This window comes from Boleophthalmus pectinirostris, unplaced genomic scaffold, assembly GCF_026225935.1.
Source record: "Boleophthalmus pectinirostris isolate CB_2022bp ecotype Guang Dong unplaced genomic scaffold, ASM2622593v1 HiC_scaffold_9, whole genome shotgun sequence".
Classification (NCBI taxonomy): Eukaryota; Metazoa; Chordata; class Actinopteri; order Gobiiformes; family Gobiidae; genus Boleophthalmus; species Boleophthalmus pectinirostris.
This window is the reverse complement of record NW_026571541.1, coordinates 8,743,758-8,815,846: the sequence shown is the minus strand read 5'-3', so window position 1 is coordinate 8,815,846 and position 72,089 is coordinate 8,743,758. Positions and strand designations below refer to the sequence as shown.

Here is a 72,089-nt window from a genome sequence, read left to right as displayed (position 1 = left end):
AATACATTTTGTGTAGTAGGATGTCAAAAATACTAATGATAATTTCAACAACAAAAAGTAAAAAATAAAGTTTTCCATTTCCTTTTTTATAACCAAAATCTGTCAAAAAAAAAGTTGAATGTTAAAGTTTGGTGACAAGATAAAAACAGCATCACTTCCTTCCTTCAGTATCTGTGGCAGGCCCCTTAATAAACTGTGCTAACTGTATTGTACTGACTCATTTGTAAATGTCAGGTTACTTTCTAAAATGGAAATAAAACTGTGCTTGCATTAAACACATTTTTTTTGATAAAGTTTTCCATTTTTATGATAACGTTTTCCATTTCACACCCTTTTTTTACATCTCCATGATAGTAGGCAATAATTGATACATATATGAATGTAATATTTTCTGGTTTAGAGATACAGTATATAGCCAAACGTTTTCTCATCGAAAGCACACCCGCAGTTGTGTTTAGTTCATTGATTCAACACACCAACCCTTTGAAAACACTCTGTTCCACTTTGTGATATCATGTTGTAATACAGGAAGTGCTCTATTGTGTTTTTAAAACTAATTTCAGACTTGGAAAGGCCAATCTTTGCTGAACTAAAGGTAAAAGGAGATGTTAACTTGAAAACCACCACTACATGACATCACAAGGTGGCACAGAGCATATTGAGCTTTGTAAATGTAGACACTAATAACAGACTAAAAGACTAATAATAAAGGGTTACTCAGACATGTGTGAATGAAACAAAACACAACTCTAGGTATATCTATGTTTCTGAGGAGGTAAAAACATGGCTTAAACCTCACAAGATTTAATTTACCAGGGTGGAGAGTCCCTGCCTCAAGTGGAGGGGTTCAAGTATCTCAGGGTCTTGTTCACAAATGAGGGGAGAATGGAGCGTGAGATTGACAGACGGATCGGTGCAGCGTCTGCAGTGATGCAGTCACTGTATCAGACCGTTGGTCTTCACCAACGGTTGAGCTTAATCAAAAAGTAAAATTCTCAATTTAGAACTCAATCTATATTCCCTCACCTATGGTCATGAGATTTGGGTAATGACCAAAAAGACAAGCTCACAGGATACAAGCGGCCTCTGCAGGCTGGGCGCTCATTTAGAGATAGAGTGAGGAGCTCAGTCATACGGGAAGAGCTTGGAATAGAGCCGCTGCTCCTCCATGTTGGGAGGAGCCAGTTGAGGTGGCTTGGGCATCTGTTCCGGATGCCTCTTGAGCGTGTCCCTGAGGAGGTGTTTTGGGCATGTCCCACCAGGAGGAGGCCCCGGGGAAGACCCAGGACACTCTGGAGGGACTATGTCTCGCTGCTGGCCATGAAAAGCCAGAGGAGCTGGAGGAAGTGTCCAGGGTGAAGGAAGTCTGGGAATCCCCCCTCGACCTGGCCTGGGTTAGTGAGAAAATGGATGGATGAATGATATAGGACCTTTAACAGTTTTTTTTTTCTTATCCAAGATTGATTGTTTTCAGAGTGCTAAAACCATACTTTTAACTAATTATTTAATTAATTAAGGCTCACTTTAAACTACATTTTGTGGATCTGCTACCTGCTAGAAGATGTTATTGTTGCCTGTAATGTTCCACTTTATAGCTTTAAATGAATAAAAGATTGCTGGTCAGTTCATTGCCATAATGCGGAACATCCCAGCCAAGGCATTGACATCTCCATGGAGACGAGAAGGTGCAGGATACCCAACCAGAAAATGTCCAGAGTGCGGCTTTCATTTGAACTATAACAATGCTCGTAGTTGCTCTCGAAGGTCACTGATGGTCAAAGAGATGAGCTGGTATTTATTGAGTCTATTTTACTTTAGAAAATGACTTACTGCTCTTCAATTTGATGAGAGGAAGTTCAGGTGAAGTTAATGGAATAACTTCACTTCTGTTGCTAAGGCTTTATGACAAAACTAGGCCAGAAATATAAGAACTATTTTTTAGAACATTCCCATTTTAGCTTTGTCAGCAGAGTTTTTGTTTATGTTTTTATATTATGACATGATAAGGAAGTTTAATCAATCATTTTTAGTAATTTAGGAATTTTACATTATCATATTATTGAGTACTTTTGTTTAGGACCTGGTAAAGTGTAGCATAGAGGTAATGGAAGTAGTAATTCAAGTATACAAGAATGAAACGACAAAATTTTGACGTTATTTTAAAATCCTTAAACTGTTCAGTTCAATTCACAGTTTAACTTGTTTTTTGTTATTTTGTTTTATGTTTTTGCTCTCTTTATAACACTGCATTTTGGAACTAAAACTTCTCAAGAGAAACTCAGCAAGTGAACCTTTTTTTTGCACATGAGCAAAATTTCGCAAAATCTTTCAAAACAAAATCAAAAAAGGTTTGATAACAGCTCATTTTGGTGTTGAGGGCAGGAACACATCATAACGGACAAGGACATCAGATAAAAGTGTGCAGTGACACATCTAAAAGTCAATCTAAACTTAAAATTACTGTGAAGAAAAGATTGTGAAGAAATGTACCTTTCCCAAATGCTGAAACCCAAAATGCGATTGTGTGCAAAGTCTTGTAGCAGTTTTATCTTGCAAGATCTTGATCCGTCCCTTGTGCTAATGGGTGTTAGGTAACTGCAGTAGTAGTAGGAGTATTGGTTTGCACGTGTATCTCCATTCTGACATGGCTTAACCTCCTGAGACCCGGCCCTTTCATTTGTGTCCATTATAGTGTACACTGAGTCTATCTTTAAAGTCTTTTAGGATAGACTAGGTTCTTCTAGGGCTGGGAATTATATGTCCAGGATAAAAAAAAAAAAAAGAACTCAATAGTAGGGTGACCAGATTTTCAAAATAAAAAACTGGGACACCCCTGGTTTGGAGCGGTTGGTAATAATGAGATTGTGAAAAAAAGTGTGTGATTAAGGAGAATTGTTCTGCACTCTGCCCATTCATGACCAACATGCGAGTCAGTATAATCACATTTTCTCTATGTTTTGGCCATTTTTAAGCAGCATTTCTGTATTGTACCAAAATAAATAACAATTTCTGCCTCTCTTTACTGTTGGCAGGGATCAGATTGGTTAAAAATAGGGACACCTGGGACATTTCTTGTATAAAACTGGAACAAATCACTGGTTTTGGAAAAATCTGCTTGGACAGGGGACACAGGCTCACAACTGGGACTGTCCTGGTTAAATAGGGACATCTGGTCACCCTAATCAATAGTAGTTAGTTTGTGGTTGCGCTATGATGAAAAAAAAATAATAATAAAAAATAAAAGGGAGTCTAAAAACTTTTTGAGGTGACTGTAGAAGCTTGTCAGAGATGTTGGTCATCAAAAAAGTTTGTTAGGTTGTTAACTTCACATGGATTTAACACCAAAATGTCCCTGGCATCCATTACAGACAACATGTTAACAAATTATAAATAAAAACAAGCGCAATCAGAGATAGCAACCTGGTCCCCCATGAGGCACTGGTGGGGACAGTTCATCACATGATCGTTATATCCACAATGTAATGTGTGTATCTGTACAGTGCCCATGAACATTAGTGTGATATTGGTCACACATGACAATGTCTGTGTTTACTAGTGTGTAACCAAAATGTCATTTTTCATGAGTTGCGTATATGTTAGTTCTGTGACTGTAGATCAGTGTGTTGTGTATCACCAGAAAAAGAAGAAATGGAAATTATTTTTGTTCCAATTACAATTTTAACAGCATATCCTGAAAGAGAAAGGAACTGTTATTATTAGTAATTATCTCGAAAAGTATCAATATTTTACTACACAAATGCATGGAATTATAAATAGATAAGAATTTTTCTGAGATTTTGAGATCACTCCCATTGCTCTCACTCTCGCTTTGGTTACCTTGACCTTCAAGTGACCTTGACTGGTTTCAACCTGTAACATCCAGTGTACCCCGGTTATGTGTGTGCCAACTTGTGTGATGATTGGGTGAATATTTTAGCCTGCAGATGGTTCAGAAATTGCAGAAATTGCCTATCCTTTACAATGGCATGACCTTTCAATTGACCTGTGTGACCTCAAATGACCTTGGATTGTCACAAAACTTTTTTTTGCAGCATTGGGCATGGGGGCTTGACCAACGTACCAAATTTGATGTCAATTGGTCGATAAATGGATGAATTATCACAGGTGGACACACACACACACACACACACACACAGGGTGAATACAAAACCTGGTCAACCCTTTGGGGACCAGGTAATAGAATTAACAAAATCTATATACAAAGGTGTTAATGTACATGTATATATAAATATATATATATATAATATAATAATAATATATATATATATATATATATATATATATATATATATATATATATAATTCCTATATATATATATATATATATATATATATATATATATATATATATATATATATATATATATATATATATATATATATATATATATATATATATATATACAGTGTTGGGAAGGTTACTTTTAAAATGTAATCCCCTACAGATTACAGATTACACACCCCAAAATGTAATTTGTAACGTAATCCATTAAATTACTTAAAGTGAGTAACGTAATCTGATTACTTTGGATTACTTGATATTGTCATGTTTTTTTAAACGACATGAATGTAGCAACCACATCCTCAAAATTCTTGTTTGTTGTCTTCAAATTGTCTGAGCCCAAGTCTCCATGAATAAGCAACTGTTTGCTGTAGAGAAACAAAGACCACGACATCTTAATATAAGAGGTTTTGTCTGTTAAAAGACAGTAACAAGATAAGCCTTTCCTGAACCATATTAAAACATATTATTGATAGAGAAATTATATGAGATCACCTTAAATTATGTCAACCTACTGTTAGGTGTCATGTTGTTTAGACCTGGTTTAGTCCTGGTTTAGTCCTGATTTTTAGACCTGGTCTAGACCAGGTCTTTAGTTCTGGTTTAGTCGTGGTTTAGTCCTAGTTTAAACCTGATTCAGTCCTGCTTTAGTCCTGGTTTAGTCCTGGGTTAGTCCTGGTTTAGTCCTGGTGTTAGTTCTGGTTTAGAGGCGCACAGGAGGAAGCGCGGTTTACGCGAGAAAACACAGTCCACTCGCGGCGCACGAGACGGCGGTGTCCGCGCTGTAACTACGGAAGGAGACGTGGTCCGCGGGTTCTCAGGTTGATGACGATGATGAAGGTGTTTGTGTGTGTTTGTGTTTGTGTGTGTTTGTGTGTGTGTGTGTCCCCTCATGTGGCAGGTCACTATAGGACAGTAGTGCAGATATTATGAGTCTATGCAGGTTGTTTTCACCAGTGCCAGTAGCTCCGGTTTCACATTTAAGTTGTAGGCGATTTTATATTTGTTTTTTTATATATATATCTCACATCGGGAGAAGAATTTCCAAGACACAAATGCGTTTTTACCAATGCACTGCTGCTTCCACTGTGTGACTGACACCACCAACTTTAACATGACGTTTCCATCGCTCTTATTGCGCGCGTTCTGTTTGGGCTTCAGGCAATGAGTGAAATTACCGAAATAAAAAAATAAATAAATGGGAGCACAAAATGTGAAAACAGGAAAATACCGCCTTGTAATCCACTTATTTCAGCAAAGTAACTGTAATCCAATTACCACTCATTGAAACAGTAACTGTAACGGAATACAGTTACTCATAATTTGTACTCTGATTACGTAACGGCGGTACATGTAATCCGTTACTCCCCAACACTGTATATATATATATATATATATATATATATATATATATATATATATATATATATATATAATATATATATATATATATATATATATATATATATATATTATATATATTATTTATTTATTATTTTTTCACTTTTTTTTGTTGGGTCCCAAGAGGTTAAAAATGCACTGCATAACTTTTCTAGAGGTGGGTCCGAGAGAAAGCAATAATGTCTCCATGGAGATATTATAATGGACACAGAGTGCAAAACTATGTTAAACATGAAACAAAACACAACTCTAGGTATGTTTTTGATGAGAAAACAACATAATGACATCAGAAAATAGTGTAATATGGACCCTTTAACAATAAGACACAGAGATCACTTGTTTAAAAGACATAGATGAAGTACTGCACAAAGTATAGTTATAGTTGTTTTCTCCTACAATAGACTTACTGTTACTTTTACCACTAGAAACTACTACAAAAAGATATAAGACCAACAGTTATTATATCACACTCTTGTAGCTTTACTGTTCGATTGTTGAAAGATTACAGAAAATCGCCTCTATTACTCCTGTCCCCCTTTGAGCAGGTCACCATGTCAACCCACAAAGAGGCACGTGCCGCTCTTGATGGCTTTGGAGCTCCGTTTCCATGGTGACAGTGTTACCCCAGATGCCCTGCAGATGGACGGCATAGTTCACCTTAGCAGGCTGCAGGTGTGAGACCTTTTTGCACTTGGTTTTCAGTTTCATATAAGTGTTTTTTTCCTCCTCTCCAGTAATAGGCATGTCAGGTCAGTTATGAGCATTCATATGACTCATACCATAAGTGGGTGTATTGGATATATATATATATATATATATATATATATATATATATAATACAAAATACAGCAAATAGCGTACCGAGCTCAGCTAATCAGGTTTCTTGTTGCCATTTAAGTCTGGTGGAATCTTCTGCTGAGTCTTTGGGTAAATTTGTCTTGTAAGTTGGTTGGTTGGATTTAAAGGCAAAGCCTTAGTAAGCCAATGTTATACCCCTAACCACACACGCACGCACACACACACACACACACACACACGCACACACACACACACACACACACACACGCACGCGCACGCACACGCACACACACAGACACACACATGCTCACACCTTACCCTCGTCTTCCTGTCAAAATAGTACACATAAACAAGAGCATTTCTCTTATGCAATGAGAAATGAATGGTAATGTCATCTTGATTTGTTCAGTATTATTATTATTATCGTTATTATTATGAAATTAGTATTAATGATGAGTTATGTATGGCCATTTAACATTTACAAGTGAATAACATACAAATTTACAAAATTTAAAATTATTTTAAAATTAAATTAAATTTTAATTATTTTATTTTTAAAGTTTGTGCCATGTGGTGCCTGAGCTAGACTGATGCCACCTAGTGCCTCCGCTCAATTTAATTTCTCTCCAGCAACTAGTTCAGGAATCGAAATAAACTAGATGGTTCGCAAAACCCCCAGAAGTGCGAATTCGGGCACCAACGTCAATGAAGAGCCATACATTCTGTGTTGGTAACAGAATAAGAGAATGTTATATACATCCCGACCAAATAGCAGCAACTGGTTAAATGAAAAAAGTACCCATCTACCGTTGAGTGATCAAATCCTAATGCTGCGATGTCAGATGGTTGTGAATAGTTGGTGTCTCTGGGCACCGTGCCACTGGCCCATATGGATAATCCAGCCTTAGTTCAACGAACTGTATGTAAGATTTTGATTATAAATTCAGATTTAAATGCTGATTTATTCTTAGATAAGTCAACAAAAACATTAGACATGATAGCCAACAGCCAAGTTGTTTATGTTATAATGTGGTTCTCAGTCAGAAAGCAGAATGAGCCTCTCACAAGTCTCTTATTAAATCCAGTTGTTTAAACCTAAAAGGACTCTGATCTGAACGGTCACTACCTAAACCCCATTGCCTGCAGCCAATCATGAATCAGTGCTAGTGCAGCCTCTGCAGGTTAGTGAGTGAATTCTGGAGGTTCTGAGCATTCAGAGACATGGCCTTTCCATATACTGAGACAAAAATTTGCATTGCTTGTCTATGCAAGTTAAAACACTGGCATTGACAACTCAGGCTCAGATGTAACTGAAGTACTTTTTAAAGCACTGGCTACATACACTCCCTTTAAAGATGCATTGTGTAACTTTTCTGGTGGGTCTGTCACCTGCTTGTTTCTTTGGATATGTCATTAAATTGCCTTTACTGCTGTAACATCATGAGTTAATGTCATTTTGGGGGTATTTAAGACCTCCTTTATCATGTGATTAAATATCGTGAAAAATATTGAGCTCAAAATTGACCTTTGACCCTTATTTGTCAGTTCCTGTACTCTGCCTTAGTATCATGAGCCAAAATAAAAATAAAGAGTCATGCGAAGACAAATGGCAGTAACTGCGTATGTTTTATTTGTGATTTAGTTAATAAATATATTTTATTTTAAAATCCAACCTCTCGCCTCCTTCTTTTTGTTGTTGTTGGCACAGGGTCTTAACACATTCAATAAATATACTTTTGTATTCAATTATACTTCACTTATCTTTAATGTGAACTATGATGACTAGAGCTTGGTGAGGTGTTTCTTATAATGGATGAAAGTGTGGTGAAAATCAAGCAAATAATGATCATGTACTTTTTCCTTTCGCCTTTGCACAACTCATTATTTTTAGCACATGATACAAAGACAGAGAACAATTAGTTGTCAAATTTTGGGAGCCCTACATATTATACTTTTGTCTGGACAAAACAGAAACTTTGAAGTAATTTTTCTCAGTTTCACACTCTCACAAGTTAAGGTCTTTTGCTTTTGTAGGTCAATGTTCCCCAAAATGACATTAAACAAATATATCTAGTATTAATTTAATTACAGTTTTTTTTATTTCTCAAAACTATTACAAAACATGCATTATTTCTGTCAGCGGGCCAACTTCGCCACAGATCTGACCTGTAATTGGCCTGTTTGTCTCTGTGGATATAGTTAAACCTACTACCAGAAAAGTTACACAATACACCTTTAAATATTAGGTATATTTATCTCTTTGCACTACTTCAATTTATTTATATTCTACAGTGGTGACAGCAGGGATCTGGTTCTGTTTTTCTTTTTAGTCTTTTTCCTGTTTGTGTCATTTTTTTCTGTATTATATTGTGAAATTAATAAATATACTGTATTTAAACACTAACGTTGTACTACTTACAGTTCACCACAAGATGTCGCCATTGCTCTTCACACCGGATCTTCTCCTCTCCCCGCGCTTTTCCGCTTTGACGCACGCAGCCTGGACGTCTCCCGCGAGGCCTCAGAGGAGAAAAGAGAGAGGAGAGAGGTAAGATATCTGTCTGCGCACCGGACATAACTCTGCGTGAAAGATTTATGACGTAGAGACAGTCTATTATGCAGAGACAAGTGAACAACATATGCACCAAGGACAGGAATAGACAGAGCTGAGCGCGCCTGTGATTTTCAACTGTCACTGTGAGCTAATAGGTTCTTTGAAAACATTTGTGCAAAAGAAGAAAGAGATCCGCACTGCAGTTCCTTCCTGAATCTTTATTTCAATGACCCCACAAAGTGACGTCTGAAGAAAGGTTTGACTAGCATGACCAGACGTCCATTTACTCGGGGCAGTCCCAGTTTTTTGGCCCTGTGTCCCCTGTCCCTGCAGATTTATCAAAAACCAGTGATTTGTCCCAGTTTTATACAAGACATTTTCCAACTGTCCCTATTTTTGACCAATCTGATCTGAACTAAGATTAAACCAGGACTAAACTAAGATTAAACTAGGACTACGTCAGGTCTAAACCAAGGCTAAACTAAGATTAAACCACTACATCAGGTCTAAATCAGGACTAAACTAAGATTAAACCAGGACTACATCAGGTCTAAACAAGGACTGAACTAAGATTAAACAAGGACTACATCAGGTCTAAACCAGGAATAAACTAAGATTAACCAGGACTTCATCAGGTCTAAACCATAACTAAACTAGGATTAAACCAGAACTACATCAGATCTAAACCAGGACTAAAGTAAGATTAAACCAGGACTACATCAGGTCTAAACCATAACTAAACTAGGATTAAACCTGAACTACATCAGATCTAAACCAGGACTAAAGTAAGATTAAACCAGGACTACATCAGGTCTAAACCAGGACTAAACTGAGATTAAATCAGGACTATATCAGGTCTAAACCAAGACTAAACTAACATTAAATCAGGATCACGTCAAGTCTAAACCAGGACTAAACTAAGATTAAAACAGGACTACGTCAGGCCGAAACCAGGACTAAACTAAGATTAAACCAAAACTAAACTAAGATTAAACCAGGATTACATCAGGTCTAAACCAGGGCTAAACCAGGACTAAACTAAGATTAAACCAGGACCATATCAGATATAACCCAGGAATAAAGTAAGATTAAACCAGGACTACATCAGGTCTAAACCAGGACTAAACTAAGATTAAACCAAAACTAAACTAAGATTAAACAAGGACTACATCATTTCTAAACCAGGACTAAACTAAGATTAAACCAGGAAGAAAAATAATAATAATCATATATAATGGATGTAAACAAAACTGTAACTGTACTAGTAAAAAATAAATAAAATAAAATGGTTATCTAGTAGGCTACCTAACGAATAAGACAAGTTTCCAATCCACTATAATTGAAATAAATAGAGATGTGTTTGTCTCAAGAACAATGGAGAAAAATAGGCAATAAATATAAAAAACAATAAACTACAAAAAAAACAACAACAAACAAAAAAAACAAAAAACAAAAAAAATAAACTGTGCATTATAGTGAGGGCCCCAAACTTAAGTTTGCCTAGGGCCCCCAAATTTCTAACTCCGCCACTGCCGCAGGGTTACCTTTTATGCTTCCAACCCATAGACTGTATAAAGAAGTGCCCACATGTTAACTTCCTATTTGAAATGTGCTGGCTAGTGCTTTAGATATGTCCATATATATATATATATATATATATATATATATATATATATACAGTTCCAACCCTATTGTTCTACTATTACTATCCAAGGCACTTCCAATACTTGAGGCTGATTTTAAACTACCACTCATTTTCCATAGCCTATTCAACAGAGGAAATTATCTTTGGATAATGCACTCGAATTTTCTGTCTCCAAAATTGCCAATCATTTCCTCATATGAATTTGAATATTTCTCCGTCCAGACCAGACTTATGAAGACCACCGCTGTCCCTGCTCAGATGGATGGACTATCACACCAGACTCCGGGCTGTTTTGGATCTCCCAGAATTCCCTGCTCCATCATGTCCCTTCACTAACACATATCATGGAGCAGACGACCCTGGGACATCCAGAGTGCTCTATGGTGAGAAATGCTCCCCCAATCTCCTCTTCTTTCACTCCAGCTACAGTAACTTCACGTCCTCTTTCACTTCATCTACAAAATCTCTTCTTTGGTTTTCCTGTGGCCATCCTGTTTTCTGGCAATTCTAATGACCTCAATAGGGCTCCAAAAAATAATCGTGAGTCATGAATAGTCGAGAATAAAATTGTAGTTATCAACCTTGAATTGGTTAGAATATATTTAAAGTTGCACCGGGGGAGAGTCTTCCAACTGCTTGTCTCTTTAAAGATGTTATTGCTCTGCCTGAAAAGTTCCACCGCATGGCATTAAAGGGCCTTGTTTTATTTGAGCAAAATTTGTCTTGCCCCAGTACAGATATATTCTATACGCAGCTCTTCTCTTGAGGCCAGAATAAGTCTGCTGTGTGCTTGCGTCTAATTATAAAGCACTTTATTGTCGATAATCAGGAAGTGCACTCTTAGCATGCTAGTTATTGAAAGTTGTGAAAAGCGGTGAATAATTAGGATGATCAGAATGCATAAGGTAAATGAGTAATAACTTTGGACCACTGCAAACTGTTTAAAATGAACTAGTACTGTTTTTTATTTTTTTATTTTAAGACTATTTGGTCAATTTCTCATGTTTTCAAAACTCAAACATACCTTGAAAAACACGTATTTTTGCTGTGAGGGGCATCTCCTCTACCTTGTGCCTCCTCTCAATTTCATTTGTGTCTACGTCTACACTTGACAGTAAGGACCCCAGAAGTTGTAGACCGGCCAATCAGCGCTATCCTCCTTTGAGCATCCTTTGTCAGATACAAACGTTCGCATTTTTTATTGCAACTTTAATTCGCAAGTTCATTTCGCAGAAACGACAGTGATTGTTGACAGACATGTTCACTCTCTGCTTTGTTTGCTGTTGTGCTGGAAATTACTTGGACACCACTGAGTGTTCCGGTGCATTACATACCTCACGACCGAATAGCAGCGATTGGTTAATTTAAAAAAGTACCCACCTACCGTCGAGGGAATGAATCCTAACGCGGCGAGGTCAGACGGTTTCCACGAAGTGAAACCGGCTGATGAATCAGGCTAGTCTCCTCTCCACAGATCTAACTTTTTGTATGTCTCCTATTTTGCTGATACCTTATGTTTCTTAACATTATCCCTGCACTGAGAGGTTTTCCATCCCTCCGTCTGTCAGTAGAGGGGAGAGTCTTGGGTCCAGCTGGCTTGGACTGGCCTCTTCTCGACCTGATCGTGCAGATAACCCCCTCAGGCCTTATCACGGGGTCCTGCTTTGGAGATACGAGCCTGATAAAAACCTCAGACACATTGTTGTACACTGCTGCTTCTCATAATGTTATCTCACTGTTCACGCACACTGTTTTTAGTAACACAACAACAGAATATCCAGACTTATTTGGTTTCATTTGAATATTTTTCACTCTTCTCCACTTTTACTAAGACAGTTTAAATATGCTGTTCGTCGGCTACTGTCCTACACTCATTAGTTTTTATGTGGGCTAATAAAGTTTAATGGTTTTGTGGTTTGTTGGTTTTGTTTACAATGTGGTGAATGCCCCTTTCTACCACTAGGGGGCGAGATTGTCTCATAACGTAGTGGTATAGAACACTTTTAATGCATTCAGCACTCATTGCAATGCTTTAAAGTTTGTGTACATTGACAGATACATACTCTTTATCGGTTGCAAATATTTCCGTCTTTATTAGTAATTTAATAATATTACTGGCGCACTGTTGTGAATAAATGCAGTGTACTGAAGCGCTACACACAAGGAAAACATGATTCATTAAAACCACAAAGATTACCAACAAAATAAACGATGTCTATCAAGATAAAGAAGCAAATGAAGCTGAAATAAAGTATGACATCGACATTGTCTTAAGAGTATTTTCGCAGTTTGAAGTTGGTTAAGGAAAAAAAAAGAAAAGAAAATCAGATTATAACATTTACACCAAAACGGGGACCTTTTGGGTTAAGTTTTTAGTTATTATTATTATTTAAATTTGTATTATTTTAAGGGTCACGCAGCAAATTTGTCAGCTTTTTGATGTGCTCTGATTTCCATATTGTTTTAACACAGGTTTTGACACCGGATGCCCTCCCCGGCCCAACTCGCACAAAGACTACAATAACATTTGACCCTTTAAGACTTGGCATTTTATATATAACGTGAATGAATCTTATACACTTAATAAATGTAAATATATTCAGTGTTTTCCTGTATATAAATTGCATCACTGGACACTGTATGTAGCTGTATTGATCATGTAACTTATTAGCAGTGCAAAAGGTGAGGAAACGCCAGTTGTCCTGAAGCCATCTGTTTCCGAATGGGCCGATCTTGCTGTGTGTGTGTGTGTGTGTGTGTGTGTGGTGGAGAGAGAGGGGGGGTATTCTCTCTGTGGGGGGGGTCAAAAGTGGGAGGTCGTGACCCGGTGACCCTGTGGGAGTGGAGATCATCAATCAACTGGAGGCTGGACAGAACAGCAGGGGGGAGGGGGGAGAGGGACAAGGGGTAGATGGGGGTCCCAGGACACACACACACTCACACACACACGCAGATACAGTAACACAAATGCTTTACAAATGTACCAGGTCTGAGCCGCGTGCTGGTTGCGTACACAGCTTTGAGACAATCACTTGCATATAGGGTTAAAGGTCCTACAGTATATTACGCAAAATCTACTCTTGTCATGTTAGAATGTTGTTACCTCATCAAAAATAAACCTGGAGTTGTGTTTTGTTTCATTCACACATGTTTGAGTAAACCTTATTATTAGTCTGCTGCATCTCCAAAGCTCAAAATGCTCTCTTCCACCTTTAGTTTTCAAGTTAATAGCTATCTTTAAACTTTTGTTCAGAAGAGATTATGCAGGGTTTGCGTGTGAATGAAACAAAACACAAATCCAGGTCTCTTTGTGACAAGGAAACAACATTATAACATAGATCTGAAATTAATTTTGGGAAACAACCAGCCAAGCTAAGTGAAGTTACATACATGGGTGAGCCAAAAAACAGCAAAAAAAACCCCCAAAAAAACAAATAGAATCCTACAGTTATAAATTTCATCTAAAAATTCTCTGGGCCTTCCAAGTTATCCTATTGGTTTTACTCTCAAGCTAAGAAAAAACAGTGGCAACTGCTTACAAAGAGATTTCTGTATTTTGAACCCTAACATAAATTGTACCAAAAAAGAAATAGAAACAGCAAAAAGAAATTATAGACAGAATAATACAAAATGAAAAAGAAAAAAAAAAGTATCATAATTAAATTACTGTAAATATGTTAACAATTTGCATATCTTATCCTGATTCTGATCTCACAATATATTCTAATAACTAAGAGAATAAAATATAAGTTGTTGTTGAGTTGTTGTACAGTTGTAGGGAGTATTGTAGAGTATTATCTGTTCCATAAGGGTGAGTTGTTGTATAGGTATAGGGTGTATTATCTGTTAAATAAGGGTGAGTTGTGGTACAATTGTAGGGAGTATTAACTGTTACGTAAAGGTAAGCTGTTGTACAGTTGTAGGGAGTATTATCTGTTACATAAGGGTGAGTTGTTGTACAGTTGTAGGGAGTATTAGCTGTTACATAAAGGTGAGTTGTTGTACAGTTGTAGAGAGTCTTAACAGTTACATAAAGGTGAGTTTTTGTACAGTTGTAGGGAGTATTATCTGTTTCATAAGGGTGAGTTATGGTACAGTTGTAGGGATTATTATCTGTTCCATAAAGATGAGTTGTTGTACAGTTGTAAGGAGTATTATCTGTTCCATAAGGATGAGTTGTTGTACAGTTGTAGGGAGTATTATCTGTTACATAAGGATGAGTTGTTGTACAGTTGTAGGGAGTATTATCTGTTGCATAAGGGTGAGTTGTACAATTGTAGGGATTATATATGTTACATAAAGGTGAGTTGTGGTACAGTTGTAGGGAGTATTATATGTTACATAAAGGTGAGTTGTGGTACAGTTATAGGGAGTATTATATGTTACATAAAGGTGGGTTGTGGTACAGTTGTAGGGAGTATTATATATCACATAATGGTGAGTTGTGGTACAGTTGTAGGGAGTATTATATTTTACATAAAGGTGAGTTGTGGTACAGTTGTAGGGAGTATTATATGTTACATAAGGGTAAATTGTGGTACAGTTGTAGGGATTATTATATGTTACATAAAGATGAATTGTGGTACAGTTGTAGGGAGTATTATCTGTTACATAAGGGTGAGTTGTGGTACAGTTGTAGGGAGTATTATATGTTACATAAAGGTGAGTTGTGGTACAGTTGTAGGGAGTATTATATGTTACATAAAGGTGAGTTGTGGTACAGTTGTAGGGAGTATTATATATCACATAATGGTGAGTTGTGGTACAGTTGTAGGGAGTATTATATTTTACATAAAGGTGAGTTGTGGTACAGTTGTAGGGAGTATTATATGTTACATAAAGATGAATTGTGGTACAGTTGTAGGGAGTATTATCTGTTACATAAGGGTGAGTTGTGGTACAGTTGTAGGGAGTGTATTTTTATTCAAGTTGGAAAATCAGGAATGTGAACTTTGAAAATAAAGTTAAAAAAGAGAGATGAATTAGATCTTTTTATTAATATTCAAAGTAGTATGAGTACTACAAATACATGTACTAGTATATGTGTTGATAGCAAAAGTACATGCATTGTTTTCTATAGTCCCATCTTCTTATTGCGAATACACATATACTTTTCCCATACATTCTCCGCAGCCAGTCTCAGGGTTATCAGCAGCACTTGCAGAGAGACAGGCCATGTTTTTTCTCTCTCTCTCCCTCCTCCCCCTCTCCTCTTCCTCCTCCTCCTCCTCCCCTCCCCCCGCTGCAGCCTGTCCTGTTGATCAATGGGGAAGTTCTTGGACCTCAACTATTAATCAGGCCCTATCGGCTATCTGTCTGCAGAGCCAACCAATCACGGTGCTCCGACAGCTAGGCCCATGAAAAATGTGGCCCGGCGGATTGGGGGAGCGAGCAGAGAGGGGGAGGAGGAGAGGGAGCAGGAGGAGAGGTGGGGGTTCAACAACTGCACTTTTGAATTCCTAACATGGGCAGGAGCACTGAAGGTATATTAAACGGGTTCGGTGATTGAAAGATTGAGATTGATCTGACGCATTTTCCTTCTGGAGTTTGGGTCGTTTGGGCTATTCACTTCGAAGTGCAGGTTTCTCTGAGAAATAGCTGGAAAAAGACTGGAAAACGACTGCTTTGTGCAACTTTCTTGTATCCTCCTGTGAATTATGAAAACAGGAATTGAAAGTGAACATTGTCAGACATTATTTTACCAACTTACTGTTTCATACTCTATGAACTTTCTGTGCCAGAGCCATAGTAGATGGATGGATGACAAATTATCTCTTTTGGGAAGTAACTGAATACATACACAAACTATAACATGAAACAGTGAAGAGTGATATAAGACAGTGTAACAATTGCAGATTAAAGATAAAAGTGTTAAAAACATATGCAATTATCCTGTAAAATACTCTCGATGGAGTTTTTAAAAGTCGACAGAGGTAAAAACGAGCTAAGTTTTAAAGTGTGTTGAAGGTGGTTCCAGTCACTTGCTGCAGAAAACTGAAATGAGGATCGGTCCAAAGGTGTGTGAGCTTTAGGAACGACCAGGGTTATATATTTGTTGGAGCGCAGTGTGTGTCTGGAGCTGTGGATGTGTAGTTTTTATTTGATGGTACTGTTACTTTTCTAAAATCAAAGGAATACATGGCAGTGCTTGATCTCATGAGAAAAACAGAAAGCACTGCTCTTTTGGAGAGTGCATGTGGGATTTTTCCTTCTCTAATGAGTGACAGGAAATGCATAACAAACTGTGAAACAAATATAAAGCTGTTTTTAACTCCATGTTGTGTTTTTATAGCCTGATTCATCAGCCGGTTTCAGTTCGTAGAAACTGTCTGACCTGGCAGCATTAGGATTCGTTTACTCGACAGTAGGCGGGTACTTTTTTCTGTTTAACCATTCACTGCTATTTGGTCGTGATGTATGTAATGTGCCGCTAACAGGGATAACTGCTATATTATATTAAGCTTTTCCTAAATCCTGTAGGAAGAAGGGCAATAACGTCTTTCCCCTTGATAAAATTCACCAAACATTCTCTTTATTTCAGCTTTAAATCTTCCATCTTGAGAATCTTTGCCAACACATGTATGTATCTTCGCTGATTGGCTTGTGCCCGGACTCGCACCAGGTTTTTTTGCAAATCATCTAGTGTATTCCGATTCCTGACCTAGTTGCTGGAGAGAAATGAAATTGAGCAGAGGCACTTGGTGGTGTTTTTATGGTGTTGATGTCAAAGTATTCAGAATACAGTACTCTGTACAGTACAGAATACAGTACTCTGATTGGCCCATGTATGTGTAAATTTAAAAATACATTTTTAATGCAGGGATTCAGTGTAATGTGTATCAGTGTAATGAAATACATTTTCAAAATGTTCTTCTCATAACTTATGGTTTTGCTCTTATTATATTTTACTGATTTTATTGTTTTAAGATTAGTATGATTAAATCTAAGCTTTTATTTTATCATTATATTATTGTTGTTATTAGTATGTATTGTGCAGCACTTTGGAAGCTGTTTGTGAAATGTGCTGTATAAATAAAGTGGATTGGATTGGATCACTGCAAATGATGCACTACTAAAACTATCCAAATTGCAGCATTTGTTTTATTTTTTATTTAAACTGTATTCAAATTTGGGACTAAACGCAGAGGTAAACCAGACTAGACCAGAACCAAAGCAAGTCTACATCAGAACTAAACCACACAGGCTCAAACTAAGACCAATTCACCAGGACAAGTGGAAACACACTGTAAGAAATCCTGGATGACTCAGAACTCCAAATTTCCAGTGGCATGAGTGAAAACATAATCTGCATATTCAAAAATGACCCTTTTAGTTTTTTTGTTTTTTTTTACTTGTCCATGTGTTGTTGGAGAGACATGCTTAGACCAAACGGAAAAGGGAGTAAACCCAGAGTGACATGAAGCAAATAGCTGAGAATTTGACCTGACTGCTCTTTTTTTTAGACTAAACCAGGTGACCTTCTGAAGCACTCAATTTTTCAGTTCTATTGTGTTTTTTTTTTTACAGATGCCCTAAGTAATTTTTCTGGCCAGAATCCATCATCTGCTGGTCTCCATGGAGATGTTATTGCTTTGCCTTGGGTAGTCCAAAGAATCAAAGAAGGGCATTAAACATACACATTTTTTATTCATTCAACTGCAAAAATAAAATGATAAACATGCATTTGTGCAGAGAACAGGTTCAGCTCTCCACAGACTTGACCTGTAACTTGGCCTGGACCTTCAGTTGTGACCAAGCCAATGAGCTAGATATGAAAAGTTGGTGCAGCTTTCAAGATTTGTTTCAGTTGATGTGGTTTGTATCGCAGCACTATGCGACATTTCACAACAATCCTTCAGAATTTTTAGTTTCAAAAAGTTTAATTTGTAGTGGGCTTTGGCCTAACCTTTAACTGTTATTATGAAATGGATACGGTGTTAACATACCACTAAATACTGAATACTGTAAATATAAGAGACAAGATATAAATGCATAATTCATTAATTCAAGAGCTCTATAGCTTTCAAAAACATAATGCTTTATACTGTTTTTTAAAGGCTTCTACAATGTTAGACTTTTTAAAAAAATCATCACTCAGGTTATTCCATATACTAACCTCAACAGAAATACAATCGCTTTTTTTTCTTAGTTTTTATCTTCATTTTTATTTTATTTTTTTAAGACACCTGATTCTCTAAGGTTATACTGACTCTCTCTCTGCTCAAATAACTCCTGTAAACAAGGAGGAAGCAGATGATTCTAGGCCTTGTACATCACTAACAAGATCAAAAAATTTAAGTACTTTTAGCTTAACAAAAAGTGGATTTGTTGCTGCATAGTAATTTGCATGATTAATAATCCTAATAACCTTCTCTTGGTGTAGAAAAAGGTTATTAATATTTGATTTATAAGTATTGCCCCATATTTCCAGTTCCAAAAGTAAAATTATCTGCCAGTGGAATAAGACTTTTTGCACTTAAAATATGAAAATACATCTCGCTACACTTAAGATAAGAAAAACAACAACTCTTTGTGCTTAAAATTTGAAACAAAATCTAATTCTAGTTGCTTGAATTAAGAAAAAAACACTTGTTCCATTGGCAGATAAATTCACTTGTCTAGTTGTGTCTACTCAAATAACGTAAAATATTCTTATTTTAACCGTTTTACCTTACCTAGATATTACTTTTTGACGTGTATGGAGTTTAAAAACACACTGGAGCACTTCTTGTATTACCACATGACATCACAAGGTAGAACGACAGTGGTTTTAGTTTGAGAGAACCTAAATATGCAGGGTTTGTGCGTTAAATGTGTGTGAATGAAACAAAACGCAACTCCAGGTACATTTGTGATGAAGAAACAACATTATAACATAGATCAGAAGAGTAGTAGTAGTATTTGTACTTTAAGACAGTACAAATGAGGTAGTTACGGTCACTCTTTAAAGCTCCACGGTGTAACTTTGCCCTTGGACCCCGCGTCTGTCTGTGGACTAACTCTGGTGCTGTCCTCGGCTTCATCAGTGCCGCTCCATCCCTCCTGTGCATAATCACCACCATCACACTCATACATTCACATCTTATTGCCATGATTAGATTACTGCTAATGCTATTACACCGCTCCCCTCTTTCTCTCCTCCCTCTCTCCCTCTCTTTCTCCTCCCTCTCTCCCTCTCTCCCTCATCATGGATTTTTCTTGTAGATCTTATTAGCGTGTGATGGCAAGCAGGTCTGTGGATTTATGAACCCCAGAGTCCTCTCCTTTAATCTCCTGGCCCCTCTCCTCTTCCTCTCCTCCGCTCCTCCGCACCTCCGCTCCTCCTCTCCCTCGTTCTTGCCTTCCTGTGTCCATCCATCCATCATTCCCAGGGCTGCACCGGCGGAAGAGAATTAATCCAGCGCTCCCATCTTTCAAAACCTGCGGACAGAAGAGGAGGTGAGGGAGGAGAGGAAAGCGTAGATTAGTTTTCATAATATTTCTGCAGTGTTGTGGAGAGACAGGTGTTATGTATGCAGATGCAGCCGAGTCAAAGGGCTACGGGGTTGAGATGGTAATAATAACAGTGATAAAGATCATATGGCGGGGGTCTGGGCAAATACGGCTTTGTCATAATTTGTTTGTTTATGCAAATGTGTTTTCATGCTGTGAAGGCAACTAATGTCTAAAAAGAAACAGATGCAGGATCACGCTGCATGTACTTATAATTTAGAGCTGGATTTTTCAATCGTGATGAGGGATGAGATGTCAGCGCTAAAAAGTCCAGATGACTTTTCAGAGTTGTTAGACTTTAAAGGTCCTATATTACGCAAAATGGACTCCTGTGAGTTTTTAGTCATGTTTGGTAAGGGTGTTAATGTGATTTTACAGCAGGGGTGTCAACCTCAAATTCACAGAGGAACAAAATTAAAGACTTGGACTAAGCCGTGGCCAAACTAGATACTTACTGAAAATTTTCAACAACATCTGCATGTTTTTGTCTTCTTTCGAGATATGTAATGTTAAACCTTTTTTTTATTACAATAAATGTTTAATAAATGTTTTGCTTTAACATTGAATCCAGAACAAGCAGAATATAAAATAATAACAACTGTTTAAATAAATAATGTCTCTATAGTCTATCTGCAGCCCACGGAACAGCTCTAATACATATTTGATATGTTCTCACGGGCCAAATATAATTATATCACTGGCCAAATTGGCCCCCGGGCCTGAGTCTGACATGTCTGTGATACAGTATCGATATCGTGGCCTGCTGTATCAATATATCACCAAGAGTATTTTTTGGTATGTTTTACTAATTTATTTTGTCACAGAGCTACAGTTTTGTTGGGTGTATTTTATATTCACTTTGCACCAAAAGTGGTTTAACAAAGACTTTTAGTATCACAGCCATGATTTAGCCTTTACTTTTTATTGAACTGTATCAAATAGATTTGAAATACATCGTATCGAATCAAAAGTGCACTGTATCGAGATATGTATCGTATCGTGGCTTATGTATTGAGGTATATATCAAATCGGCAACTTCTTAATGATGACTCAGTCCTAATGTTTATAATGCTGTTACCTCATTTGTTTCATTCACACATGTTTGAGTAACTCTTTATTATTCGTCTGTCTGCATCTCCAAATCTCAAAATGTTCTTTTCCATTTTGTGATGTCATGTAGTGGTAGTTTTCAAATTAAAAAATAAAACCTTTTACCTTTAGTTCAGTAATTCCAGGGCTGAAATTATCCAAATTATTCTAGTGATGGAGTTTAAAAACACAGAGGAGCACTTGTATTGAGTGTTTTCTGTTTGAGAAAAGTTACACAATGCACCTTTAACCCCTTAACACCTGATATATATATATATATATATATATATATATATATATATATATATATATATATATATATATATATATATATATATATATATATATATATATATGTTTTGTGTGTTTTTGCCTTTAAGTAGATGGTAAATTAAGTTGAGATTATTAATTTGACTAAAGGAAACAAAACTTGGGAATGTTGCAAATTTGCGACAAGAAACGAGTGCTTGCCAAAGGTTTCCAGGAAGAATTGGGGGAATGCAGCCGCTACTCGGCTGATATCTTGATCTAAAGGGTTTGTCACATATTTGTGACAGTTGGTGATAAGGGGTTAAACCACGTACACAAAATCTACAAACCACAGGACAGAGGCACATTTTTTTCTAACCCTTAAAAGTAAAATAAGATCATATGAACCAAACTTCCACAAGGTGCAATGTGTAACTTTTCTGTTTGAGGGTTCGTCAAATGCTTTTCTTCACTGAGATGTTATGGCAGTATGGCATTCTTCATGGAGACCAAACCAGAAGAGGTTACAGGTCAGATCTGTGGAGAGGCGAACCTGCTCACAGTTAGAATGCCTGTTTTTGTAGGTATTTTTGAACTGTAAAACCATCTGTAATTGAATAAATGCAAGCTTTCTAATGTCATACTGTGGAACATTTGGAGGAGAGCAATGTCAAATCCATAGAAACAGGCACGTGACGGACCCCCAACCAAAAAGTTACACAATGCACCTTTAAAGCAAGTACACAAAATCTACAAATCACAGGACAGAAGCACGTATGTTTTCTAACCCTTAAAAGTAAAATAAGATCATATGAACCAAGCTTCCACAAGGTGCAATGTGTAACTTTTCTGGTGGAGAGTCTGTCAAATGGTTTTCTTCATTGAACCAGAAGAAGTTACAGGTCAGATCTGTGGAGACCCTGCTCACAGTCAGAATGCCTGTTTTTCTAGATATTCTGAGAGCTATAAAACCACCTGTAATTGAATAAATGTAAGTTAGAACTGTTTAATGTCATATTGTGGAACATTTGAAGCAGAAGTGGTATTAAACCTTGGTATTATTACACCTTTCATCATGGAGACTAAAATCATACCAAGTTACAAGTCAGATCTGTAGATAGATGACCCTGCTCAGTTAGAATACATGTTTTTCTAGGTATTTTTGAGTTATGTAATTGAATAAATGCAAGGTAGAACTGTTTAATGTTATACTGTGGAACATTAGAAACAGGCATGTGACAGAACCCCAACCAAAAAGTTACACAATGCACCTTTAAAAGCAACTACTGTATATAGAATCTACAAATCACAGCACAGAGACGCATTATTTTCTAACCCCTAAAAATAAAATATGAACGGAGCTACCGCAAACAACTTTAAACGAAACATTTCTGTATAACTTTTTCAAACGTGGCTATATACCAGAGCCATGCCTCACTCTTCCTTCTATATTTCACCCTTTGCTTTTACGCAGAGACAGATGGAGAATCCAATAAGCTGCGGGCCAATCCATTTCCACGAGCAGGACTTTTAATGAGCGCGTAGCTTGTGGGCCTTTAACTCTTTTTTAAAACAAAACAACAACAAACAAGGCGAAGCAAAAGGAGCTAAAACCAAATCATTCTTCTTACTTTTACCCCTTAAGACCGTCCCGGCCCTCCCCACCCCATCCACAGTCCAGTGACAGGTAGATTAAGGGTCTTGATAGATGTGCGTCCCTGTATCTCGCTCTTTCACCCCCCTCTCCACCGTCCTCCTCCTCTTCTCCTCTTCTCCTCCTCCTCCTCTTCCTCCTCCTCCTTCTTCTCCCCCCTTTCGGTATATCCATCATGGCCGCCGGTGTAATTGCGAATGCGTAGAGCTGGCACTGGGAGCCCCCATCCATCTCCTTAACAACAAACAGTCAGGAGGACGGATGGCGAGGCACTCTACAGTTAATCTCCATCTATAAAGGGGGAGGGAGGGAGAGAGGGAGGGAGGGAGAGGAGGAGGAAGGAGGAGGAGAAAATAACAGAAAAAGGTACAGAGGCTTGTGGTATAAACAAAGCAAGATGGCTATGATAAGAGGGAAAATATGGGTTGGGTGTTAAGTAAAAAGGTGCTTCCTAAACCTGACCTTAGTTCACCCAGCCCCCCCGTCCCAATGGACTGCTGTTTAGTCTACTGCTTTATTATCTGATTCTGTTGCAAATATTAGTTACTTGTTGATGATGGTACCTTCAAAACTACGATATGGTAAATGAAGATAGCGAAAAGAGGAAATAAGTTGTCAAAATATTATCTACACAAGAAGTAACTTGAGAAAAAGCCATGTGTGGATGTATAGTAGATGAAGCATCTTTTCTTTTATACATATATGGTCTCCAAACAACAAATTAACTACTTTCAAGCTCATAGTGACATTTGGCAGGGTGAAGAGTGGCTCAAAGATAAAGGAAATCTAAGAAAATGGCTATGCATTATTCTGTTTTACTAGTGGCAGATTTTTGCATTATATTTTATTTTCCTTTTTTTCACATTTATTCCAATGACTTTTGTAGAATAACCTTTGCTATGATTTATGATTAAAGGAGCATTATGCAACTTTTCTGGTGGACGGTACACAACTTGCTGTCTTCCAGTGTTGGGGAAGTAACTTTAAAAAAGTAGTGTTTGCTCGTTACTCGTTACTTCTTTAAAAAGTAATCCCTTACTTTACTTAGTTACTGTCTATGGAAACTTTTTACATTACTCGTTACTTTGGTAACTTTTTGGTGGTGAACTCCATCTAAGGCTAAATACCAGTACGAGACTGAGAGTCGACAAGTACTGTAAGGGAAACTGTGAAGACAGGGTTCAAGAGGACATGAAACAATTAAGAGGTAAATGGGTGGGTGGGGTCCGCACTGTCTGTCCGAGGATTCACCGACCCCACTTCCTCCAAGGCGGTGCACCGTGAGATGCCCCACAAGATGCCCCGTCGGCTCCCCCCGTAGGACTGCCCCTGAGTGGCACAGCACTCCAGTTGCATGCTTTACAGTTCTTCCTGTCCGGACCTCGCCTCTTCCCAGGTTCGTGGGATCGGATTCCACTGCGCCCACGTAGACAGAAAAGTAAAATTGTGCCAAAATAAAAAAGGAACTAAATTTCTTTACCAAATTTTCAGTAGTAGAGAATTACGCTATTTTTTTACCTGGAAAAAAACAAACAAACTTGTTACGTTACTGTAAAACGTTACACCCAGACTGCTGTCTTCATAAAATTGTTATAGATTTGACTGGAATGTTCCACTGTATGGAATTAAACTTCTGCCTTCATAGTGACAAACAGATGGAAACACTAGGACTAGTTACAGGTCAGGTCTGTGAAGAGGTGACCCCCTCACAGTAATAATAATATATGTTTTTTCCAGGTATTTTTGCACTGTAATTGAATAAATACAAGACATACACATCCCGTGCAGTACTGTGGAACATTCCAGTCAAAAAAAAACAAAACAAAACAAAACAAACAAAAAAAAAAAAAAACATCTCCAGGGAAACAAGCTGCCACTAGAAAAGTTACATAGTGCTCCTTAAAAAAAAAAAAAAAACTTTTATTGATTAAAGATGCACTGTGTAACTCTTTGGTTGGGGGTCTGTCACCTGTTTGTTTCTATGGAGATGTCAGCGCTCTGTTGGGAATGTTCCACAGTATGACATTAAACAGCTCTACCTTACATTTATTCAATTACAGGTGGTTTTATAGCTCAAAAATACCTAGAAAAACAGACTTCAGTTCTGATTGTGACTGTCACCTCTCCACAGATCTGAATTGTAACTTGGTCTGGTTTGGTCACCATGAAGATAGAAAGTTTTAATACCATACCATGAAACCAGAAGAGTTATATGATGCACCTTTAAAGTTCAAATTTGACAGGTTGAAAAAGATCCCTCTACAAACTTGATCAAAACTGGAAAGCAGAGTTATATCTAGAAGACATGAACTTGATGCTAGTGTAGAGCAGTAGCTGTACAAGTCGTAAACTTTTAAACGTAAATCGAGATATACGAGGCAAAGCGAACAAGGGTTGCCAGATCAAAACTATAATTTACAGTTGTCAGTATTTCTTAAATTGATCAAACCTCCACAAACTTCTCACCAATCCATCTTTAAATCTCGCTCCGTCGGGCTGAGAAAAAAGTGAAAAAAAAAAAGTTTGTGAACTGCCAAAGCTCGTCGATTTAGGACCGGGGCAGAAGAAATGGAAGGAGGGTGCAATATTTATGTGGATATGACCAGACGACCCCGTAACAGGAGAGGTGCAGGCCCATAAAGTGCACTCGCTCCCCTCTTGCACTCCCCCCTCCTCTGCTTCTTCCAGTGCAGGTGGTTGGGGGCACGACTCCGGCATGTTTAAGGTGTTTGAGTGAGGTTGCTCGTAGGTCACGGACGCCATATTTTCTTAATGGCAAAGTCAGTGGAGTCAACAAGGCTGGGTGGGCCCGGATCCCTCTCATGTGAGCTTGAATAACAGATATTTCTCAAACCCGGGGAGTAGAATTTGATATGTGATTGAACTGTTGACTTTTTGAACTGGGAACGGCACAAGTGCACTGGATGGATTGCTAAATGTGTGACAGAATTCAAGACATGCTAGTTTAAAGCCACAATACGTAACACACAATACGTAAAAAACTGTGATCGGGCTTGCATCTCCACAACCCTAATTCTTATTTAGCCTGCTCGTTTCCATGGAAATGTTGTTCCTTTGGCTATAAGATGTCCATGGACAATGTTCCAAAGTATGGTTTTAACTTTCTGTTTCCATTTAATCTCGTAGGTCCAGAAAGTTACATGGTTTTCACCGTTTATACCTTCATTCTGGCATCCCAACCTTTACCACATCAACTTACATACTGTCCCTTTAAGTCTGAAAAAAAAACAAAAAAAACAAAAACCCTGTAGTACATGTATTTGTGTTGTCCCGTTGAAAATCTCACTTCCATTAGATTTTCTCTTTGTCAGACTTTGAGAATGTTTCTGTTACAAATGAAAGAAAAGTGGTTTGCAACAAAATGAGATTGCGTTCATACTGCAGCCTGAAGTGACCCAAATCTGATTTTTCGCCCCTATGTGACCTGTATCTGATCTTGTATTGACAGTTCGAACGACACAGATCAGATTTTTTTCAAATGCGACCCAGGCCACTTGGATATGTGCTCCTAAAACTGATACGTATCCGATCTTTTGACATGCCACGTCAGGCTCGGAGTCTAGTCAATGGAGGGAAAGTGAGGTTAGCGAGTTTATTCATATTTGGGGGATTGCTATATTCAGGCCAAATTGGAGGGTCTTATTGGAATCAGGAGGTTTTTGAAATGATTACCAAAGAAATGTCTGAGCAAGGCTACAGGCGGTCCTGGCTCCAATGCCAAGAGACTGCGAGCCAAATACAAGGAGGCTAAAGACTCAAACAAACAAAGCGACCAAGGACGTGTAACCTGTCCATTTTACGAAGAACTGGACCTTATTTTGTTTGGGGTATTTAAAGTTCATACTAGAGATCACATACAATTCAATTGGAAATGTGAATGACCTTGCAAAAAAAATCTGATTTCACAAAAAAATCTGAATTGTGCATTAAGCCCTGCAGTCTGAACGTAGCCTAAGTGACTTTTTAAGTGTGCTATGTTCCACAGTATGCCATTAAACCAATATATCTTGCATTTAATAGTTACAGTCTTTATTTAAAAAAAACTAAATACCTTGAAAAGCATGGATTCTCACCTTTCCACACCTCTAAACTGTAACTTGACACGACGGTATCACCTGTTTTTTTGATAAAGATAGTACAGTTTAAAGATAAGATTTCTAGACAAAACAACAACATCACTGTAGACACAAGCAGGTAGTGGATCCTTCACCAAAAAGTTAGTGTTTTCTTCATGTTGTTCAGATCCTAAACTGTTGATGTAAAACCATTTAAGTAAGCTGGAGTTGACTGTGCGTAAGAGCTCTTTCTTCGTCCAAGTTGGAGATTGGACGTCCTTGCATCAAATAAACTAGACTTCTAACTCAACAAGGGGATTAGTTGTGTTGTGCTCTGTGGCGTAGTAACAACTGGAGCTCCCCTCAGCATAAAGTCACTAAACATTTTTCAACCTTAATTTATTTCCTTAAACATGCACCAAATCCTCCTCCTCCAGCCCATGAAGGTAGTCCTGACTCCTGACCAGGCCCAGCTCAAGACGGGCTTCACCGTGCCACCTGCTGCTACTGACAGGCTGCCCCAGTGGCATTGAAGGATGGGGCAAATTACCCTGTAGGGAAAGTTACCAGTCCAGCCAGAACCACACGCTTTACTTTACTTTAAAACTTTACAAAGATCGCCCCACCCCCTTCTCTCCCCTCCTCTTACGGTCAATAAACCATATTCACTCATTACAATAACTGTGAACTGGACCTTGCATCGCTGCAACAGGACATTTAAAATACACAATCTGACCGGATGCCCCTCTGTCCTTGATGTCCCAGTTCATTTGATTTGATTTGTTGATATGCCCCTTTACTGCTGCTAAGACTGTTTACTGTTTACTGTTCACCATACTTTATGTCTGCACTGATATTATATTATTTATAGTACTGTATGCTAATGCTTACTTAGTGGGTGTAATGTTTACGTAGTGGGTGTTATAGGGTGGGTGCTCTACACTATCATGCACTTTTAATATACTGTGCAGTTGTGGTGATGCTCTTTATATGACAATGACGTGTATCATGTCTCCCTGATTCCAGAGGGCATGATTGACAGTTGGATTAACCAATCAGATAGATGCATGATAGATCCGTTTCAGTCAAAAACAAAAAAAATAAAAAAAAAAAAAAATATATAAAACTACATAAAGGACTGAAAAACAGAGCATATTTTTGTAGCACCAAACTATTATACTAGTATATACTACACAATTATGTCTAAAAGAAGTTATATATTTTATTTTGAATGATAAAAGACTTTTCAAGAGGATATGTCTTCTGCATTTGAGAGACACGTCCTACAAATTAGTGGCTGTGGTTGAATCGTCTCAAATTTGGACTTTGGCAAACTTTATTGATCCACAAGAGAAATTACTTATCACAGTTGCACACACATCGCAATATATTATAATAACAAAAGAGAAATGGTAATAATACATTCTAAATAAGTAGTAAAAATAGTAACAGACTGGTGTCAAATTTGGATGGAGGATTTTCACGCTGTGTTCTGGTTACAGTCCCTTCTGGATGTGAACAGAATGTAGTATGTAGAATGTAGAATGAAGTGTCTGACTCATCAGGCACGAAAAATTGTACCCTAATCTTAACCTTATTTCTCTATTATCAAAAAATCTTAAGACTAGAAATTTTACTTGAGGTGATACAATACTGCTGCTATAAACAAGTGTTTTCCTAAACCGTGATCATCGTAGGGAGGGATCACAACTTGACGTGAGCATTTCCACCTGTTTTTCAGCGTCATGTATCAGAGCTGTCCTCTCTGTACTGAAGCAGCTCCCTGTTGGGTTGAAGTTTCCTGTTTTTAGCCGTGGGCATCGCCTGCAGTGAGGCCCTGCTTACAAGAGACGCACAGGACACTAACAATGCACCATAGACTATAGATATAAATGGACATAGTTAACCTGTTATAACTGCTGTGTTCCAAACAGGAAGTAGGCACGGTTCCAGCTCCACCGTCTCTGGTTCCGATTGACTTTACATTGAAAATCATCCCTCTCTCTGTAACTGCTTCAGTGAGGATTTTCTTAAAATGTTTGTATTAACCTGCATGATCTTGGCGTTTCTATTTTGCTATTTTGTCTGTAAATAAATTCCTATTCCTAATATGGCACTCAGCTCTAACCTCGTGAGCTTCATTTGATCAAAATGACAAGGCTCATTGCAGCAGCTACAGAGAGAGGGGTGATCATTTTCAATGTAAAGTCAACTGGAGCCAGAGTCTATAGACCTTTTTCACAATGGCTGGAAGTGCTGCGATGTAGGGTAAACTTCACTTAAATTAATGCTTTTCTATGGCAAAATATCTGTGGAAATGTCTTGCATATTTTCCACCAGCTTCATAAATCTGCCTACCTCATCACCAAATCTTCAACCAGCAAGGTCGACAAAGGATATATTCTGTCCAAGAAGAATTTATCCACAACAGACGAAAGCCTAAAGGTGAAAAACGACGATGCATTTGTGAATTACTGAGCAAAACTAACATTATGGTCATGAATAAAACATAAGTAACTTGTTAACTAAGACTGATTCTAGAATTAAAATTAAAAATCAGTTTCATGATGTAGATATTAGCGTAGAGAGAAAGATTTGTGCAGTTTAAATGCTCAAATGTAATCTGTGAACATCTGTAGCATTCGAACTGCACAAATCTCTATATCTATGCTAATATCTACATGAAATCGATTTTTAATTTTCTGAGTTCACAAGTTACTTATTAATTAATTACATATTACTTATATTTTATTCATGACTGTAACATCAGTTTTGCTCAGGAGTAGTTCACTAATGCCTTGTTGTTGTTGTTTACCTTGATAGTGGTGGATAAATTCTTCATGGACAGAATATGTCTTTTCTCAACCTCGCTGGATGAAGATTTGGTGATGGGGCAGATTTATGAAGCTGGTGGAAAATATGTAAGACATTTCCACAAATATTTTGCCATAGAAAAGCATTAACTGGAAGTGACGATTACCCTACATTGCGACACTTCTGGACATTGTGAAAAGGTCTAGAAGATGGTGCAGAGGTGGGTGCAGAGGCTGGGGAAGAGGTGGGAAGTGAGTGCAAACTTAGGTGCAGAGGTGAGTGCAGACTTGGGTGCAGAGGTGAGTGCAGACTTGGGTGCAGTAAGGTGCTCTGGGCCTTGACAGCGGTGACAAATAACTGCAGCAGCCTTGACATGCTGAATGGTCGACAGTGATCCAGGAGATGGATGGAGAAGGAGGAAGAGGAGGAGGAGGAGAAGGAGAGGGGAGCTGCCTCAGAAACACTGGTGTAAAATACAGGCAAACGTACTCTGGAGGGGCAGTGTGGGGAAAGGGTTCGGGTTTGGTGGTCTTAGATTTAGATTTGAACAAACTTTATTGATCCACAAGGAGAATTATTTGGACACAGTAACTCACACATCACAAGAAAATATAGCAAAGATATAAATGGTATTAATACAAAGTCAAAATAAGAGTAAAAATAGCAAGAGACTGGTGTCAGATAAGGCAAGGAAAAATAAAATACGTTCTTGGCACTGACTGGCAGCCACACTGATTGGTTACCCGTCCAGTCAGCTCCACACCCTTTGAAAAAAACTGAAGAGTGGATCTGGAGCTCTATTATGTCTCTCTGATTTTAGAAGACATAACTGACAGATGGATTAACCAATCAGAATGAAGCATGCTTCATTAACATGGCTGCTTAGACATAAAAAAAAAAAAAAAAAGAGAAAAAAATCTACTGAGAAAAAGTGCAGATTTTTACAAAAGCAACAATCAAAGCGCCAAACGATTACTTATCTCAGATAAAAGAGGTTATATATTTTGTTCTAAATGACATGAGAATTTTTGAGCGAGGTCTTCTGCATTGGAAATACATGATACAAATTAGTGGATGTGGTTGGGTCTTGTCAAGTTTGGAGAGAGGTTTTTCACACTCTATGGTCTGATTCCAAACCCTTCTGGATTCAAACTGAATGTAGAAAAGACTGGCTGGTCAGGCAAATGGATTGGCAACCTTCGTGTCAGGGTAGTTGTAGTACCACCTGACTACCAATAGGGAGTGAATAAAAAACACAGTACAAATGAGCAGAATGAACTTGTAGCTGTTCAGAGTCCCTTTGTTACCAAGTCACAGATAATCTGCATAAATTGTTGTTTTGCTTATTTGTAACTTGAAGGTGAACTTTCTAACTTTTCTTCTCTGTGTGTCTCCATGGAGATGTTATGCTTTGCCTGGGATGCTACACAGGCCAAGTTATGGGTCAGATCTATGGAGAGGCAAGTCCGCTCACAATAGTTCGTGCTTTTCAAAATATTGCAAAATAGATAGAATAAATAGATTGAACTTAAGTGCTGCTAGGTAGACAAGTTTAACATGTCACCAGAAAAGTTACATAGTGCACCTTTAATTTAGGATGCATGCATGCTTCATTCATTCTCAAAACACCTTTAATTCTGCTTGCTCCACCCTTGTAAACACACAAAATAAGTAATAGCCAAAGGGTAATGGCAAAAACTAAAGTAATTAGGATAATTATAAGCCTTCATTATGTGGCTGCAATAACTTTATTACTTTTATTAGTAGAGACCCACTATTGGTCTTGTAAAAACATTAAAGGTCCTATATTATACATAAATGACTCTTGTGAGCTTTAAGCTATGTTATAATGTTGTTACCTCCTCAAAAACATATTAAAAAAAACATGTTTTATTCACAAACATGTTTGAGTAACTCCTTATTATTACAACTCCAAAGCTCAAATTTCTCTCTGGGTCTGTAGGTGATGAAGAAACAACATTAATAACGTAATATGGGCCCTTTAAAATGTATGAACTCCTATTTTAATCACAATCACATATTTTTAGATATTTGGTTGGATATTTTGTATACTTTGTAAATAATACAGATAAACTAATAGCTACTTCTGCATTTGCACTATAGTTTTGTATCCTATGTTTTGTTTGGGTTGCATGTTTGACTGTTATTCTTCAACATTTGCGTTGAAGTGAATGCATTGCAGTTTAGCACCATCTTCCCAACATATGCTGTCTTTAAACGTGCCTCATTAACATCGCCCCGCGGCTCTAAAGTTCGGTGTTTTCCCCTAAACATGAGGTGAAGTGATAAAAGTAACACGTCCCCCTGTGTTTGTGATGCAAATAGACCTAATCTATGTGTTTAGATTATCTCTAACATACCTTAACTAGCCAATTACAGAATAAGATTTATGGTATAGCAATTAGATAACAGTAGGATCGTATATTGACCTATAGAAAAGCAAATACGCCAACATTTAGACCACTTCAAAAACTCTACCCATTAATAGGCCTATATACTATTATTAGGAGTGTAACAATAATCAAAATATCGTGATATCGTATCGTCAAAAGCATCTCAATAATATTGTGGGCCATCACAGTATACTGAATCACAAGTTTCTTTGCTTAAATTCATTGTTATGGTGCAGCAATAGCTAAAAAACAGGGAACTACATAGACCATGACCCTTTGCTCCTTTTTAGTACAAACTACATGAAGAAATAACAGTTCTAAGCACTTTTAACTCATAGTTCTTTGGATTAAGTCTTGTCAAAGCATTTTAAGAGGAAAAAGTAGCAAATTCACAATTTTGTAAGCCTCCACAAAATATCACAATAAATACCGTACCATGAGACATATAACATGAAAATATCATGCCATGAGATTTGGATATTGTTACATCCCTAACTATTATTACTATTATTATTATTCTGAAAGTAGGGTTTGGCTAAATACAGATTACGAAATCCAACGCTTTAAAGTGCCACTATATGTCTTGGTGCGTAATGACGCATGCGTAAAATAGGCTCTAAATTATTTTTAATTATGAATAGGTATATTATTAGCATATAAGTGTCCAAAAAAGTGTTATTATTATTCAGAAGGTTAAGAAATCAAGGTTAAGATACAGTAGTACTTAGTTGGGATCGTGACAGTGCAAGTTTTTTTGTGAATGACTGCGTAAAGTTTACAGTTGCAATCTATTAGGAGTATTATTACGCCTATTAATAGCTTATTACATATTAGCTATTAGCAATATTGATTTGAGCTATTAGCAATATTGATTTGATGAAGATGGTCAAAAATGAGGTTAAGATCTGGCACTTAAAGCTGCTATTGTAACATCCTCACTTTGGAATGAATGCGTAAAGTTGCCAAGCCTATAACGTTTTTATAGGGCTATTTTTATTAGGCTGTTAGTAGTATTATTAGCCTTTATTGTTATTCACAAAGTAGGATTTTATAAAGATAGGCACGAAAGCAGGTGCGATCTAACACTTCAAGTTGCCACCGTAACATCCCCACTTTGTGAATGACTGCGTAAAGGAAGAAAGCAACCGTACGTTACACGAATCCACCAGATGACGCACGTTTTAAATGATAATCCTTTTCATTCACCCTGTTAACAAAGTGAAAACACGGCTTGCATGGCCCTTTCCAGCCCATTGGAGCCGTTTCAAGCCTGTGTTAGCGGCTCAGCGGAGGGGGGCAGAGCGCTGTGATCAGGCCGGCCTCAGAGCAGCACCCTGGGGAGAACAAAGCGCACGGACTGGAAGCGCTGGAAGACCCACACAGCCGCACACCGCATGCCGCCCACGGAGCTGCCTAACCCGGCCTGCTGTTCCCCGCCAAGCCGCTGCTGATTGAAGTGCAGCCCCTCGCAGCGGGACGGGCACAAGGGAAGCGTTTTGAATAATTATTATGTTACTGAAGTGTAATTTACAACACAAGACTGCCAGTTTATAGATATTCCTGTTAGCGTAAAGCAGAACGCCCCTTTCCTCAATTTGCCCCTCGGTTCAAATTAAACTTTCACGCGTAATAGAAGAGTTTTCACACTTTCTCTCCAAAATCAATCCACAACACGATGGCGTAGAGGTGGGCCATGGGTGACATTTGCGTTGTGGCGAAAGAAAACACAATAAAACACTTTAAGAGCTATTACGAGCCTGTAAATTTCTTGTCGTCACACATGTTCCCTGCTTATTTATGGCCACACAGACTTCATTAAAGAGTAGAAGTTCTAATGAAGTTGAAGTATAAATTATAGAGCTGTGTCAAATACAAGTCCAGGGGTAAAACGTGATCAGCTATTGGGAAGATTGGATGGATGAAATGAGTAATAGTGACAGTAAAGTTTTTATGGGTAAAATATTTGGTGACATTTGTTTATAATTGCACTTGAATTAAGTTTCAAATCACTTTTGGAAGTTGCTGTATGCTTAAAAACTCTAGATAATAGCCTCTAGCAATAACCCAAGTCATACAACTACTGTACATAGGCTAATGAAATGAAAGGCCTATATCGCTTCTCTAGTCATTTTAATATATTTAAAGCAGAGATTTGTAACACTATTTATATGCATATTGGGTGTTAATTGCAATACTCTAGTTTCAGTTAAAGGTTAAAGTATTGAAGTAGTAGCAGAAGTAGCAGCAGCAGCAGCAGTAGTAGTAGTAGTAGTAGTAGTAGTAATAGTAGTAGTAGTAAAAATATATAGTTTTAGACCTACACTGGAAGAAAAAAAGAATATCTAGTTAAATTAAAATGAATTAAATTAAGAAGATTTGACTTTATTTGAGTAGATTCAACTTGACAAGTCAAAGTATCTGCCAATTCAATAAGTGTGTTTTTCTTAATTCAAGCAATATTAGATTTTTTTTTTTATTTTAAGTGCAAAAAGTTGTTTTTCTTTCCTTAAGTGTACCAAGATGTATTTTCATATTTTAAGAACAAAAAGTCTTATTCTACTGTCAGATCATTTGACTTGCCAAGTGAAATTTACTGAAATCATGATCAAACTTTGTTAATTCAAGTCATCTTAACTTTATTGATCGACAAGGGAAATTATTTGGACATTGGAAATTTATTTATGACCCAAAAGTTCAGTTATATATATAAGTATATATGGACTGGACCTAATTCCCACTCGCAAATTCATGCAATTGGTTCGTAAGATGACACCCAATCATGTCACTTGCTGTGGCCTACCCAAAGTACTCAAGTAACGGTATCTAGTTACTTCGGAGCAAACTTCACTGTTGTCGCTGTAACAGGAGAATACAATAGCCCCAGGTCAAGCACAATGGGGTTGTGTGACTTCAAATAGGAGGAAGATTTACCCAACAAAATCACAGCTACAGATCCCCTCACATCTTTGATTCTTATGTCTTTTAACTCCATGAGTGGGAAACAATACAACTGTAATTACTGGGAAGGATTCATTATATCTGCGCAGAATTCACAAAACAATTCTTTGCTTTATCATTATCCCAAAGATTTAAGCACAAAATAACAAAATAAAACAAACTACTATAGAGCTTAGACTGTTAACTTGAAAAAGCAAAGGTGTAAACGTCAATGGGTTTCAGAATGATGAGAAATTAGGACCGTTGCCATAGTGATTAACAATTTAAACGCAAAATATCACATCTTTTGAATGGGAAAAGTCCTCAAAATGTCACATAACAGTAATCTGAAACTTATAGTTGGAACTCAGGATTTTGGGCATGTGTCATGGTGATTAACAGTTTAAAACAAAAATATGACTTTGTTTGAATGGGAAAAGTCCTCAGAATGTCACGTAACAGAAATCTGAAATGCATAATTGGAACTTAATCAATTTTATGCCAGTTTTTCACGATTCCAAATGCATTAACTTTGATATATCTTTATTTATTTGAGAATGAACCTTAAATTTAGGCAAGTTGGATAGTCTATACTAGTATTTCTTTCTCCTGGAGTGAGCAGCATCCTTGTTTAGTCTCCTCAACACAGTAGCCTTTTCCAGGATTTTCAGAATGATGGAAAATTTTGGGCATTTGCCAAGTTAATTAACAGTTTAAAACAAAATATTACATTGTTTGAATGTGAAAAGTCCTCAAAATGTCATATAACAGAAATCTGACATGAATAATTGGAACTCAATCAATTTTATGCCAATTTTTCACAATTGCAAATGGATTAACTTTTATATATTTTCATTTATTTAAGAATAAACCTTACATTTAGGCAAGTTGGATAGCTTATACTAGTATTTCTTTCACCTGGAGTCAGAAACATCCTTGTTTTGACACAGTAGCCTTTTCCAGGATTTCAGAATGATGGGAAATTTTGGGCATGTGCCATGGTCATTAACAGTTTAAAACAAAATATTACATCGTTTGAAGGTGGAAAAGGCCTCAAAATGTTGCATATAACAGGACCCTGAATACATTTGTTTGATATTCTAATTGATCGGTGAATATCCATTATTTTAATTAAAGTGATAGGCTTTTCTCCCATTAGTCATCTCGTGCATGGAGCCACCATGTTCTGCGCGCTTGTGTCTTCATACGCCCCGCTCTTATCGCATTAATTGATTGCCCGAAGTCCTATATTACTCGGACTACATCATATCCCACTCCCGCTGGCCAGTTATCACCATTCACACGGAGTTATCCCCAAGATGACGATCATAATCTGCCTGAAAGTAATGTACCTACAGGCGGAGGCACCAAAGGGTATGGAGTGCGCTTTCAGCAGATAAAACCCGACCCATCTTTGGTGATAAAGGAGCAACGGGCAGGGGGCGGAGAGAGAAAGAGAAAGAGAAAGAGAAGAAGCAAGGCACGGGTTCAAACGAGGAGGGGTCGAATGCAGAGGGAATGAGAGAAAGAGAGAGAGAAGCAGAGAGAGAGAGAGAGAGAGAGACCCCGTCGCGTTTTGACCCGCGCGTCACCACTCCTCCTCCAGCTCTCCGTCTTCTTCTGTAGAGGCTGCGTGCTCCATCGCTCATTCCCAGCCACTGACACATCCCAAGCAGCGAGGCACGGACGGACAGCGAGCGAGAGGAGCCAAAAAGGAGAGGGACGATCGCCTGCCCGCTTGCTTGCTTGCCTTCTCCCGTCTCCCTTCTCGCTTGTTTCAGCTTCTATCCGGTCTCCGTCTCACCGAGCGACCCGCACTCACTACTAACCCGTCACTGGAGAGAGCTTTACGGGAAGGCACTTCGCTGTTTACCGCCGCCTTTCTTCTCTTTGTGGACACTACCTCCGGACTCACACGGGACTATCGGTGTTTACGGTAAGAGAGCCATCCTTCTGCCCGCCAATGCCTCGCTGTTTACTGCCCGTTTGCGCTCTCAAAGCTAATTCCTTTTAATTGCCCGCTGGATTTCATTGTTATAAGTGCTTTACTACCTCTTCAGATAAGCGTATTATTAACCATTAGCTCCTAAGTAAGACTATTACGCCAATAAAATCTCTAATCCCTTAATGTTGTAACTGTGATGGTCCACCGGGGAGGCGACTGTTTTGTTTACAATCTTGTTTATTCACCGATGAGCTAATTTTACCAACTTCTGCACCAATAAGTGTCTAATTTTCCAACTTGCATTTCCAGGGTTTCACGCAAAGGAGCAGAGCGGCAAAAGCCTTGTGGAGTAGCCGAACAGAGCATCCCCGTCCCCCCGTGTAGGATTGGCTGTCGAGCCGCATGGAGAAGAGGGTAGGTCCCATGTTCTTGAGCTATTTTTTTTTAAGATGTTTTAAATTTAAGAAGGGAGAGTGGGTGAGATGCACAAGGCAATAATTGGGTTATAGCAGTAAGGAGCAGAGCGTGGTTTTAAAAGCATTAATGGACGCCTTACTGCTTGGTTATTACATGAGTGGTCAGCGTGAGAAGCGCAAAACAAGGCCTATGAAGTCACCATTATGGACTGAGACTAGAGAAAGCATGTCAAAAGCGCACACACGCACACTTTCTGAACACGCTTTTACGTCAATTACGTCCGCTTTTCCGTTCGCACGAGCTTAAACGGTCCCGAATTTGACCCTCCCTTGTGACCACGAGTGTTGTTGTTTGGTGACACCACTGAGCCGTGACAAGTGGAGATCAGGGTTAGAGGGAGCAGCGTAGGTCATTAAGAGCAAAGGCGAGATGCAACTCCGTAAGTAGGTCAGTGTTTTTGCTACAGTGATTCACAAGCGTGGAGCATGGATGGATGGACGTGAGGATGGTGCACGGACTGACTGGCATCTTGCTGGCTATACAAGAAGTGTGTGGGAATATAGGTTTGGTACTGTGAAAGCATAGTGCAAACACATAACTCACAAGCAAGGAGTGTGTGTTTTTGAGATTTAATTTGTCTCCAATAAGCCAGAATTTAAACTTGCTTGAAGTTAAGAGGCAAGTTCTTTCTTTGACCGGTAATTCACTCATAATGTTCACTCATAAGATGTTAAACTATTTCCAAAGGGTATAATGTGTTTTTAATTGAGTTATTGCAGCTCGAGAAACAGGCATATGATTTAGCCAGTTATCCAAACTTTTACGCATTACGCACAAAGTTTCCTTAAGTTTTGCCATAAAAAGAGTTAAAAGAATACTTACTTATTTATTCATCATTTTTTAGTGACGTTTAGTGTATTTATTTACCATTTATACTTAAAATCTGTATTGATGTGCAGTTTTAGAAAAAAAAAAAAAAAAAAAAAAAAGGTCACCATAATTAACTTTAGCCTGTGGCAGAGTGTAACAGTGTTGGGGTTCTTTACGCATTGGAAATGGGTAGCCGAGCCAATTAAACAGCCCATTTGGTTTTTCCAATTAAGTATTTGGTAAAAATCATTTAGTCAAGGATCGGTTCTTGCTCTCTGGAGGTGCTGTCCTCGCTGCTCTGTTAATACTGGCCCTTGGGACTTGTTAGCAGTAGCGCACACACGCCTATTAAAGCTGTAAAAAGTTATACGCCGCCGCTGAAATAACACAATTAAACTTCGCGATGTGCCGCTGTCCTTCTCTCCTCTGAGCCCTCTTTTACGTGACTTTTCCTCGGACAAAAAGTTGGGGGAAATCCGCGGTATTTGTCATCTCGACGTGTCCCGCTTTGATCCGCGTGACGCACGGAAACACGATAGGGTCCTGGCGTAAAGGGAGACGTGCAATCCGATAGCGGTGATTGTGTTAATAGCCAGCGCACATAAAACTAGAAGGTGTGTGTATAGAGCAAGGGCCTCTCAGAGCAGGTGCTTTTTGTGATCTTGATGACCATATAACGATTTGATATAGGGCATTTTAGTGTTCCTTTAGAGTGGACCATAGTGTAGACGAAGAGTTGAGTGCACCATGCTATAGGCCTACTTTTTATACTGAGTGATAACACAACAAAACTATACTTATCTTGAATATAAAGTGCATTCACCCTCTAATATTAAGATCTGACCTAAACGTTCCCAGTATTTTAAGACGTTTGGAGTTGTCAGATAAACTTACAAAAGGATAAATCTTTGTCTGGGTAGATAAAAGTCTGACAAATTTAAACGTAAAATGTGTTTTATAAAATGCTTTCAGTTTATACGACTCAGGTTTGACCAAAATATTACCAATATTGTATGACAGATCAGGAATTTTGGGTCGTGAAACTCAATACATTCTCTTTTTTTTTTTTCGTTTTTCTTTTTGTAATTCATGGACAGAAGTGATGAAATTAAGCGTAAAAATATAAAAGTATAAAGGTGAGGTGTGGGTTCAGACATCACTTGAATATAAAATGTTATATAAACATGTTGCAAGCTTACATTGTCTTTTTATGTTTTGTTATTTACAAGCAGAAGACGCAAGCTTAATTTTAATATTAAGTTTAGGTAAAGGTGTGGTGTGGGTTCGGACATCACTTGAATACAAAATGTGTGTGTCTATTATTACTATTATTATCTGACCAAAATGTTATATGAGGCGTTTTGGGTTGCTATTTTAAAACACGTGTTCCAAGCTTCCATTGTTTTCACGTTTTGTAATTTACAGTCATACGATATAAGCTTAATTTTAATATTAGATAAAGGTGAGGTGTGGGTTCAGACGTTAATGTGTCTTGAATATGAAACGCGTTCAGTTTGACCAAAATGTTGTACAAGACATGTCAGGTTAAAACATACTGTATGTAGCAGGATTGCATTTTGGTTTTTGATGGCTTTTTGCAATTTGCAGACTACAGTCTCTAGAATTATGTGTCTTTTGAATATAAAACTATATCAGTCTATTATTGCAGTTATATTCAAAATGTTATATAGGCATTTCAGTTTCAGTTTTAGACACAATGATTTAGACATCACAGTTTTAGATGGTATGTAGCGGGATTTCGTTTAGCTTTTTGTTTTTGCAATTTGGAGACTATGATCTTAAGTCTGCAATTAAATTTAGGTGAGGACTGGGTTTAGACATCAGTGTTTTGAATATAAAATGCAATCTGTCTGTTATTGCAGAATCTCATGCTTTTCATTTTCAGTTTTAAACATGTGTAGTAGGATTACGTTTTGGTTTTTGTTTGTTTTTGCAATTTGCAGACTACAATCTTAAATCTAAAATTAAATTTAGGTGAAGAGTGGGTTCAGGTATCAGTGTGTTTTGAATTTAAAACACAGTCAGTTTATTATTGCAGTTCTAGTCAAAATGTTATATAGGCATTTCAGTTTTAAACATATGTAGCAGGATTACGTTTTGCTTTTTGTTTGTATTTGCAATTTGCAGACTACAATCTTAAGTCTACAATTAAATTTAGGCGAAGAGTACATTCAGACATCAGTGTGGCTTGAATATAAAACAGAATCAGTCTTTTATTGCAGTTATAGTCAAAAATGTAATATAGGCATTTCAGTTTTAAACATATATGTAGCAGGATTTTCATTTTGCTTTTTGTTTGTTTTTTGCAATTTGCAGACTACAATCTTAAATCTACAATTAAATTTAGGTGAGGTTCAGACACCAGTTTGGCTTGAATATAAAACACAATCAGTCTATTATTGCAGTTATAGTCAAAAGTAGTCAAGATTTAAACATATGTAACAGGATTTCATTTTACTTTTTGTTAGTTTTTGCAATTTGCAGACTACAATCTTAAGTCTACAATTAAATTTAGGTGAGGAGTGGGTTCAGACCAATGTGGCTTGAATATAAAACGCAATCCATCTATTATTGCATCAAAATGTTATGTAGGCAGTTCAGTTTTAGTTTCAGTTTAAAACATTTGTAGCAGGAGTACAAACATTAAAAAAAGCAGTGTAGCTTTTCAGATAAGGGCATAAAAGTGATATTTCTGAACTTTTGTGGTGAATTTGTGTTTCATTTGACAGACAAAACATACAAAATGGTATATGGTATTTTCACAAACATACTGTAAATCTTAAAAAAAATATATCAAATTGCGATTAAAAAAAGCTAACTTTCATTGGTTTTGGAAATTTTACAGTTTCATATTCATTTTGGAGCAGCCAGTAATATCGTAATGAAAAAGTATATATATATAAGACAAAGAAAACAATATAAAACTGCCAAAATGTCAATTTTAATAAAAAAAATTGCAGTGTAACTTTCAAATAAGAGTATAAAAGTGATATTTGTGAACTTTTGTGGTGAATTTCCATTTCATTTGACAGACAAAACAAACTATATGTTGCAGGATTAGTTTGTGCTTTTGTTTGTTTTTGCAATTTGCCGACTAAATCTTACGTCTACAATTACATTTAGGTGAGGAGTGGGTTCAGACAGCGTTCAAACATGTTTAGACACTCTTATCTGGCCACGGTGGGTTTTCCCCTGACCCATCGACACACGCCGTTGTAAATCATAACCCTTTGCCCGCTGAAAGAACACAGTCTGTGCCAAAAAAAGCCCCCGTAGCTGATCACCACATCTTTTACAGCTTGGTTAAAATAACAGAGGGCACCAGGCAGTTGCTATGTCTGTCTATGGCCCCATGCAGTCACCCCCCCAAGAGACCGGCTTTCAGAAAGGGGGGGGTTCCTTTAATCCCAAACCCAGTCGAGATGTGCTGACCTGGGCATAGCTCCTCCTGTAGCCGCCTTAGAGACACAAGCTGAACAAATTAGCTCATAACAAACACGTACAGACAAGTGCGAGGGGAGGCAGGGAGCGGGTCTGGTGTCATTGTGTATTTATAATGTAAGTAAGGGCTGCCAAGTGGTACAAGCAAAAGGGTAGTCAAAATATAGTCAAAGATCATTGTTAGGGGAGTATAGGCTATGATATCCTACATGGAGGTGGAAAAATTGTATTGTAATTGCTGTTTTTGAAGATGCAATAGAAGGAAACTGAGAGCGTGTAATAAAAATATTTGTAAAAGCTGCCAAAGTGTCCATTTTAAACAAAAAATTTGCAGTGTAACTTTCAAATAAGCATATAAAAGTGACTTTGACAGATTTGATTTGACAGACAAAACATAAAAATCATTATGGTATTTGCAAAAACATATTGTAAATCTTAAAAATATATCAAAATGTAATTAAAAAGTGTAAAGTTTCATCAGTATGAGAATTTTACAGTTATTACAAGTATTTATTTTTTGATAAAAAGCCAAAATAATTTCTGATGTAATAAAAGAGATAAAAGTGATAATTCTAAAAATTGCATTCAAAACATAAAAACATGATGGTTCAACTTATGAAAAAATAACGATCAAAAGTGTTTCACATTATTTTAAAAGATATGTGAAATTCTGGTCTAAAAATATAAAACTGGACAAAACATAAAAAATTATATTATTCTCAACATACTGTAAATCTTAAAAATATATCAAAATGTGATTAAAAAAGTAAAATTTCATTGATGTGTTTCCACATAATATGAAAATTCTAGCAGCCAATAGTATTCTAATGAAAAAGTAGATGTATAAGGCAATGTAAACAAAATAAACCTGCCAAAATGTTAATTTTAAACAAAAAATGGCAGTGTTACTTTCAAATAAGGGTATAAAAAAGATATTTCTGAACTTTTGTGGTGAATTTCTGTTTCATTTGACAGACAAAACATACAGAAATCATTATGGTATTTTCACAAACATACTATATCAAAATGCGATTTAAAAAATGTAAAATTTCATTGGTTTTGTTTGCACGTGGTATGGAAATTTTACAGTTACATATTTATTTTGGAGCAGACAATAATATCCTAATGAAAAAGTAGACATATGTAAGGCAATGTAAACATTATAAAACTGTCAAAATGGACATTATAATAAAAAAATTGCAGTTTAACTTTGAAATAAGGGTATAAAGTGATATTTATGAACTTCTGTGGTTAATTTCTGTTTCATTTGACAGACAAAACATACAAAATGGTATATGGAATTTTCACAAACATACTGTAAATCTTAAAAATATGTCAAAGTGTGATTAAAAAAGTAAAATTTCATCGGTTTTGTTTCCACATGATATGAAAATTTTACAGTTGCATATTCATTTTGGAGCACACAATAGTATAAGGCAAAAAATGACTATAAACCAGACCAGAGTAAATAACGAAATGAATTTGATCGAAAACGAAGAGCGCAGATCAAACCCTTGCAGAAGTTTTATTCACAAACAGCTCTATTCTATCTATCTCTTGGTTAACTCGAGCGTTGTCAGTAGCACCTCTGCATGTATTTTCATAATAGTGTAATATATTTGTGTGGTGCTGAAATGCGGAGAGCCTCCTCACAGCGGGCTGCGAGGGCCGACTCAGCACGGAGCCGCTCTGGTTTAAAAAGGAGGAGAGAGAGGAGACCGCATTAGCAACAGCCATCAGCGCCCACCATCAGATACCAGCTAATATCTCCTCTTCAGCCCGTCATTTATAAACGGCAAATAGCAGTGTACGGGCGCGTCTTAACATTAGCGCTGCACGATTTTGGAATGAAGAATAATACCATGTGTGATTTTTCTGACAAGTACTGTGATTAAATTTGTGATTTGTGCGTGAAAAAGTAGGATTCTGCGTCGACTACTGTATATTACCATACCATACCAACTTTATTTATTTATTTTTTATTAAGGACAACAGACTATAACATTCAACAAAGTACAATAATCGACATTTAACAAATTACAATAATCAACATAAAACAAAACACAAAAACATAAAGCAACACACAGCAAAACAGCACCTAGTCAGGCTGGTGCCACCTAGTGCCTCCTCTCAATTTCATTTCTTTCCAGCGACTAGGTCAGGAATGGGAATACACAAGATGGTTCGCAAAAACCTCAGAAGTGCAAGTTCGGGCACCAGCCAATAAGCGAAGAGCCATATATTCAGTGTTACCAACGATTCCCGAGATCGAGGATTTAAAGCCTGAACAAAGAGAATGTTTGGTGAATTTTATCAAGGGGAAAGACGTTATTGCCCTTCTTACCACAGGACTTGGGAAAAGCTTAATTTACCAGTTAGCCCCGTTAACGGCACATTACATACGTGGTTAAATGATAAAAAGTAGTTGTCTACCATCGAGCGAACGAATTCTAACACTGCGAGGTCAAACGGTTTCTACGAAGTGAAACAACAACGAGAAAAGCCCTCCCCATTCCCCCTGGACCACACACACCTACACAAATCTGCTTGAATAAAACAAAACTAATGTGGTAGTGCAACATAAACACACCGCTACACCCCCTTACATTGATATATTGATATATTTTGGCCAATTTATAATTAAAATTCCTCCTTTTCTCTCTCTTCCTTTTTATTTATTTATTTTTTTAAACCATACCAACCTTACTTATAAAGCAGTTTAAAGATGGCTAAAGTGCCGCATGCAAACATAAAAGAACACAGAACAGCAGTCTCCAAACTTTTTCCTCCTCTGAGCTACTTTTTGTAAAATGAAAAGACCAGAGCGCGACTGATTTTAACAGTCGCCGGAAATTGAGTAAATATAAGAGTCATGGTAAGATGAGATGCAGTTAGATGTCTATAAAACAAAAAACATTATCCTGTTTGTCTGTGCACAAAATTAGGCATTAGAATAATATATTTATGGAAAGAGAGATTGAATCAAACAGATTTTCTGACGTAGAAGGACAATCGCAGTCAAAATCACAATACAACTACTAAAAATCATCGAAAACAGTAAAATACTCAAGTTCATTAACAACAAGAAATGTACATGTCATTTAGGGGTGTGCAAAAACAGTGAAATATCCATATATCATATCGTTTCATGTGATGATACAGTATCGATATCGTGGGCAGCTGTATCCATATATCGTAAAAAGTATTTTTTGGTATATTCTACTAAATTATTTTGTTATAGAGCTAAATTAAGAAAAACGCAGTTACTCAATTGGCAGATAATTTGACTTGTCAAGTTGAATGGACTCAAATAGAGTCAAATGTTCTTAATTTAAGTCATTTTCACTTGCATAGATATTGTTTCTTCCAGTGTAGATCTCAAAATCTGTGTGAAATACTTTTGCTTTTTACTCTTAAAGTGCATTTTTAAACAAGTATTTTAATACTTTAACTTAAGTAGATTTTACTTTTACTGGAGTAATTTTTGCTTTAGTCTCTGTACTTCTACTTAAGTAACAAAAGGGAGTACTTCTTCCACTACTGTGACTACTTAAAATTATTGACGTAGAAGGACAATCGCAGATAAAGTCACAATACAACTACTAAAAAACATCGAAAACAGTAAAATATTCAAGTTCATTAACAACAACAAATGTAGATGTCATTTAGGGGGGTGCAAAAATAGTGAAATATCCATATATTGTGTCGTTTAATGTGATGATCCAGTATCAATATCATGAGCTGCTGTATCGATATATCGCAAAAGTATTTTTTGGTATGTTTTACTAAATTATTTTGTTACAGAGCTACAATTTTGTTGCTTGTTTAGAGGAAGGAAACTCGTTTATGCAACACATTTGACATTTTCACTGTTTTGATGACTAAAAATGGGTGTGTTTAATATTAACTTTGCACAAAAAGTGGTTTAATAAAGACTTTTAGTATCACAGCCATGATTTAGCCTTTATTTTGTATTGAACCATATTGAATCGATTTGAAATATATCGTATTGAATCAAATTGAAAGTGCCTGTGTATTGAAGTATGTATCATAACGTGACCTGTGTATCGAGATGTATCGTATCATGAACTGTGTATCGAAGTATGTATCGTATCATGGCCTGTGTATTGAAGTATGTATCATATCGTGGCCTGTGTATCGAAGTATGTATCGTATCATGAACTGTGTATCGAAGTATGTATCGTATCATGAACTGTGTATCGAAGTATGTATCGTATCATGAACTGTGTATCGAAGTATGTATCGTATCATGAACTGTGTATCGAAGTATGTATCGTATCATGAACCGTGTATCGAAGTATGTATCGTATCATGAACTGTGTATTGAAGTATATATCATGTTGTGGCCTGTGTATCGAAGTATGTATCATATTGTGGCCTGTGTATCGAAGTATGTATCGTATCGTAGCCTGTGTATCGAGGTATATATTGTATCAGAAACTTCTTAATGATACCCAGCCCTAATGTCATTTGATAAAAGGCAGTGAAAAAACAAGACGTTTTCATAAGTGATTTGAAACAAAACTGAAATTCACACACCAACACAAACAAAAGGATTGCAAGTATTTCAGAGTATGTTGTAGACATCTGAATATTCCATGAAAACACAGAGAATTTTCTATCATTTTCATAATTGTAGCCTTTGAAAGTTTGAAAATAGGGCATCTAATTTCAATGTCAGTGTAACTTTCAAATAAGGGTGATATTTCTGAAATTTTGTAGTTAATTTCAGTTTCATTTGACAGACAAAACATACAAAAATCATCATGGTATTTGCACAAACTTACTATATCAAAATGCAATAAAAAAAAGTATAAAATTTTATCAGTTTTGATTTCCACATAATATGATTTTTGTTACATATTAGTTACATATTAATTGTGGAGCAGCCAATAATATCCTAATGAAAACGTAGACATACATAAAGCGATGTAAACAATATAAAACTGCCAGAATGTCAATTTTAAACAAAAACATTGCAGTGTAAGTTTCAAATAAGTGTATAAAAGTGATATTTATGAACTTTTGGGGTTAATTTGACAGACAAAACATACAAAAAACATTATAGTATTTCCACAAACATAGTGTAAATCTTAAAAATATACCAAAATGGGATAAAAAAAAGTAAAATTTCATCAGTTTTGAAAACATACTGTAAATAATAGGGTTAAGCTGTCAATGTTATGTGGAAATAGTCATATAAGCATAAATAATAGATAGGAAAAGTGAAAAGACAGCTCAATATTCCATTTTTGAAGAGTTTAAAAAAATGTTTTACATCCATTATAATAAGATTTTCGCAATACCTGGAAATATTTCTGTTTTAGTCTCCTGTACTCTTACTCTATACATCACCCTAACCGCCTATAAGCTGTAAGAAATCTTGTCCAGACATACATTTACTTATAGCTTTTATCACTGCACTGTCTCATGTTACAAAGCATTGAGATGTAATTGCGCGCTAATTCTCGACACGCAGACTCTCCATTGGCCAAACACACACACACACACACAGACACACACACACACACGCATACACAAAGACCAGACTTCCAGCTCTCTACATAATAAAATCTGCTCAGAATTTGATGTCCAGCAGCCCAGAAGTCAAAGCCTCTGTCGTGTAAACCGCTAATTACGTTTCGGTATTAACGTTTTGTCATTTATTATGGGTGTCCAGTGTATCCATGGCAACTAATATTTGTTTTTTTCAACAAAAAGGTGAAACATTTCAGTAGGGTAATGTTTATAGTTTTAAAAATGCTGAATGTTGCCAAAAAGTGAGTAAAACAGATTAACATTTTAGCTTTAAAGTCTTACAATAAGTGAACAAAATGCAAAATTGAAATTACAGGTACACAAATTAGATCCAAAAACAGCAAAGGAACCATCAGTCACTCTATTTTTTATATGATTGTAAGAAAATCTGAAGTTACACTGACAAATTTTGGATGTTTTGTCGTCCAAATGTGAACTCTCATCTCTTTCTTGTTGTGTTTCAGTATGAAGATCTGGTACACTACTCCGGGGCAGAGGGCATGGCGGTGGGGGGGTACGGGGACGACCTCAGGGGACTGCCTCCACCCCAGTACGGAGCTCCCATCCCAGACTCACTCAAGCACCACAAGGACCAGATCTATGGGTAAGCGAGCACGGGCGAAGGTTTAACAAAGCGATAGACGAGAAAAGTGAAAGTGTAAGTAAAAGTAACGATAGTCATTTGTTGTTTTGGATAGAGTCGATTTTCAGCAAGAAATATTTTTGTGAAGGCTGATGTTTTCTCAGATTTGAAATAAATTTGGAATAAAACACAAAACAAAACTTGTCTAAGCGGAATAATTTGATTCCCATTCAAAAATAAATTTAAAAAATCTAGTCTATTTATGCAAACCGATGCTGAAACCCATTTTTTTTCACTGTAAATTCACAAATGTTCATGAAATTACAAAGATAGTTTCACTTTTAAAAATACAAGAAACATTTTTTTTAATGACTATATCTTAATGGTTTAGTTTTAATTACTACTTAATTAAGAGGTTAGGAATCTTGGTATTAATGAAGTAAGCCTCAATCATTCTTAAACTGTATTTGTACATTATAATTTTTTCTTTGTTCGCACTTTTCTATGGATAAACAGTGGTAGAACGTAACAAAGTAAAAGTATTAAAGTACTGTAATGATTTTAGGTATCTGTACTTCACTTAAGTACATTTTAAGTTGATACATTTACTTTTACTTCACTACATTTGAAAGCAGGTATCTGTACTTTCTACTCCACTACATTTTTGAACTGGACTGAAAAGTACAAGTATTTTTTTATGATAGTTTGAGACCTGCTGAAAAGACCGATGGTTTATTTTTAGGACACTGAGTAAGCAAAAAAATACAAAAAAAAAAAAAAACAACTAGAAAAAAACTTGATTCAATGGTTTTTGTTGAACCAAATTCAGAACAAACCTGTATCAAAATCTATTCATTTGAAACATTATTACACTGCAAAAAACAAAATCTAGTCAAGTTCAGATGACTTGAATTAAGAAAGTTTGATCATGATCTGAGTAAATTTCACTTGAAAAGTAAAATGATCTGCCAGTGGAATAAGACGTTTTGTACTTAAAAAATAAAAGTACATCTTGCTACACTTAAAATAAGAAAACAAACAACTTTTTGCACTTAAAATAAAAAAACAAAATGGAATGTTGCTTGAATTAAGAAAAACACACTTACTCAGCTGGCAGATAATTTGACGTGTCAAGTTGAATCGACTCAAAGTAAAATGTTTTAAATTTAAGTCATTTTAACTTGCGTAGATATTGTTTTTTCCAGTGTAGATCTCAAAATCTGTGTGAAATACTTTTACTTTTTACTCTTACAGCACATTTTTAAACAAGTACTACTTACTAATACTTTAACTTAGATTTCACTTTTACTGGAGTAATTTTTGATCTAGTATCTGGACTTCTACTTAAGTAACAAAACAGAGAACTTCTTCCACCACTGTGACTACTTAAAATTAGAAAGTTGTTTTCTGAAATTCTCCTTTGCCATGAATCATACCTGGACGACTAAAGAATTTCACAAACCTCTTTCTGAAATGCAGTAAAAGTACTCCTAACCTACCTTAAAACATATACACAAACATCGCAGATTTAAAGTCCTTAATTACAATAAACCCCCTGCTAATGATTTCTTGATGCAGTTCTGAAATGTGCCTAAGCCTCGTGTGTGTTGTCAGATTGTCTTACACTTGTATTTGAACACTGTGAATGCTGCTCTATGTCAGAAATGTGCAGTTGTCCGCACTAAAGTTACTGTCTGAAAGTTTATCCCTCGTGCTCTCTGTCAACTGCCAGCCTGTTTATGTCAGCTATGTTAACTGCTTCTATATGAGTGCGACTACAACACGCAGCACGGCTTTGCTCTTTACTAATACACTTGAAATCAAATCTATTTTTTATACATTTTTATAATTTATAGACCAGATTTTCACAAGTAGTTTTAAACAAGCGAACCTTCTCGACGTATACATATGACCACGTATATTTTTATGCTTTTATTGTGATGTGTGAGCTTCTGGGTCCAAATAATTTCCCTTTTGCATCAATAAAGTTTGTCTAAGTCTAAGTACTGGCAGTTTTTTAATGATATTTGGACATTTAAGCTGTAATCAAGCAGTATCTTTATAGCATTTGGTTTAATTCTGCCCACAAAACCATGCATTATCTTGAGTATTTTGCTTTCAGAGAGCTCTACACAGCTGCCTATGTACCAAAAAATACACAGAAATTCTTTAAAAAAATGCAATTTGAAATGGTGCTGTTATCAAATCATGAAGTCTGTAATAATTTAGTTTTGGGCCTCTGTTGTACTTGTCTCTATAAATGTTCTCAAATGTATATAAAATTCTTGTATTATGTTCAGTTAACACTTCAGTCTTCTCTCAAATGTTAGTGCTCCTATAGTTTTTATAATGTCCACAGAGAACACAATTCTACTTTTTAAACATGTATTGTATCTTTGTCTATTTTAAACCAAAAAATTGCAGTGTAACTTTCAAATAAGGATATAAAAGTGATATTTCTGAACTTTTGTGGTGAATTTCTGTTTCCTTTGACAGACAAAACATACAAAAATCATTAAGGTATTTTCACGAAGTTACTGTAAATATTAAAAATATATCAAAATTCTATTAAAAAAGTTAAATTTCATTGGTTTTGTTTTTTGTTGTTTAATATGGAAATTCTAGCAGCCAATAGTATCCTAATGAAAAAAGTAGGTGATGTAAACAATATGAAACTGCCAAAATGTCCATTTTAAACATAAAAAAATTGCAATGTAACTTTCAAATAAGAGTACAAAAGTGATATTTATGAACATTTGTGGTTAATTTATATTTCATTTGACAGACAAAACATAAAAATCATTATGGTATTTTCACCAATATACTTAAAAATATATCAAAATGCGATAAAAAAGTAAAATTTCATTGGTTTTGTTTAAACATGGAAATTCTACAGTTACATATTTATTTTGGAGCAGCCAATACTGTCCTAATGAAAAAGTAGATATATATAAGACCCTGTAAACAATATAAAACTGTCAAAATGTCCATTTTAAACAAAAAATTGCAGTTTAACTTTCAAATAAGGGTAAAAAAGTGATATTTATGAACTATTTTGGTTAATTGCTGTTTCATTTGAGACAAAACATGCAGAAAACATTATAGTATTTTCGCAAACATACTGTAAATCTTAAAAATACATCAAGATGCAATAAAAAAAAAGTACAATTTCATCAGTTTTGAAAACATACAGTAAATAATAGGGTTAAAAATAAGTATTCTAATGTATTTTAATCTTAAAAAAATATTTTGGAGCAGCCAATAAATAATATCCAAATGAAAAAGTACATATATAAAGCAATGTAAACAATATAAAACTTAACAGAGTCCAAGAAAAAGCACATTTGTATCACATATTTATAAAAAAAAAAGTTGTAAAAATGATAAATGAAATGAATTTGATTGAAAACTAACAGTACTATTTGTGATGTATTTACTGTAACATTTATTTCCCTCAAAAATACACATTATTTTACAACTGCAGTGTATTGAAAAAGTAATAACGATAGTATTTTGGGCACATTAGAGTACTTGAATATATTTTCCTCAGCTATACCGTCTAACTTTGTGTGTGTACGTCTGTGTGTTGTTCGCAGTCACCCGCTGTTCCCACTACTGGCCTTAGTCTTTGAGAAGTGTGAGCTCGCCACCTGCTCGCCCCGTGACTCCGCCTCCTCCCTCTCAGGCTCCTCCCACATGCCCGGAATGACCAATCACAGCGACGTCTGCTCCTCGGAATCCTTCAACGACGACATCGCCGCCTTCGCTAAACAGGTGAGTGACAGCTGAGTCAGCCAATCACAGAACAGAGCAGAGATTTATGGGAGTTCTGAATGTGTTTTTTTTTTTTTTTTTTTTTTTTTTTTTTTTTTATGTAATGGTTGATTTATGTTTTGTAGATTCGCTCCGAGAAGCCGATTTTCTCCTCCAACCCTGAGCTGGATAATCTGGTAAGAAGACTATGAGTCACTATAATTTTATGTGTTTTTTTAAAGCTGCATTGTGTAACTTTTCCGGTGGAGGGTCTGTCAAATGCTTTTCTCCATGAAGATCAGTTGTTTCACAGTATGGCATTAAACCTTAAGATCTTAACAGAGACTAAACCAAACCAAGTTACAGGTCAGATCTGTGGAGAGGCGACCCCGCTCACAGTCAAAATGCCTGTTTTTCTAAGTATTTTTGAGCTGTAAAACCACCTGTAATTGAATAAATGTAAAGTAGAACTGTTTAATGTCATACTGTGGAACATTCTAGACAGATAAATAACATATCCATAGAAACAAACAGGTGATGGATCCCCCAACCAAAAAGTTACACAGTCCACTTTTAATGTTTAGTATGAATTATGAATATGTAATTTTTCTTTTCTTACTAGATGATCCAAGCGATTCAGGTTTTACGATTTCATCTGCTGGAGTTGGAGAAGGTGAGTTCTATATACTTTTTTCAATCTTTTGTTGGTATCACTACACAAAATAAGCAGTAAAAATATTTGAAATCTGTCGTTGATATTTGGAATTTCATTTGAATTAATAAAAGTCTGAAGATGCAGATGTAACAACACTATATATACTGCTATAACTACTGTCTTTGTTTTTTTGTATGAAGGAACCTAACTAGACAACAGAATGATTCACACAGACATTCATAACTTCTATTATCATAATTTGGAAGTTTTCCCATCTAAATTACCATGTATTATTAAACGTTTTCATCTATCTTCTTGTCTAATATTCCATGCCTTTGTGTTTCTTTTGTAGGTCCATGATTTGTGCGATAACTTCTGTCACCGGTACATCACGTGTCTGAAGGGGAAGATGCCCACAGACCTGGTCCTGGACGAGCGAGAGGGGGGCTCCAAGTCTGACATGGAGGACTTTGGAGGCTCCTGTACCAACCTCTCAGATCAGGTCAGTCCCAAGCCCACATAACACAACAGCCCCCGTGGATAGTACAATAATTATAGATTTATTTTTTATAGTCTTGTAATGATGTTATGGAGATTTTTTAAAGGTGCACTATGTAACTTTTTGGCTAGAGGTCCATCACGCCTTAGTTAGTTTCTATGGAGATGTCATTCTTCTGCTTGGATTGTTTCACAATATGACAATAAACAGCTCTACTTTACATTTATTCAATTACAGGTGGTTTTATAGCTCAACAATACCTAGAAAAACAGGCATTCTGACTGTGAGCAGGATCGCCTCTCCACAGATGTGACCTGTAACTGTGTCTGGTTTGGTCTCCATGGAAGATAGAAAGATTTTATACCATACTCTCCATGCAAAAAAGCTTTTGATAGACTATCCATCAGAAAAGTTACACAACGCGCCTTTGAATAAATATCCAGCAAAATCTATCTAAAATCTAAAGAGACCAAACCCTGACTCTCATAAAATAGTTATTTAAAATGTCATCAGCCCTAAATGGAAGCGATATTAAACTTTGTGCAAGATTTTAAAAGCCCAGTAATCAGAAATATTCAGAAAAAATAAAATGTGAAACTTCTCGCTGGCAATCGCAACAGTTTAGTCGACCTACATTTGATCTTATGTTTTCATCTTAAATTACACTGATGGAAATAGCACTGGGTGATAGGATTTATTTTATATATTTTCAAATTGTGCTTATTTTGACAGTGCAACAGTCGCTCAGATGGTCAGAACATTTTTCCACTGATCAGAAGGTTGACGGTTCAAAAAAAAAAAAAAAAAGAAACAGAAAACACACACCAAAATTCTTGCAGAGGTGCAGATGCAAGGAGCAGCGAGATAAAAGTGAAAAAATGAAAGCACACTCAGATGGCCGATGTCCAAAAGTTCCGTCGAAAAAAGCCTTCGTCAGATATTTTTCTTGCTTTGGACCACAGTACACACAGTTAAAAAACAAAAAAAAAAAAAAAAAAACATGATTGGCTGAGCTATCAAATCCACTGACCCACACGTTGGTGGTGTGATTCCGACTCCCACAGATGAATGCTGTTGTTGTGTCCTTGGGCAAGACACTTAACCCACCTCGGCCCTAGTGTCTACGTACACTGGTGTATGAAAGTGCTTTCATACACCAGTGCTAGCTAAAGCGCTAAAATAAAAAAAATTAAAAAATAAAATAAAATAAAAAAAATTGACCATAGTTTTCTTTTGTCATATTGATTTATCAACATACTCTGAACTTGACTGACTGAATTAAAAAGAACAGACCACTGACAATTAGAAATGTGTGAATCTTGATTAAAATTTCACTAATTGCACAACCCTTGACATAAATATATTGTTCCAGATTTAGTTTTAAGTAAAATAGGTTCTGTATTCACCAATATATTAACCGTAAGCCAATCAAAAACATAAAACTACCACCTAAACAGCAAATTCTTCCATATCTCTCACCTTCCCCCACCCGAGTCTCACATTACAAGCCTGTAAAAAACAAAAACACAGTGTTACCTCTGTCGTTTTCATTTGGCGTGTGCCTCTGTCCCTGTAGGGGGCCTCTTGGTTACGCGAACCGGACGAGTGTGCCACGACTCCACTGGGGACCCCGGGCACCTGTGGCCTGCCCTCCCAAAGCACAGGGGACAACGGCAGTGACACAGGTAAACACACACCGCTTATTAAGGACTTAATGTGGGGAAAAACAGTGCTTCTCAAAGTGGGAGGTGGGGACGGATGATGGTACACAAGTGTCTCAGAACCCAGGAGAGTTTTGCAGAAGCTCTGGTTTAGTTGAACTGCAGTTATTTTTCTCTTTCTCAGGTTGGAGTTTCTGAAAACAACCTGAGATAACTTTTCCTTTCCTCCTCTTTGATGGCATTTAATGAAACTTAAAATCTGCTGAAGTTATGTAGAGGTTTCAGAAACAGATTTTAAATGCAAGTATAGTCCCTAGTTTGGTGAAAATTCTCCAGCAAGCTTTACGTAGTTAAAAAAACAACAAAAAAACACTACTTTTGTTTACTTTTCTAAAATGGGCTGTGGTCGTATATTATTAACTTGAATTTACCAATGTGTAAAATAAGTTAAAGGTGTATTGTGTAACTTTTCAGGTTGAGGGTCCACTAGTGCTTTGCCTGTAATGTCCCGCAATATGGTATTAAAATGATATAAGATTCATTTATTCAATTATGGGTGTTTTTGTTGCTAAAAAATACCTTAAAAAACTTCAATTCTTTCTGTGAGTGGGGTCGCCTCTTCACAGATCTGACCTGTAAATTGATCTGGTGGCGTCTCCTGCTTGTTTCTAAGGAGATCGAAAAGTTTAATGCCATCATTTGGAATATTGGAGGAGGTTTAAGGTTTACCCAGTGTAGGACAAGTCTGTAATGAATTTGCATCTTCATAAATGCTAAGTTAAAGTTAAATTTTTTATTGTGTGTTTAGGTGATGGTCTGGACGGAGCGGTGGCCTCTCCGAGCACAGGAGACGACGATGACTCTGACAGAGACCGACGAAACAACAAGAAGAGAGGCATCTTCCCCAAAGTGGCCACAAACATCATGAGAGCTTGGCTTTTCCAGCATCTGTCGGTAAGAAAACTCGTCAAAATCTTATATCCGTTTGTCATTTGTTTGTTATTAGGAAACTATTTCAGCTGTTTTTTGTTTTTACTTTTATTTATAATATTTAAAACAGTTAATAACGCAAAAACATTTAAGATCAGGGGATGGTAATAATAATGAAAATCAAAATAACAAAGTGAGTATCCATTTCTGAGTCACTGAGTTTCCCAATCTTTCATTGTTTGGTAACTGGTGAGCTAAAAAGTAAAAGGAGCTGCTTAGACACTAGTGTTGATGAAGAAGAGGGGATGAAGAGCCTTAGGTGGCTAATGATTTTTCTTCTGCGGTGTAGAAAGGACAGAGGTGGATTGCAAAATGTATTCATAGGTTTCAGCTTCCTGTTATAGGCAGCATTTTGAGGACTTTTTATCATTCAAAAGATAGAATATTTCGCTGTAAATTGTTCATTTTTATTTATTTATTTATTTTTATCATTTTGGGAGCTGAAAAGGCAGAATGATGAAGGGGAGAGAGATTGCATTTATATGAGGAACTTGAGAGAGGACTGGTTTAGGATCAGTGCTAGAAGGAGGTGACTGGAGACAGCATTACAATAATAAATAGGGATGTAACGATATCCAAATCTCTTGATACGATATTTTCACGATATGTATCTCACGGTCCGATATTTATTGCGATATTTTGTAGAGGCTAACAAAACTTTTTCCACTGAAATTGCTTAAAAATAAGATTTAAAAGTGCTTAGAACAGTTATTTCTAAATCACTGAATCAGAGCAAAGGATCATGGTCTATGTAGTTCCTTCAGTTTTTTTAACTGTTGCTGCACCATAACTATTCATTTAAGCAAAGAAACTTGTAATTCGATATATTGTGATGGCCCACGATATTATTGTGAGAACTTTGACGATACAATATCACGATATTTTGGTTATTGTTACATCCCTAATAATAAACACAGTACATAGATCAAACATGTCCAACTTAGACTTTGGTTTTGACCTGTTTTGACCTAGTTTACCTGCTGTTTTAGTCTAGGTTTAGTCTTGAAATAAATTCATTATTTAAAGGTGCACAAGGTAAGTTTTTGTTTGGGGGTCCGTCACCTGCTTGTTTCTATGGATATGTCATTGCTCTGCCTGGAATATTCCACAGTATGACATTAAACAGTTCTACCTTATCTTTATTCAATTACAGGTGAATTTCTAGCTCAAACCTACCTAAAAAATACACATTCTGACTGTGAGCGGGGTCGCCTTTCCACAGATCTGACCTGTAACTTGGTCTGGTTTGGTCTCCATGAAGATAGAAAGGTTTAATACTAGGGATGTAACGATATCCAAATCTCTTGGTACGATATTATCATGATAGTCATCTCAAGGTACGATATTTATGGAGGACACTTTTTTTGCTTTTAAAACACCTTGACAAGATTTTGGTGCAAAGTATTACTGTCGGAATCCCAAGAATTCAAGTAAAAAACATATTTCTTCATATTGTCTGCGCTGAAATGAATCATGGGATATGTAGTTCCAAATGTTTATTAGCTGTTCCTACTAAAGAACAATCCATTTAAGCAAAGGAACTTAATGTGACAGCTCTCGATATTATTTTGAGAATTCTGACGATACGATATCATAATATTTCAGTTATTGTTACATCCCTATTTAATGCCATACTGTGAAACATTCCAGACAAAGCAATAACATCTCCAAGAAGAAAAGCATTTGACGGACACTCCACTAGAAAAGTTACACAATGCACCTTTAAGTATCAGATTTAATTTAATAGTGACAGGCAAACGACAGCAGGGGACTAATGCACTAATTATGATCAATCGCAAATATAATAGGCCGGAATAGTTATCAATTATAAACTCTGTCTCGTAAAAACTTAAGTGCTCTCCTTTATTTCCACACAAAGCTCAATAAAATATATTTTTGCAATAATTAACACTTGGTCCAAACAATGAAACCTTGTGCAGAGCAGCGTAAAATGGAGTAATGAGTTGAATAGGCTTTAGTGCAAGGCCAAACCCCATTGACTATAACAGGCAGAGAGAGGGCCCTGGGTTTATAATGGAGGTCAATTAAATTAAATGGGAAATAGTGGGATTAAGCGATGATATGAATATGTTGAGTATTGAGGAAGTGGCGGCGATGGACGGAGTAATTGTGGGTGCGGTGATTAGATCGGTAATTAGCGATGAAATGAGGCAGGTCAAATGTTTCTGCACTGCAATAATTACAATATGAGTGTGGGAACTGGCAGGGTGCAGGCTCAGAGCAGGGGATGGGGAGCTTTTCAATTCATAAAGCAATCAGTATTCACTTTTTGGAGTCCACAAACAAAATCATTGGTAATTTGGGCTGGGGTGTTGGCGATATTGGTAGAACTGAGTATCGAAATCAAGGGTGTCCAAACTAACTTGCTGCTGAATTGGCCCAAATGATCATGGATAGGCAGTACTTTTTACTTCATATTCAAGTATCTCTGTCACTGCAGCCTCAATAACATCTCATTGCATTGTAATACAGGCCTACATTATTTTATTAAAGGTGCTGTAGCTCTGTCGAACGTATAAAATGCATCTATCGGAAAATTTTACTCTATTGACCACCTGTCAGCGGCCCTCCACTACCAATATGTTTCTCGGCACAGTTATGTGAAAAAATTATCCTTGGATGATGGAAAATTATGCTGCAACTCTTACAATTTTTTCCAGTTCTTTTTTGCAAATATTTAAAGCAGTTCTATTGCATATTTCCGACAACGTCACCTCTCATTCTCTCATGTTTTCTAACGTGTAAGTCAGTGGATTTGTTTGTGTTATTAAGTCATTTTAGATGAATATTATGATTTAAAACATCCAAATTATAACAAGGGCCTGACCGATATATTGGTGGTTATTATTGGCCGATATGGGCACTTGGAGACATATCGGCTATCGGCCTAAATCGTGCCGATATGGGCTGATAGTCCACGTGGGCGTATTATACCTTGTTATGAAGCTTAGACGCTCTATATTATATCCATTTAATCCAATTTGCAGACAGATACATGTACTAATATGTGGCGCCTCATCAATATTTATCTGCAGAGTAATTTGTCTGTGTGCGTGATGCCGTACTGCCCCTGTGCGCTTGTTTACAAGATCCATGTGCTCAACACTGAGGCGCTGCTTTAAGTGCTCTTGTGTCTGATCCACAATACTGACTGACTATAAATAAATTAACTTCAGCGCAGTTTAGGCCAGCAACAAAATTACTGCTTGTTTTTATCAAATTTATTTGTGAAGACTTGTGATCTGAGAGGTGCCTGTATGAGTGATGAGTGTTTTGGTTCTTTCTCATTGGTTAGCGTTTATCTGCTGTAGCTACCACATAAACAGCCTGTTTTCTCTGACACCGGCCTAGTGTAAAGTGACCATAGTGGCTGTATATATGTTTTTGGACCTGCATTCATATTTAATGAGCTATGAACAGAGGTGTGAATGATCAGCATTTACGCATATCATTAATTACCGTGGCATGCACACATTTACCGGCTAATAGCGGAAGTTTACTTACTTGAATGTGATGCAAAAATGCCATTAGGTCGACCTTTAAATATGACATAAAGAGGCAAAATAACAGTAAATGTAAACAAATCCAATTTAAAATCCACTTATAATCACTTGAAGATTTACAGTGAATTTTTACATCACAAAACATATCAGCTTTTATATCGGCTATCGGCATCTTCAACTCCCATTTTATCAGTATCATATTGGTGGCAAAAAAATCCATATCGGTCAGGCCCTAATTATAACATAATGTCCTGCCGGTGTTGTAGTTTATATCTATATAGCGGACATAAGCAAGTGCATTGTAAGCATGATAAAAATGGTAATGTGTTATTTATATGTATGTGCTATGTGTTCACCATTTTAACCTCTATATGAGAAATAATTTTTTGCAATAACCAAGAGCAAATTGGCTTAATTTAATAGTAATTTCTAGGAGTGGTAAGATCTCATGCTGCACGATCTCGCGAGACAAAATTGCCACAAGATTGTGCACAAAAGAGAAAAATGAGCGAGATTTTTTGGATGTGTTTACATTTGGATGGGACAAAAATGGGTTACATGTTGTTGAGTTGCATCTCTTACAGTTCCAAAAAGCACTATTGGAATGGAAACAAAACTATGAAATCACATAAAGTAAAAATTGTGAGGCAAAATTGGAAATTGAATCATAAAATTTATATATTAGGAATTATGTTAAAATCTCATCTTGTCTCATTCTTGTGGACCAAATCTCGTATCTCGTCTCGACCTGAGGAAATGGTGTCTTGTCTTGAAAAAAAAAACAGCAAATTTTCTTTCAAATCCACAGACATACACACACAAAAGAGCTGTGTAAGTGAACATGTTGTATTCTTGTTTTCCAGCACCCTTATCCCTCAGAGGAGCAGAAGAAGCAGCTCTCCCAGGACACGGGGCTGACCATCCTACAGGTCAACAACTGGTCAGTACCACCCCCGATCAATAATCAATACACTAATACTCTGCCTTATCAATATTCAGTTAGGGGTCAGGGTAAATGTGATCCATCAACTTTCTAATTAACGCCACGCCACGTCAATACTAAACTGGTACAAGCCACGATCACAAAAATGAACAGCGAGATTATTTTCAATTTGTACAAGGATCTGCCACCTGTTTGTCTCCATGGAAATGTTATTGCTTTGTCTAGAACATTCCACAGTATCAAGCAGGTTACATCACTATGCAACATTACAATTCAGATCTGTGGACAGCGCGCCTATTCGCAGAAGAAATTATTGTATTTTTGAGCAATAGAAACACACGTAAAGAATAAATGCTAGATGGATACAGTATGTTTTAAGTCACCATGAAACATTCCAGGCAAAGCAATCACATCTCCATGGAGACAAGCAGGTAGAGGACCAACTCATGTATCATTCGTTCATTCGTTTTTCAATATAAACCCAAAAATAAGAAAACAAAAAAATAACTGTTTTCTTCATTATTTGTCTCCAAAACCAAAATGAAAAAATGGACAATGGCCGTTTCCTGTTTCCGTGACTTAAACTGCAATGCTGGACTTTTGCACCCCATATGGACTGAACCAGGACTGAAACAGGACTGAACCAGGACTAAACCAGGACTAAACCGTTTTCAGTCCTGGTCTGGTCCCAGTCTCAGTCCCGGTCTGGTCCTGGTCTGGTCTCTGACTCAGTCCCAGTCTCAATCCCGGTCTCAGTCCCAGTCTCAGTCCCGGTCTCAGTCCCGGTCTGGTCCCAGTGTGGTCCCGATCTGGTCCCGGTCTGGTCTCGGTCTCAATCCCAGTCTGGTTCCGGTCTCAGTCCCGGTCTGGTCCTGGTCTGGTCCCGGTCTCAGTCCCGGTCTGGTCCCAGTCTCAGTCCTGGTTTCAGTTCTGGTCTGGTGCCGGTCTCAGTCCTGGTCTGGTCCCAGTGTCAATCCCGGTCTGGTCCCGGTCTGGTCTCGGTCTCAATCCCGGTTTGGTCCCGGTCTGGTCCTGGTCTGGTCCCAGTCTCTGTCCCAGTCTGAGTCCTGGTCTCAGTTCTGCCGGTCTCAGTCCTGGTCTGGTCCCAGTCTCAGTCCCGGTCTCAGTCCTGGTCCTGTTACCGGTCTAATGAAGAGAACAGTTATTTTTTCATTTTCTTATTTTTGGTTTTATATTGAAAAATGAGTTAACGAATGATACACGGATTAGGACCCTCCACCAGAAAAGTTACGCAATGCACCTTTAAGTATCATATAAGATGCAATTTGTAATCTTAAACTCTTAAACGTTTCTACAAGATTATAATCCATTTTACGACAGGACAAAAGGGGGAAGGGTACATTCGTCAGGGTCACAATTTAAAAGAAATCAATTTGCTCTCGGCTCATAAACCAGAATAGCAAATCAATAGCCAATAATCAAATTATCTTAACAGCCAAATGGACTGTTCGTGCTCTTGCTTAAATAGGCAGAAATTATACACCTTCACATAAATCATTTACAAGTCTGCTAATTTATTTCAGTGATCCAATTCAAAGTGAAAAATGTTGTACAAGCCGTAGTATTGCTTTTAAACCTATCCAGGCGAGGTGATGCCAATCAGATTATATGTGGTTTACAGATCTGATCTGTGGAAAGCAGATCTTGCACACTATAAAAATGCTATACAAATTTCTGTAATTGAAGAAATACAAAATAGACAAGTTTAATACTATACTGTGGGGCCAAGCAATAACAACTCCTTGGAGACAACCAAATTCCAGACACCAGAGAAGTTACATAGTGCTCCTTTACGTCTTGGTTTAGTCCGATTTTAGTACTGGTTGTTCAGTTCTAGTTAAGACCTGGTTTTAATCTTGTTTTATTTTAGTTTCTGTTTCATCCTAGCCAGGCTGGCGCCACCTAGTGCCTCCTTTCAATTTCATTTCTCCCCAATGACTAGGTCAGGAATCGGAATACACTAGACGGTTCCCAAAACCCCCGAAGTGCGAGTCCGGGTAGTGGCCCATCAGTGAAGAACCATACATTCTTTGTTGGTGACGATTCCCGAGATTGAGGATTTAAAGCTTGAACAAATGTTTGGTGAATGTTTGGTGAATTTTATCAAGGAGAAAGACATTATTGCCCTTCTTCCTACAGGATATGGCGCATTACATATGTCATGACCAAATAGCAGCGATTGGTTAAATGAAAAAAAGTACCTGCCTACCGTCGAGCAAACAAATTTAACTCTGCAAGGTCAGACGGTTTCTACAAAGTGAAACCGGCTGATGAATCTGACTAGTTTCGTCCTGTATTTGAACTGAAATAATAATCCTTAACCGTCCCACATGACTCAAATTCACCAAAATGTACCTTTACTTTCCTTTACTGTGTTCATTATATTCTGATTTTCAAATAAGTCTCCTCACAGTTTGGTGTAATATCAGCCCAAACCACGCTGTTGCTGTGAGGCGATGCAGATCAGTTAGCAGGGCCGTATTGATCGGCACCGTGGCCCTATAGTGATTTACTCGGGCCCCTCACAGGGTTAAGTGCTTGTAAAAAGGGAAAAGGTTAATAGTCTGCTGCTCAGCCTGGTTCTCCATTATACTGTGGCCTTGTACGCCTCGCTCTCTCTCCCTCTCTTTGTCTCTTTCTCTTTTTCCCACTTTGTCTTTCTCTGTTTATCTTTCTCTCTACCCCTCATCCTCTTTCTTTTTTCCTTTCTCTCTCTCCTTCTCTCTACCCTGCTCCGCTCTTTCTGTCTTTTTCCTTCTCTTTTTCTCTCTTCCTCCCCCTCTCTTTTTTCTTTTTCTCTCTCTTCCTTTCTCTCTCTTTCTCCCCATTTCGTCTCCCTACCACATCTCTTTCCCTCTCTCTTTTTCTCTACCTTCTCCATCATTATCTCTTTCTCTCTCACACGCTCTTTCATCTGTCTATTTCTCACTGTGCTTTTCTTTATGTGTCTGATGCAGGTTCATCAACGCCAGGAGGAGAATAGTGCAGCCCATGATCGACCAATCAAATCGCTCAGGTTGGTGTATGGCCTTTTTATGTCATGGCCAATACGGCATGCAGTTACACTATATACTTACAATATAGGTATACAATACGATCAATTTTTATTTTTACTGTAAATATATTGATACGTTTACTGTGTCAATTAGCTTCAATTTCAAATAGGACTCTAAAATATAATACTCATAATAATTTTTTGAACATTATTTATGTCGTAGGTCAAGGAGGCCCATACAGCCCAGAGGGAGCAGCTCTCGGAGGGTATGGTCTGGACGGACAGGCTCATCTCGGGCTCAGAACAGCAGGTATGTACCCATCTATAATCTTTACCCCATTATAAAGGCATCAGTGTACCCATCTATATCCTTTACTCCATTATAAAGATATGAGTGTACCCAGCTATATCCTTTGTCCCATTATAAAGACATAGGTGTACATGGCTATACCCTTTACCCCATTATAAAGACATAAGTGTACCCAGTCTATACCCTTTACCACATTATAAAGCCTTGAGTGTACCCATTCTCCACCCTTTATCCCATTATAAAGACATCAGTGTACCCAGACTATACCCTTTATCTCATTATAAAGTGCTCAGTGTACCCAGTCTATACCCTTTGCCCCATTATAAAGATATCCATGTACACAGTTTATGCCCTTTACCCCATTATAAAGACATCATTGTACCCTGGCTATACCCTTTACCCATTATAAAGACATAAGTGTACCCAGCTATACCCTTTGTCCCATTATAAAAACATCAGTGTACCCGTCTATACCCTTTACCTCATTATAAAGACATAAGTGTACCCGGCTATACCCTTTACCTCATTATAAAGACATAAGTGTACCCGGCTATACCCTTTGCCCCATTATAAATACATCGATATACCCCGCTATTCCCTTTACCCCATTATAAAACCCTCAGTGTATGCAGTCTATACCCTTTACCCCATTATAAAGACATCCATGTACCCAGCTATTCTCTTTACCCCATTATGGAGGCATCCATGTACCTGGTCTGAACCCTTTAACCCTTTATAAAGCCCTCAATGTAGCCGGTCTATACCCTTTACCCCATTATAGAGACATCAAATATACAGCAGCAGGTCAAACTGCTGGTGAAAGCTGCTTAATGCAGAAAAGGCAAAGTAAGGAGTGCATTAGAGTGGTCACAGCCTGAGCTCCTCTTAAATGTTTAAACAGGCACTTCGACTCTGCTATTTTTGTTTGCTATATTAAACATATTAATGAAAAATTAAGCAATCGCCGTGGTAACAGAGAGGGAACTTTTCAAGCAATACTCAAATCTAGAGCAAAAAGCAGAGTTACATACACAGTCATTATTCGGAAGCGATTCCCGAAACATTAATTTATGTCCTGTGAATGTGACTTTTTAGTATCGATATCAGCTCAAATGTGTATCAAGTTTCTATACTACCTTTAGTATCAATTAGTATCTGATTTTCGATACTTTGACAACCCTACAGTCTTCTAACACTCTCCCTTGTCCCGTCTTGTCCCTCAGGTCTCCAGGGCATGTCCTCTCTTCAAGGCGAATACCCTGGCGCTCTCCTGTCCCAGCCCGGGTACCCCCCTCACCCAGGCCCCTCCCTCCACGCGTACCCCAGCGCCCACCCGCACCCCGCCATGCTCCTGCACCCGCCCCCACATGCCCACCCAGCCGAACCGCTACTGGCACAAGGACTGGACATACATGCACACTAGCTGCAGGCCAGAGTGGGACATATAGACTGATGTATGCCTGAGAATGCACAGACGGACTATGGAAATATATTCTGTGCTTTGCGTGAGTGGAGTATGTGTAACGACGCATACAATATTTAAAGAGAAGAAAATACACAAAGTTTACATTCCCCACTTAAAGACCTCAATGTAGCCTCCCTGCTTCACTGTATGGGCCAGAGCAGTGGTTCTCGAACTGTGGGTACTTCCTGTTCAAATCAGGTTTTAGTACTGTTTTAGTATTGCTTACATTCAAAGGAGTATGTCACCGCTAAGACCTGGTTTGGTCCTGGTTTAGTCCTGGTTCAATCTGGATTTTGACCTCAAATAGACCTAGTTTATGATGGGTTAGTCCAGGAGTAGATATAGGTCAAGATCTGGTTTAGGGTGACTCCAGATCATTTTCCAAGCTTTGATTGGTTTAGTTCTGGTACAGACATGGGTGCCCTTTCACCCATTGACAATAATGCATTTTAAGGCTACGTCCACATGACAACGCTACTGGATTTTTGGTGGGTTGAAAAAAAAAAAAAACGTGTCCACACACCTGTTAGATCAATAAATATTCACGTCCAGACGACAACGGAGCACTGAGTGAAAACGATGTAATACATCTGTCACACCTGTATGTGGTGCTGTAAACAATGATATTTAATAATATATTATTATAATATATTATATTATAAATAATATAATATTTAATAATGCAGATCTCATCACCATTTTTTTTTTTTTTTTTTAAGGTAATTTAGCCTATTTTAGATATATCCCATAAATATAGCCATTTTGTTTTGCAAAAGCTAAACATAAGTTTTCGTTTTTAGCCATAAGATTTGGATGAGAATTATTAGAATAACTTGGTCTCAAAATCCAACAGTTTAATTACTTGTGTGTAATCTTTGTTATTAATCCGTGTGTGTGATTTGTGGTGCATGTTGTTCGCTTTAGCCCTAACAGCGTGTCTCGGTTGCTGGGTGACAGGAGCGGCTTTGTAGGCTACACCTGTCCCATTTTGGCAACGGTCTTGTGGTCCGCGCGGGCTAGTTTGAGGGCTCCAATGGGGTTGTGACAAAGGCCAAAACGAATACAAACTTCTCCGTTTCAACCAAAAAATGTTGTCATGTGGACAGGCCCTAAGTCTATTGTAGTCCTCGCCTTGGAATTAAAAGAGCAATATGTAACATTTATGCTGGAAGATCTGTCACCTGATTGTCTTTATCTAGGATGTTCCACTGGCATTGGCATATCTAACTCCATGGACACGAGGCAAGTGATGTCATCGGACAAAGTTACAAGTCCGATGTGTAGAGAGATGTTTTGAAGTTATTATTTTTGCAATAAAACATGCAAAGAAGATATGTTTAATACCATACACTGGAACATTTTAGGCAAAGCAGCAGCATCGCAATGAAAACAAGCAAGTGGTTGATCCTCCATGAGAAAAGTTGCGCAGTAAACATTTGAGTTAAAGACAATATTGGTGAAACATTTGTTTGGAAATCCCAACATTTCAGGGATGTTACTTGGTCTGAAACCGTTTGAGAACCACTGGTCTGGTCCTGTCCCAGTCTGGACCCACAGGTTTAAGCCATACCTCTTTTACTCTAGAGTCAAGTGCTTCCTCCTCTCCAAATATGTCCACTGTGCCCTGTGGGAGAGACCTATGCTTTAAACTACACTTCCCATCATGCCTCTGGAGATGACCGACCACAGATGGAGTCTTTGCTGGATTTTTGGACCAGACTTGAACCTGTGAACACTTCGCCTTCTTCGCCACTTCCTGTCTTCCTCCACATTTTACTGTCGAAGCTATAAACGTGCATCAACTGCTGTTTGTATTAAGGCGAGACACTACAGGAGAATTTGACAACTTTTTTTTTTACAAATATAAAATTTAAAACAAAAACAGAGAGGAATGTTTTGTACTTTTTGTTTCATTAAATCAGATAAAACAGTAACTTTGAGAAGCACAGTCACAGACATCATTAAAGATGCTGTACCTGATTTAAAAAAAGATCTAAAGTTACTCCTCTCGTTTCATAACTTTTAAAGTTTTGTCATCACGGTAAAGCGAACATTTTTTGCTCAAATACATCGGAAAAAAAAAATCAGGTACAGCGCCTTTACATAGAATTCTTTATCAAGGAGTTTGGTGTTTACAGGCCTAAGCTGACAAAAATGTATCGCAATAAACATTTAAAACATCATCAACTGCCCCCGACCTTTAAAAAAATCTTCCGCAGTGTCTCGCCTTAGATTTTCTTCCATCCGTTTTTCTATATTACTCTGATCACGTCGTGCTCTTCCTTCTAGCATGTGGCTACTCTACACTATGAATGATTTCCAGTCTGCCTCTCTCACTGACCTCCTTAAGATGCCACTGTCGGCGTCCCTCCTCCAAACACATGCAACGTGAGCTAGATAAGCCATTTCAGTTGTTCACGAGCTGTTGGATTCTGTAGCGTTTCTCGTTGTTTTTCGTCCGAGAGAGAGGAGCTGAGTGCAGCCAAAGGACGTGTTCAACTTTCGGCTCCTCTCTGCTCTGTTTAAGACTCCGCTAAAGCATTTCTGAATGATTATTAAGGGAAATACAGTTATGGTTAAAGTATTAAAATGTTTTTTATATAACACCTGTCTCCGTTTGTCACTATCTGCACAATTCACAGTTTTATGATGATTATAAAGCATGCATTTTTAAAAACATGTTTTCTCTTTGCTAAATTAAAGAGTATCAAAGTTGTACTTAAGTAAAAGTACAGTTACATGGTTAAAAACCTACTCAGTTATACAAACAAGTACAGCTGACAAATCTGTAGTTAAATAAAAAGTATGTATGAAAAATATATGCAAATAAGTAGTTACCAGTTACACTTGAATGTCATTTTTTGTAGCATTATAAATCACCCTCTTATTAATTTAACGGTTTAACGATGAAAAAAGTTGTTTAAATTTTAATCCACATATTCTCAAAGCAGAGGCGGCGCTACCATTAGGCAACAGTAGGCAGCTGCCTAGGGCCCCGGACCTGGAGGGGAGGGGCCCCTAACCAATATCTCTCAGTGCCACTAATGGACAAGGACTCAGAGCAATTAAATTTTCTCTCAGTATGACATTAAATGAGAGTAGTTTACTTTTAAACAAGAAAACACCATCAAAATAGTATCTGATTGTCAAATCTATCAAATCTGTCAAAGCATTCCCCCCTTTCACGTTAGAATGGACGAGTCTGCTTGACCCTGATTTGAACATAATCATATGTAATAATGTAAACAAAAATGTAATTGTAATAGCAAAAAAAAAAAAAAAAAAAAAAAAAATAATAATAATAATAATAATAAAAGTACTTTTAGTTCTGGTTTTCCAGTAGGCTCCCTACAGTAACTAATCCAATCTACCCCAATTCAAGTAGAGATATGCATGTCTCAAGAACAATAAAAGAAGATGACATGTTTGTCCAAAAACTTTTTCAGGCAAGTCCTTCTAGCAGCAAAACTTCCAGGACTGAACCAGAACTGAACCAGGACTAAACCAGGACTGAACCAGGACTGAACCAGGACTGAACCAGAACTAAACCAGGACTGAACCAGGACTGAACCAGAACTAAACCAGGACTGAACCAGGACTGAACCAGGACTGAACCAGGACTAAACCAGGACTGAACCAGGACTGAACCAGAACTAAACCAGGACTGAACCAGGACTGAACCAGGACTGAACCAGAACTAAACCAGGACTGAACCAGGACTCAATCAGGACTGAACCAGGACTGAACCAGAACTAAACCAGGACTGAACCAGGACTGAACCAGAACTAAAGCAGGACTAAAGCCGAATTAAAGCAGGACTAAACCAGGTCCGGGACCAGACCGGAACCAGACTGGGACTGAGACCAGGACTGAGACCGGGACCAGACCAGGACTGAAAACGGTTCAGTCCTGGTTTAGTCCTGGTTCAGTCTGTTATCTGTTTTTTCCATTATTCATTTAAACACAACATCGAAAACTGAAAAAATTAATCGTTATCTGTTTTTTTATTTTGGTTTTGGAGACAAATAATGAAGAAAATATTTGTTTTAAAATTTTCTTATTTTTGGTTTTATATTGAAAAAACAACTGAACAAATGACACACAGATTACAAGTGTTATTTTGTTGGCTACAATGACGTCAGTTGCAAAGTATCAATAATGTCAAATCTAACAAATTACAATTATAGCTCAATTACATGTACAAATTTAAAAATCTACAAAAAATGAATCACTTTCCACCGCTTCCTTACAGATTCTACAGCACAAAACATTCTAGGCTTCACTTTCTCTGAGTTGTAGTTGGTGTTGCTGCGTTGCATTGAGTCACTTATTACAGTTTATGTAGCGTTAAGAACATTAAGCTGAATATTTGAAGAAGGGCTGACCTTATGGCACATTAAAAGCCATCGGTTTACTTAATGTTAATGTGAAATGTGCATTAGGGGCCACTGACCTTAAGTAATATGATCAAGTAAGTTTTAATTGAAATGTTTATTGGCTATACCAGAAAACCTTCAATGTTTTAAGTGTAAAATGTTTAAAGAAAAGCAATCTCCAAAGGAATAAAAGTACATTCATTTACACAAGTTTTAGTCGTAGATTCATGCTTTTAATGTACTTTTAAAGTGGTTTGGACGATCAAAGTCGCTGTGAAAGCAACAGTGAGCCAAGTCCAAAATGGGCTGGTAATGAGGATACTAATAAATCAATGACAAAAGTGTTTACTTACTTGTTTACGTTTGCAAATGAACTCTCAAGTTGGTCGATATATGGGTTTCAGCTTCCTGTTTTATAAGCAAGGGTTTCTTTTAAATTGTTTATCACCATGGCAACAGTCCGTTCTCATCATTTTGAAGCCCCATAGCCGAAGCTCGTACGATGTTGCTGAGCACAGAGAATAGAAAGGAATGTGTGTGGAGCTTTACAAAAATTGTTCCCCAAATGTTTTGCTTTTTGCCTGAGATTTTCTTTTAATTTACAGATAATTGACAGAATTTGTAACATTTGTCTTTTACTTTACACAGTTACATTTTTATTTATTATTTACAAAGTAGGTAAACATCCCTGATCCAGCAAAAAGTTATGTTTTTACCAGCTGACTTTTTGCTTTTTGTCCTGCGATTTTTACATTTCCAAACAGTAAACAGCAGTTTGAAACACACCTTGTATGTCTATATTTTTACAAAGTAAATTTCCCTAATCCTACAAAAAGTAATTTATTCCTCAAAACATTTTTGCTCCTCTCCTGAATTTTGTTACATTTCCAAACAGACATAATTTGCAACATTCACCTTGTACTTTACACAGTTTCAAGTTTTATCTTTTCTTTTCACAGCCAAAACTTCTTCAATCCTATAAAAATTTTGTTTTGTTTCATCTGTTTTTTTGTCCTATGATTTTTTTAATTTCCAGATTTGACACATTTGCATCGTACTAACAGAATTTGTGAGATCTTGTACTTTACACTTTCTTTTGTACTTTCATGTTTTATTTTTGTTTTTCATTCACAAAGTAGTCATAATTTCCCCAATCCTACAGGAAAATTTGGTTTTCTTCACCCTTTTTTTTTGTACTGTGATTTTTTAATTTCCAAATTTTCAGCATTTGCCTTTATGTAAATTTCAAAACAGACAGAATTTGCTTTATAGTTTCATGTCTTATTTATTTTTTTCTTTTCACAAAGTATAAACTTACCTAATAGCACAGAATTTTTTTTATCAATTTTTTTTGTCCAGTGATTTTTTTTATTTCCAAATTTGCATAATTTTCCTTGTAGTTAAATTTCAAAACAAACAGACAACAGTTTGCAACATTTTCCTTATACTTAACAATTTAATTAATTTTTTTCATTCACAAAGTAGCCAAAACTTCCCTAATCCTACAGAAATTTAGTTTTTTTCACTCAATATTTTTTGTCCAATGATTTTTTAATTGCCAGATTTGTAACCCATTTCCTTGTTCTTCACCCAATTTCATGTTTTATTTATTTTTCCTTCCACAAAGTAGCCAAAACTCCCCTAATCCTACACAAACTCGTGCTTAAAGTCAGTGGGAGCTTAAGTATTAGAGGCCCATGTGCGCTCGGGACAAAGAGAAATGAAAAGTGTGGTGATGCGGGGTCAGGCCACAGTCCCAGGGAGAAAAGCCATATCCTGTTGACCTCCGTGCGAACTCTGCCCTCTGACCCCTGGAGCTCGGGGTCAGCAGGGGGCAGGAGAAGGGCCCAGGGGGGGTATTTAGGCTCTTACCAGGGCATGTTGTTGATGTGGGATTAGGACGGAGCAGATAACACCGCTAAAAGGTTAAGGAGAAGGAAAGCAGATCAGCCAAAGAAAAGGGATGTGTTTTGTCAAGAAAACACCGCATGATTAAAAAAATAAAGTGCGTTTACTAAAAATATGACCCACTTTTGACCCTTTGTGTGTTTAAAAAAGTGAAAGAACAGTCTTGACTTGAGTCTTGAGAATTTTGCAGACAGTAATTTTGGAAGAATCTCTGAAATGTGTATAAGATCTCTGCCAAGACACTAGACACATCAAGCCAATTAAGAAAACCTTATATGAGCTGTATGCTTTTCTAAGTTGACTAATAATAATAATAAAAAAGTATTTTCATATGTAGCATGAACATGTACAAATGAATGCACTCATTCATTCATTCAAAAATTAAAATGCATTTCAACATTGTTTCACTGGTTACCAATTGTACTGTATAAGCACATGTAAGGGCTGTATTTGCAGAAAGTAGTAGTAGTCGTGGTAGTAGTGGTAGTAGTAGTAGTAGTAATAGTAGTAGTGGTAGTAGTAGTAGTGGTAGTAGTAGTAGTAGTGGTAGTAGTAGTAGTAGTAGTAGTAGTAGTAGTGGTAGTAGTAGTAGTAGTAGTAGTAGTAGTAGTAGTAGCAGCAGTAGCAGTAGTAGTAGTAGTGGTGCTAGTAGTAGTAGTAGTGGTAGTAGTAGTGGTAGTAGTAATGTAGTAGTGGTAGTAGTGGTACTAGTAGTAGTAGTAATGGT

General features: G+C 37.1%; 1 protein-coding gene across 1 annotated transcript; it reads left to right on the top strand.

Moving 5' to 3' along the window:
* Positions 1 to 36,936: 36,936 nt before the first annotated feature.
* On the top strand, positions 36,937 to 66,410 carry meis3 (myeloid ecotropic viral integration site 3). Its single transcript, XM_055148032.1, has 13 exons — positions 36,937 to 37,362; positions 37,681 to 37,785; positions 48,144 to 48,283; positions 51,859 to 52,036; positions 52,162 to 52,212; positions 52,638 to 52,688; positions 53,023 to 53,172; positions 54,746 to 54,854; positions 55,639 to 55,784; positions 60,208 to 60,284; positions 63,266 to 63,324; positions 63,527 to 63,613; positions 64,837 to 66,410. The coding sequence occupies exons 2-13, from the start codon at positions 37,774 to 37,776 to the stop codon at positions 65,034 to 65,036; spliced, it is 1,260 nt and encodes a 419-aa protein (XP_055004007.1). The 5' UTR covers positions 36,937 to 37,362; positions 37,681 to 37,773; the 3' UTR covers positions 65,037 to 66,410.
* The last annotated feature ends 5,679 nt before the right edge of the window (positions 66,411 to 72,089 follow it).

Coding starts and splice junctions, on each gene's coding strand:
- meis3 (XM_055148032.1), top strand. Junction 52,213..52,637: donor ACCCTGAGCTGGATAATCTG/GTAAGAAGACTA, acceptor TTTTCTTACTAG/ATGATCCAAGCGATTCAGGT. Junction 53,173..54,745: donor GTACCAACCTCTCAGATCAG/GTCAGTCCCAAG, acceptor CTGTCCCTGTAG/GGGGCCTCTTGGTTACGCGA.